This window comes from Dermacentor silvarum, chromosome 4, assembly GCF_013339745.2.
Source record: "Dermacentor silvarum isolate Dsil-2018 chromosome 4, BIME_Dsil_1.4, whole genome shotgun sequence".
Classification (NCBI taxonomy): domain Eukaryota; kingdom Metazoa; phylum Arthropoda; class Arachnida; order Ixodida; family Ixodidae; genus Dermacentor; species Dermacentor silvarum.
Window position 1 is genome coordinate 47,556,593 of NC_051157.2, and position 64,802 is coordinate 47,621,394.

The following is a 64,802-nucleotide window of genomic DNA, read 5'->3' on the forward strand; positions in this document are numbered from 1 at the left end:
ACGAAGAAGGCTCCTTCTGTTCTGGAATAGCACTTGTTCATCATCTTGCTCCTTGCCACTCTTCTGGCCTGATGATGCTCCGGGTGCATGTTTTTAGGAAGAGGAAGCGTGAGGAATTTGTTCCGCCACTCCCGAGGAATATCTTGTCGTCCAGCCACTTGTTGCGGAAAGCAGATGTTCAAATCCTCCAAGACCTTGCGGCCCGTCTTGGTTGTGGCTAATCGCATTACCTGGCTTGTAAGATGGGCGCTAATCAATTCATCAGCCGTATTGTGTACTCCAAGTTGTAGCAGACGCTCCGTAGATGTTTTCATGGGCAGACCGAGCGCCTTTTTATAAGCCGTTCGAATGATAACGTCCATGTGGTTTAGATCGCTTTTCCTTATCCGAAGGTACGGGGCCACGTACACTATTCGGCAGAGGATAAACGCCTGCACTAGTCTAAGGGTGTCCTTTTCTTGCATACCCCTCTTCTTGGTTGTGATCCGAGATATCATACGGATGACTTGCTCACACACCGTTCGGAGCTTAGTGATTGCGGCTGCGTTCACGCCCTTGTTGTTAATGAGCAGCCCCAAAATACGTAGTGTCTCCACCTCGGGAATAGGTGTGTCGTGGACCGAGATTTCCAGCGATGCAGTATCCCCCTTCCGGCGCAAGACGAGGAGCTCCGACTTGTCCGGGGAACAGCGCAGTCCACATTCTGCTGCATAGTTTTCTACTGTGGTGGCAGCCTCCTGGAGGGCCCCCTCCATCTGTCCCAAGCTGCCCTCCGTTGTCCATATGGTTATATCGTCCGCGTAAAGGGCGTGACGAATTCCCTTTACGGCATTCAGTTTTTCCGGCAGGTGCATGAGGGCAACGTTGAAGAGCAGTGGAGAAAGGACTGCTCCCTGAGGCGTACCCCTGGTGCCCATGAGTATCGGCTCGGACCTCGTGTCACCAATCTTGATGTGGGCTTGCCTATCTTGCAAGAAGTCCTTGATGTAATAAAAGGTACGCTTTCCGCAATGAGTACCCTGTAGATTTTCCAGAATCTTGGAGTGTTTCACGTTGTCGAAAGCCCCCTTAAGATCCAGCGCCAGTATGGCCCTACTGTTGCGCTTGCGCGGGGGATCGATCACTTCCATCTTCAGCTGTAGTAATACGTCCTGGGTTGACAAGTGTGCCCGAAACCCGAACATCGTGTGAGGCAGAAGGTCTTGGTCTTCTAGATACGTCGATAGGCGAAGTTGCACCGCCTTCTCCATAAGCTTCCCTGCGCACGATGTAAGCGAGATTGGCCTCAGGTTATTGATGTTCACCTCCTTTCCAGGCTTGGGAATGAAGCTTACAGCAGCCGTCTTCCACGCCTTGGGTAGCTTTCCACTTCTCCAGCACTCGTTGATGTATTGCGTGAGATTTTCGAGCGTCTGCCGATTAAGATTGGCAAGCAATCCCACCGTCACATTGTCGTTCCCTGGTGCCGTGCTCCGCCTCATGGCCATAAGCGCCGCCTGTATTTCCTCGACCTCAAACTCCCGATCCAGGTCCGGATTCTCCATACCTTCATACTCCCGCACTGGCTCGTTGTCTTTCATCGTGCAAATATATTTGCTGGTGAGGGCTGCAACCAGCTGCTCGTCCGTGCCCGCGAAGCCATGCAGGGCTCTCTTGAGGTTACGTTGCTGCTCCCCGCGCGACTTGGTGGGCTCTATCAAACATCTAAGAAGACGCCACGCCGCCTTGGTGCCGAGGCTGCCTTTCAAGGAGTCACATTTTGCCAACCAATTGTTTTTGGCCAAGGTCCATGCATATTCTTCCGCTTGCGACGTTAATTCCGCGATCTTGATCTTGAGCTTGCGGTTATACTTTTGCCTCTTCCACCGCCGCGTTAGACCTCTTCTCGCCTCCCATATATGTAGCAGGTGGTTGTCGATAGCTGGAACTTCTTCTGAGGTCTGGAGCGTACGCGTAAAGCGATCCCTGACTCCCAGCAATGACTCGGCCCACTCCTCATACTTTTCAATGGGCGCGGTAAGCGTAGCATCTTCCGCCTTTCGGAACAACGACCAGTCCGTGAGCCTGGCCTGCCCTCTCGGTTTGCGATGCTTATTGTAGTCCAGGCAGATCTTGAGAATGCAGTGGTCACTCCCCAAGGTCTCCTGCGTGTTATGCCATTCATAATTTCTCGCTCCTTTAATCAAAGAGAGATCTGGGCACGTATCTCTCGAGACACTGTTGCCAATCCTCGTCGGATGCTGCGGGTCCGTAAGAATCGTCAAAGCTACGTCTGATATGGCCGCAGCGAGTTTCCTGCCCTTAATATCCTCCTTACTATAACCCCACAAAAAGCTATACGCGTTAAAATCCCCCACTATGATAAGAGGGGCTGATTTTGCCAATTGCGCCGCCTTTTGGAAAATCTCGTCAAAAGACGCACCCCTGCTTTTCGGTCGACTATATATGTTCAATACATACGCACTTCTGCTAGTACGTACGTTCGGTAAGAGCTGAATAAAAGTGTGCTCCACCTCAGTGGTTAACTCCAGTTCAATTGTGACAGCCGTGCAATCCTTATGCACCAGAATGCAAGTGGATGAGTTGGTTTGATGTGCGCTGTATGGTCTCAGTTTGGCTTCCGCATTTACGTCCTGCAGTGCAATGATATCTGGTAATTTTTCCAACGATTCAATGTATTGCTGTAGCGATTCCCTCTTCCTCTTAAACCCCCTGCAGTTCCACTGCAAAATCTGCAACTTAGGAGGGCGGGCCATGTTGAATACTCAAGGACGCCGCGCCTGGTGTTTCCCCCCCGGTGTCGGGCAAATCGTCAACTCCAAGCTGCCTGTTACCCATCCGGCCAGTAAGTTTAGGAACCTTTGACCGCGTGCAATCCGCAAGCTCCTGAAGTTTACGATCAATTCTGATTTCAAAGGCCTGTAGCTTAATCAGATGGGGCTCCAAGATTCCCTGTAGGACCCGCTCGACCGCGCCATGACTGCCCTTCTCTATAGCTGCTTGAACGCTTCTCTCAATAATAGTTTGTAAGGTTCTCTCGAGGCTGGCCTGTATATTTTGCGCTATGCGAGCCTCCAAACGCGGAAGCTCCCTCTGCAAACACCGCTCCACTTCAGCCTCAATCCTGGATTCTTCCTGTGTGACGGCAGCCTTTTTATCAGTCTCCCTCGCCACTACGTTACTGTTTTCCTCTTCCCGCTTTTCCACAACCTCAGTGGCAGGGGCCTCTGTCTGCTGAGTAGGAGGGAGGGAAGCATCCTCCTCCATTGCAGACTCCACAGGCGTTTCTAGCACATCTGCACCCCCTGCCGACGCCCTAAGTTTCTGAGTTTTATACTTTGCCAATTCCTGCCTTAATCTACTATTTTCTTCCTTAAGTTTCTCAGCAGCCAACGTGGGAGCCGAGGAAGCGGCAACCTCTGCCCAGCTCACCTTGCTGCTCGTGGTTTTCGCTGACCCGGCTCCAGCTCCGGCTCCTCCAGTTTTATGATTGTCAGCTGGACGACTGCTTCCCTGAGGTCCCTGCCGGGAGGCCCCCGTTGCAGTCCTCGTTTCTGGTAGCGGCGATGGAGCCGCGACCTGCTTCTGAGCTTGCGATCCAGGCCCCGAATCCTTCCGGGCCCCTCTGGCCTGACGCTTGTTGCTGGATTTCCCTCCGCCATGCTTCCGCCCGGCTCCCGCACCTCTCCTGTATTTCCAGGTGTAGGCTGTATGAAACGGTAATTCATTGTTCCCGATATTGGGATGAACCAAGCTTTTGTCAATGCTAGGACGTCTGATTGGCTGTAATCAAGAAATGAGGAGACCTGATCACACTTAGGCAGAATACTTCTTATGTTAGTGAATGATATTGATAGTGAAAGAGCGATGGCAGGTTTGGAAGGTTGTTTGCAAACGCGCGTGTTCCCCCTTCAGCCTAGCTACCGTGTAGATAAAACAACGGAGTTATTTGAAGAGTCAAAAGTATACGTCGCTATATCAATTCGAAACTTATCGACCGATAAATTAAAACGTTTAGCTTGTGCCCTGGCGAATTCCAGTAATTTTTTTCTGGCCCGTTGTGTCGAAAGCGAAAAGTCTTCTCTTATCGAAAATGTAGAGCCCTTTAGTTTTCGGACAGAGGCCAGAATGCTTTGCTTGTCTTTGAAGGAAATCATCTTTGCTAAAATAGGCCGACACTTATTTGGAACAAAACCACCCAATCTATGTACTCTATCTAATAGCGGACTAGTCAGCGCAAGGTCATGTTTTGGGAAACAGCAATTTTGAATTTTCAATTCAGACGCCGTCCGTTCTTTCTTCTCGTCATCTTCAATACCAAATAAAAGGATATTGGAACGTCGCATTCTGTTTTCGGTACCTTCCCACCGTGACGCTGTTTTTTAACTGACCTGAGTGGAAGCTATAGCTCGATAGCTTTTATGCAAATACATGAGAACGCAGAAATCGTTTTTCTCGGCAACCACTGCACCAATTTTGATGAAGTTTGTGGCATTTAAAGAAAAAGTTAATATCTTTGTACTTTTACAATTCAATTTTCAAATTGTCATCAATTTCTTTTTATTCTTAAAAACTGCACAATTTCATAAAATTCAAGTATCGGGCTTACAACTCTAACTGATCAATAAAAAACTATATCACAGTTGCGTAAACTGGAACTAATAATACCATCTAAAGCGGGCAAAAGTGTTGTATTATGCAGTGTTCTGAAATATACCCCTAATTTGTGAGCAGAACTCTTGCAAAAACTTCGTAAACATTTTACCAGTTTCACCTAAGCTTGATAGTGATATCTCAATATGCGAGCTTGAGATGATATATGCTTTTTCAGAACTTACCTATTTTCGGCAATTTTCGTGAAGAATTCGAGGTCCTAAATACAAATTATGATTTCTTGAGGTGCTAGAATATACCATTCTCTCCCAAATGCAAGAAGTCTCATTCAAATTGGTTCAGTGATTGCCTCAGAAAAGCGTTTGTGCGTGTTGAATAGAGACATCGGATCCGTCCTCGAGCTGTAGCTTCCTCTTAACCTTTCATGTTAGTTCTACTATCACCCAAAACTCTTCCCTACTGTCGCTGACTTAACGTTCACAAACGCCTATTCATTTAGAAGGGCAGACAGTGCCGTTTGCTGCTCTTTCGGTGGCGAAGAAGCTATACGAAATACCCCACCTATCACTTCACTTTCTTTAGACCAAAGGGCTTCCGTTCTAGCCTCGGCCAGCCAGATGACCGACCATTCGCGGTACAAAATAATTGGGGGCCTTGGCATCGATCGTCATCTACGCAGACAGCTATTGGGGGTGCTGCTGCCCAATATTCAAGACGAATGGATTGTGCTTCTCACTGGGAGGTCAACCGAGCACACGCATGCACTCATTTACTTTTTTGTCTCCGCATTTTGTCTTCATATCTGTATTATCCTCCTGAGACCCGAACACAACAAAGAAACATAATCGCTCTTCAATATGGTTTTTATTGTCCACTGTTTTGTCACGAACTTGAAAAACAATTGTAAAATTTATATGCTACGGTTAGATGCCAAAAAGGCTGCGTACCATCCGCATGTTTTCTATGGTAAAAACTGCATTTAATTACTTATACGCAGAGATGAAAATGGAAGTACGTGTATTACATTGCAATGTTGCTGGCGCGTCCGATAATTTCCCGCAATCTCAGTGATTTCGAAACAATCCTCAAGGTTGCTTCCGTCCGTCTGGGATGAGACAGCTAGAAGTCTAGATCAATTTAGTGTCAAATTTCTCGAAAGCGGATTACAAAAATATGAGTAAACCACTTCTTTAAAGTTACACATGCACCGTACTTCATACCCAGAATGAATATTTTGCGTAATCACTTCCGAGTGAATTTTAAAAAAATGTTGACGACAAGGTGCATTGTATTGTATAAGGAGTCTTAGGAGATTACATTTCCCCTCCTCCGCAGTCAAACGGGCGCGATCCTGGTTTACCTTACTGCCTTTAATAATTTGCCCTCTTTCTATCTTTACAAATCCTGTATTCTTTATATACTCTTCAGACGAGTGTCTATAAGCGTCCTACAGAACGACGAAATGAATCTTCGTGAGTATAAACAGTAAGCTGCCTTAGTGTGTATACAAACCAATAAACCAATGAAAACCCTCCTCCCCCACCCCCCACCCCCCCCCCTCCCCAAAAAAAAGCAGGCCACCAAAATGTATTCACTTTTGTTGTGCAATGTTCATTTCATACCGAAACAGCAGTGCAAATGTTTAATGAATGCTGTTTAATTCTTTGAAACGTTGTGATGCTGTAATTCATAAAGTACATTCGGTGGAATTTTCTAAAAAGAAAGCAAATCAGAAGCAAGTTTTTAAAGGTGCATAAGAAAAGAACATGTTTTATGTGCAGGGCCGAATCTCATTAGGCTATATGCTTAGGCCCCACTTATTTTTACTGATGCCAAAAGTGGCATCTCTGTGGCAGTTACTCTTTATTACGTTATTACAGATAGTTTCTCCTTCAAGCATGCATGCTATATGACTGAGGTGTGTAATCGGAATTGAAGAGCCAGAGTGTTGCTTACCTAGACGCCCGAATATTTGATGCAGATGAAGACGTTGTACCTCATGATGAACGCAATCATACACGACTGAACCATTCCGCAGTTCAGCCAGCATAATTGGTGGTCTGGTTTGCTGATTTCGCATGTCCTGGAAACCTTGACTCTATAGCTTTACCCGGCACCATTAGATGTGCTAATCGGAGTAGATGCAGACCATTAAAAAAAAGGAAAGAAGAAAGTGACTTTCAACTGTTTTAGCCAGTATAACCTGGTGCAGTACGATGTGACGTAGGCAATATTTCCTTACCAATAACTGAAACCAATTTTAGTTGACAACTATTCTAAATTATAGCTTTTAACATTAACTGGTTCCCCATGCTATATTTCACGCTTACAATATTGCATTTGGGGTATGCACAAAGTGTATAGCAAATCTATTGGTGCAAACTTTGATGTACATACAGGAGTCCAATGCTTTAATTTCTGTAACATTTTTCTTGATTTCAAGATCAAACACGTCATTTATGATGACGTCATTTGTGAGGCCTGTGCTGCAGCCGAGTTCCCCTTTCGCGTTTCCCTCTGACACGCTGTGCCACCTAGCTGCACCATTTGGAATTGCGCGTGTAGCGCGTATATTCAGACAAGATTGCCTGGATACAAATGACCTGTGTTTGATTCCATCTAGCATCAGAAATATTAAACAATTTTTTTTTTGTCATTGAAGAGTGGTACATACACAGTGGCGCATACCCAGTGACACAAGTTGGCGGGAAAGAGGTTGGATGCAGAAAAACATAGATACCGCAAACTCGGTGAAATTCCCAAAGAATGCTAATCGCATTAATAAAAATATTAATAATACTTCATTGCCATCTTGCAGCGTGGTACATAAGATATGGCAAAAACCATCTCAAGGTAACTGCCTACGTTAAAATAATAGTGGTCAATCAATCAATCAATCAATCAATCATTTTTTACAGCGCCGAGGAACAACACTAAGGTCAGTGCTTATCCATGCATACACTAAAAACCAAAAAAAACCAGAAAAAAACTAAAAATAAACTGCGGAGAATTAAAAATTAAAAAATAATAATAAATAAAAAACAGTCAATTTTATTACCGTGCCCAGGAACAACCAGGTGGTCTTGGTACTGACGCAAGTGAGAAATGGGAAAACATACATACACAGATATGATTTATGTTATATATTTTAAACCGCAAATGAATAATAATAATAATAATAATAATAATAATAATAATAATAATAATAATGATTAATAATAATACTTATTATTATTAATACAGTCTTGCTTTAACATTCTTATTACACTACTATACTCTTTTGTCATGGCTCTTGGCCAATGTTTCGTTGTGGTTTGTGGGTATGCGTCAATGTCTGGAATCACCATCGTCCTCACTAGCGTAAAGCATTTCAGATAGTAGTAAGCGAGTAATAGAAGACGAAGAAGAACGCGCAGCTCGAGGCGCGAGGCACGGCACGTTGCTGCACCCGAGGACGTTCCTGATTGACGGCTGATGTCCAAGTGCTACGTTTGGCTTCTACGACGATCACGGCAACACACACACGGCGTTATCACTGTGAGGTGAGCTATCCAACACTTCTGTTTCATCTACTCTGGATTCTCGAAGGTCGGCAAGAAAAACTTAGCGCCAACCTTCGTCAGCGTCTTTTGACCTCAGTGGCACTGGACAGCGCTAATACTGCCGAAACCGAAAGCTGAAAGCGAAACAAGCCGAAAGATGGCTTACACAGACAACCGAAACAGGTTTCAGACGCCCTCACAGAGTTTGTCCGAGAGGGAAAGATCGACAAGTTTACCTGACAGGATCATCAGTACCGTGTGAGCGCCCTTTGTTATAACTACTTTCAATTGTCAATCTTACCTTCCCAACAAAAGAGAAACCCAACCACCGAAAATGATGCACAGGCCCCAGGTCAAGCACATCTTCTCACCATGATTTGTTCGAATAAGAAAGCGCTTTAGCAAGGCCACCTCGTCCCCCCCCCCCCCCCCCTTAAATACATCTGCACTCGCACTGTGTTACCTTATCGATCATTTCATTTTATTTATATTTTATCAGAGCCGAGGTATTCCTGAGAGGATTGGGGGGTATGAATGCAAAAAAACAAAAAAAAATAGCAGTGCAGTAGGGTTACAGCAAATGGTATATAAGGGGCGCCCATAAATCTGTATTGGGCTTTCTCTCGACATGTGAACTCCCACAAGTAGTCAGGCATCGAGCCGGGAAACATCTCTAAGCATTTGAAAAACAGGTGGATTTCCGGCGGGACTGGCATTTGTACCCATGCACTACCTCCCGCATACGATGCGGATGATTTACCAGTTGGCCACTAATGTAGTCTTTAAAGGCCAGTGGTATAGCATGAAAGACCGCTGGTCCAGCCTGGTCTGTAGGAGGCGCAAGGCATTCAGCCTCGCTGCCAGTGGTCCTAAGCATTGCTGCGCCTTACGAAAATTTCAGAGTACGAGTTCGCATAGCCGATATTCGAGTCAGCGTTGAACTAGTTGTTTGTCCAGCGTATAAAGTTGAGATTTGCAGCGCTTGTGTTGTTGAGCGTAAATACTGAGCCCCGATTATTTAGGTCGTCCGAACCGGAATGCTTGGTTTCATTTTTGTCCGCTGAGCATTCGATTTATCTGCCAATTGGAACTCGCTTTTCTTCCACTTCTCCTTCCTAAGGCCTCCGTTTCCTTTCTCTCTTGATGGGCAGCAATCTAGATTTGCGCGAACGCAGAAACAAATAAAAACCTCCACAGCACTTAAAGCAATGTAAATCAGCTTAATAAATATGCCACATTGGTGAGTAAATACACTTGTAATATCGTTTATTTTTGGTGAATTTTGCAAAGTGTTCATTCACAAAATAATTGTGCTGTTTAGTGCTAATTAAATGTTGTGAAACCTCAAAATTATCAGCTCTAAACACACTATACACTGAAGTTTTAAGAAATGTGATGTATGTATTTGTTGCAGAGTTATTATGGTGCTAGCGGGCACTTCAATTTTCTGGACATTTGGTGTTTTCGTCAATTTTATGGAATATATGCACGGATAAATATAGAGTCTGCGATTGAACTAGCTAAAATTGGACCCTTTTTTTTAGAAAGTAAGACATTGCGTGCAAATTTGTTCAGTGGCTATGTAATAAGAGTATTTCTGAAGTTTTACGCCTTTCTTAAATAGCAAACATGACATTTTTTCCAAACTAAAGCATCCTCATACGGACGCAACTGTCTCAGCGGTAGCATTTCTAGACAAAAAATGACTTCTCGGGTGGATATGCAGTTCCATAAGGGTCTGACACCGCTATAGAAGCTGAGATGTCTCTTCTGACTGCCCGACGTCTGTTGTTTTCTCGACTGAGTTTGATCGTCGTTTTTGCGTCTTTATTTGCTGGTTTGCTTGCTTCTTTGGTAAGACCACTCACACGGACAAACTTTATACCTTCAGAAATTTGCAGATGTATGTCAATCCGGGCAACTCGTGCACCAATGACAGCGCAGCGGTATGAGGGAGTTCTCACACTTTTCGGAAGCCCTCGGGGTCTGCAGTGTCTTCCAACTGCCCGAAATCAGCCCTAGACTTCGTAAACACTTCACTATATCCTGTGCATTTCCTACGCTATACCCGAGCCTTTCAGATGCCTCACAATATCCGAGCATAGTATTTCTATATTCTCCGTTATATACAATGCATTGTAGAAACACGGTAATCTGGGCGAGTAATTAAGCTAGGCGCGCAGGGTGAGCTGGGCGAGGAACATCTTGCGTACCACACCGGTTTAACCGACGCTGGCGTCTGGTTGCGCGTTCCGATGGCCTGGTGTAGGGCTGTCTTCTCGACGTTTCTTAATGATAGCTGCGCGTTCTCGTGTTCTGGTTATACGACCGCTTCAAGGCAGCAGGCTACGCTGCTCATTGTTTGACATTCGATGCCGACCACACCTCCGTGCCCACCGCTTCCGGCCTTTTCACAGCAACCGTGCCGCATGAAAACCGTTACAAAGGGCTCTTAACAGCTTCGCTGTAAAAAAAGTTGTCGCAGTTTCACCTGAAAGGCGAAGCATCAATTGCGATAGCAAATTTGTTGAGAGCTATATGGAGTAATGATATTAGCTTTATAAGCTGTATAAACTTGGACATGCAGCAGCACCGGCAACACGCAGAACTGTTGTCGACGCCATCGGCGTTAAGCCCGCGTTCGCTCAAAATGCGTGCGGCGTTGGTGACTGTTGCCGGAGCCTCTGATATAAATAGGCACTTGGTGCCGCAGCTAAACGTCACCTCCCTTCCCTCCCCCTCCCCCACGGCCTCTCGCGCGTCGGAAGAAGGCGCGTTTGCTCTACATATATGGTGATTGTAAAGGAGGAAAGAGACGCCTACTTCTGCAGCCCTTAAGCGAGCACGGCGCAGAACGCGCGTTGGTTCTCCGCCGTGCGTTCACTCCCCGTGAAAGCGCGCGCCCCTCGCGCCCTTTCACTCGCACATACAGCGTTCGGCGCGCGGCGACGATTTCATCTCCATTGACGTCATACGGAACCTCACGGCGACGACGGCGGCGACGCCGACGGCAGAAATCTGCTTTTGAGTGTCCATATAATTGCTATCGCAATAAAACTGACATGCATGTCCAACGCTCACGCAGGTGCAACGCCCGTCCCGGATACACGAGTCGGGGAACTTCAGTGACCGCCACGAAGCAGACCAGGAGTCATGATAGAGCACATCGCGAGTCCGGAGGACCTCTCGTTGACGGACCTGGTGCGGCACAGGCTGCCCGACCGCTTCATGACCATCGGCTTCTACGTGCGCGCCTTCGCCATGTACGTCATACCGGTCTGCCTGACGCCGCTGCTGTGGCAACGCTCGGCCGAAAGTCACTGCGCTTTCATCGTCCTCTACGTACTTTTGCTCTGGCTCTTCCAGGTATACGCACCTACAGCATCTGCCAAATCGATGGCTACCGCACACACACTGGTCTCACAGTAACACCCCTACGCCGCAACTGCTAAAAACGACTTCCTGTTCTACAGTGTAAATAGCCAAACAAGGTCCCATATTAACAAACGTTTATCCCGGTCTCGAGTTAGTGATGCAGAAACGCAAGTTATGTAGCGTTACCTCATTGGAAGCATGGACTACGCCACCCTATTATGACAATACCCCGCAAACTTTATTTGGGTTAGTCACTTGTGCTTGTTGTTGCATCTTTGAAGCATGAAAAACAGCGCTGTCTTGTCGTATATGCCTCACTCCCCGTTTACGAGCGTGCGCTAATTTCTGTCTCTATGGTAGTTCATGCCGATGGCTTGACCGGCAGGTTACGAGTGCGTACTTTTTATTTCTTTCGTTCATGATCCTCACCACAGATGCTCACCCCTGCTGGGGCTGGTCACTGAGCAATTCTTGTAATTTCATTTTCTTTCTCTCTTGCGTGAGAGTGTTTTATCACTATAGAGCCAACGTTTGAGTATCAGTCAGTCATGATAGCAATCGCCATAATAACAGGACGACCGGCTCTGCAATTACTAAATGCGTGCAGCAGTTACGTACCAGAAGCTTTGTGAATAGTGAATACGAGTCCATGCAGAGCCATAGGTATAACGTGCCAGTCACACAGGGTGGTATACTTCGTGGTCGTAAATGTACACGCGCGAGCAAAAGTCTGCTCTGGAGACAAATGGTGGCGCCAAATTTTGTTACGCGAAAAATCCAGAATTACGTGGGTGACCTCGAACTTTTTACTTAACTTTCCTGTGTCAATTTCTGAAATTTCATTCGTGCTCGTGCAGTGACGCTGCTCTCAATGACATGGAACAAAATTAACTGAAGCTCATCCCGCCTATGCATATTTAAATATGTATTTAAATACGTATTTAAATACATATTTAAATATGTATAGGTGGGATTAGTTTCCGTATACTTAATCTCCTTCCTCTCTACAAATTGACAGCGACCTCACAAATTTATTATTTCGTGATAAGTGCTGTTCATTGCCCACCGCCTTCCTTAATAAGTTCTCTAACACGTTCACTGTGACGATTGGTCATCGCCTCTTCAAAAACCGTTCTGTTGAGCGGCTATGTGAGTGTGCGCCCAAGTTCCGTGAGCTAAATTAGACAGCCAAAAACAGCAGTCACAATATGACCGCTAAGCAAGGTCTGCAATCTAGCTGCAGTAGCAAGTCAGATAGTCATATTGTGCTGTCATAAGAGGTGACTACTGAGGGCACTGCAAATCGATGTACGGGAAGCTATTCACGGACAGTAAGGCGAAAAAAAAAAAGCCGTGCAAGCCGTATTTCGGAAAGCTGTCCTGCACAAGTGCATTATGGACTCATCCTTCTTTTGCCGCAGTCCATCCCACCAGCCATCGTGTCGTTCCTCCCAATAATTCTGGCGCCAGCGTTTCTCAATTACTCAACTTCCGAGCTTCTGGAGTACTACACCTCCGAAACGATGCTGTTGTATGTGGGGTACGTACCGTTTTCCTTCTGTCAATTGGATCGCGTTTACTTCGTTCTGCACCCTCACTTTCTAATGTGTTTGGCCATCCTACTTCTTCTATTGCTTCTATTAACAGAACTGTCATCTACAAGGGTCCAACACGTAGGTTATGTTCGCTTGCCGCTTTCTGTTTTGCCCGTCAAGATCACACACGTATAATCGAGAAGTTGGCAAACATGATTAGTGTAACTGCTTTCCAAAACTTGTTGCAGTATATGATTTACACATTTTATGAAACTGTAATAATTTTGTCTTGCAAGTGAATAAGAATACTCAGATTAAAAAAAATTATCAACAGCAAGAAAAACGTACCCGTGATAGTGATGCGATATGGGCAAGTTAGTCCCATTTTATGATCAATTAAGTTGTATCAAACAAGAAAATAATTGTTTGAGCGCCTTTCACAAAACCTGTGATAAAAAAAAACAAGATATATAATAAGAAAATCTTCATTTGCATGTGTCTGTGTATCACGTGCGCAATATTCAAGGGCTCGTATCGGATTCTTCCGGGGATATTTGTTTTTCCTGACTGAAAATTAAATGCAACGATGAGAGGTCTCCGTGCACATGCAGAGCGAAAGGCGATAAACTTTGCTCAGTTCCGCCTTTTATTAGAATGATGTGTGTAAACAAACTTATGCACACCGGTAACACTGGCCTCTCTCGTATCAGGTACGCTCTCGTGGTGCACGGAGTCGAAGCGACCAATCTGCACAAGCGAGTCATCCTGACGTCGCTGCTGGTGTTCGGCGGCAAGTCGGGCTTCATCATCGGTGGCTTCGTCATCACCACCATACTCGTTTCGATGTGGACCAATGCCGTGCGCACCGCCGCCATCGTGCTGCCCATCGCCATGGAAGCGTTGCAGCACATCCAGGACAACCGGTTGTTCCACCTGCTCGAGCTGCGCACGCGCTACGTGCGCCGTACCGCAGGCATCGGCACACCCATCATGGAGGCCCGCTACCTCATCGAAGGCGGTGTCGTCATGCCGGACGTGATACGCATCCTGAGCGAGTTTTTTACCGTCAAGAAGGGCCTGCTCATCGGCATCTCGTACTCTGCCGTGCTGGGAAGCATGGGCTCCGTGGTCGGCTGTGGCGGCAACCTGTTCGTCAAGGCCTTCCTGGAGCAGATGTACAACTACCGCCGCATCACCATTTACCAGTGGGTTCAGTGCCACTTGCCCCTGACAGTGCTCTGCTCGTTCCTGCTGTGGTTCGTGCTGTCCGTGTGCTACGCGAGCGACGTTGTGTCCAGCGATCACATCTCCAAGCGGGCCTTCGAGGACATCATCTACCGGCACTTCGCCGAGCTGGGAGCCGTCAGCTTCACCGAGATGGCAACCATCATCACCTTCCTTTGCATGGCCGCGGCCATCGTCGGCTCGCACCACTACGCCGAAGCGCTGAATATCGAGGCCGCAGAGTCCACCTTTAACGAGACGGCGTGCATCTTCTTCTTGGCCTTTGTCCTGCACGCGGTGCCCAGTATCTACTACTATCGGCGCGGCCGGTCGCGACGTCGCTTTCGCAGCGAGACGGCGCACCAGGCCGTCAAGAAGATCTCGTGGGCCTTCGTCATCACCATGGGCGCCGGCGTGTGCGTGGCCAAGCTCATCGCGCACTATAACCTCCAGCAGTTCTTCGACTGGTTGCTGCCGCACCACACCATCACGTCGGCCTTCTACCTGCAGCTGCTGGTCGCGTTCGTCGCCCTACTGCTGGCCGAGATCAACAACTCGCTGAACAACATCGTGATCTTCGCGCCGCTCATCTGCCACATTTCGGACGCGCTCAAGGTGCACCCGTTGTACCTGCTCATGCCGTTCACCTTCAGCTGCTACTTCGGCTTCATGGCATCCACTGCAACACCCGTGAGCGAGTACGTCACTGACTACGGAGACCTGCTCGAGGCCGAGTTCGTCCTGCCCGGCATCGCCATGAAGATTGGCTGCGTGCTGATCGTGCTACTGGCGTACAACACGTGGTGCTGGGACTACCTCTATCTCAAGGAGGCCATCGGGCCGCTTACCAAGCGGAACCAGACGGCGCCGGAGGTCTAGGTCCGACGAGCCACATGCGCGTGCTCTCAACACCTTCGCATGGGCTCGTCTTCTCCGTTTTCCAGCTTCGTCCGCGTTTTCGCGATAATGGTTTTTTATTAATATTATTTGTGTGTTTTTGACTAATTGGTCACTGTACAAAGCATACGCTGCGTTTTTCTTTCTCGCTGTTCATGTGAGTTGTCACGCGTGTCTGCTGCTGCGCGTTTTACGCGCCGGTGCATTACCGCGCGTATTTGGAGACTAGCCGGTAAACTCTGGCTTTTTTTTATTAATACTGGAAGCTGATGCTGCAAGAAGTGTGCGACTTTCGGCGTGCTTCCGAAACCTACATGCTCATTAAAGGAAATGTCCCTACTTTCCTTTTCTTATGCCTATATATAACATGCGCAAATGCTGTCGTAAAGAACGAGGCTTCTCTGCGATATAGTGCAGAGTCTTCACTATATATATATATATATATATATATATATATATATATATATATATATATATATATATATATATATATATATATATTCACACAGTTATAGCACGCTATTTTGATCTGGGCGAGATAGAAAATACTCGTCCTGTCTCTTCGAATTCGTCTTTAATGCTGTTACAACGCTGCAAGCTGCAGAACATCATGTATATACGGCATCAATGGTGTATGCATGGCGAGAAGCGGTCACTGATGGTGTCGGCGGCACGTGAGCAGGTGGCTGTACACAGTAGACTGGCAGTCGTACAGGCTACCGTTACACGCTCTCGAAGACCTCGCTGTTGTAGATATACGGAAGGGCCCTCAACTTGTACATTTAACAATGAGTGCTATAAATGGAACACAGCAATAAACAAGTCACGTGATTCACAGTTTTAGGCCGTTATAATGCGTTTTGAAAATATTTTGGGATACGTTGAGTTTGGTTACGTTAAGCTAGGTGATTACATTAGGTACATTACACATTCAGGCGGAGGATATCGATGACCGTTGAGTATACGATGGGGACATGCATAGCTAGCTCATTGCCCGAGCAGCTTTCGTGACACGAGTCATGGGTAACTTAAAACATTTTTCTGAACTGTGTGGCAGCACGTTGTGCGCGTTTTCGGGCGAAAATACGGATGTGTTTGAGCAGAAGCATCTGTTCTTTGAAAGCTAGTTGCATATTCTGCATTTCCAGACTACTCAACAAAATGCATTGTTACCTGTTTTCTCTTCCTAGGCTGAGTTTTATGTGCTAGCTGAAGTATAATAACGTGTTCTATTATAACTATCACAATATTGCCGCTAGGCCGAAAGGTGCACGGCACGTACCCTAAAGAGCGATGACCACCCTTTCATTGCAACAAAATCAACATTTTGCTAGGTACTGCAGTTTCACTAGAACAAAACAGGTAAGTATATTCGCAAGCGAGGTATTAAAGTGAAACTACTGCAAAATATTACGTCTGTGCGATATTGACGTGGAAGCATTGAAGTGCGTATACATCTCGCACTGTGCATCCGCCTGATTTTGAGTTTGCATTGCAGTATAGCTTGTGCGCGATGCAGTCCATAAACATAAAAATTGCATGATAATACGGTTGGGACCTTTGTGGTGGATAAACAAGCATATTCCATGAGACTGCGCGTTGCATAGGATGAAATTCAGCAAAATTGTACGCATCGCCGTTAGTTGCAAAGCATTTAATTAACCACTTTACTAAACCTTCGCTTTATATAGATTCCAACATGTGCATTGGATCTGCATTTTTTTTTTTTTTCATCGCACAACCTTTCCACTTTAGTATTTTTTTGACACATAAGTGAAAGTGAGGTCTCCGTTCACCGAGGGGGGATGACGAAGAGGTGGTGATTCCTCAATGACCTGGCGCAGATATTCATTTCGATGACATTTTTTCCTAATTCAGAATTATTTCTCCATCGTATTCTAGATAGTCTATTACAAGATCATCTGCAGGGCCTTAAAACAAAAGTCGTAATTGCAACAGATGCTTTGCAAGATGGACGAACATCAGGTATATATATATATATATATATATATATATATATATATATATATATATATATATATAGCCTGATTCCTGACCGAACGTTTCCTCTTCGGCTGCTAGATTTTATACCCATCTTGCAAGATGAATTCATGGCAGTGGTGCTGGCTCTATCGCCAATTCCGCCAATGAATTACATCAGCCTGGTAGTCGCGGATTCTTTATCTTTGTGCTCATCCCTTGCTGCTCCTCGTGACTTTCGTGTAATGAGGACATGTTTCAGTCATTGGTACCTGGATACTTGAGAAGTGAGCGTTTAATTTGGGTGCCTGGCCATAAAAGACTATTTATAAATTAAATTGCAGATTGTCGCCAATACATCTATAAGCGACCCGATTCTTCCGTATTGTCCTTTGTCTGCTTATATAACTGCGGCTAGATTCCGTAGGAGTGTCATTATGCAGGCCGTGTCAGGCACCGCAATCACTGACTCTGCGGATTACCGCTATATTTCATACCCTTTGCACACAAACACTTGAAGTGTCCATCACGAGGCTGCTATGCGCTATACCTACGTTAAACTTCTATCTACACAGGTCTGTATTGGCCCCCTCGCCATAATGCTCATTCTGTGGTGAAGCAGAGACAATAGATAATTTCTTCGTGTCTTGAAGGCGTTCTTCTCCAATGAGAAAAAAAAAAATTCTGCAAACTCGGCTTCGCGATATTGACCTAGGTTTATGCGTACCTGTGATTCGGTCTTCCGGAGCCTCTTTTATTGTTTCAGCCACAGAAATGTTTGCTTGACAGTCGAAAATTACCTCATTGAATGTAATCGATTGCCATGTTAGACCGAATTGCCCCCACAGCGAAGCTGTTAAGGGCTAGTTCCCTCAGGATCGTGTCCGCTTGTAGAAAGCAACTATCATCAGCAGCAGTTCGGCTCCATGCGCGTGGTGGTTTGGCTCCATGGATATGTGTTTATGAGCCGCGGAGACTGTAGGAGCGGGAGAGATCTCACAAGATCCTGACGCTGCCGTGCAGTGTGCCGCGGCTATGAACGCTGTGGCTTATACGCTAGTCTATGACGATGGGGCGGACTTGGCGCAGCAAAGTCCGCTAACATATCCAATGCGTGTATGAGCCACACGTGATTTCTTTCTTACCTTCTTTCTTTCTTTGTTTATTTATTTCCTTTTTGTCCTTCCTGCCTTCCTTCCTTCCGTCTTTCTTTCTTGTCCCTGGCTCATACCCGCATATCCAATGCGGGTATGTGCCACACGTGATTTTATTATCGTTAATCGTGACGCAACTGAGGAGCATGTGGTGTTATTGATGTCATGACCTATCAGTCATGTTAGTCATCTAGCTGTTTTGACACCTGTGCTAAGGCACAACTGGCGAGAAACCGCCGCGCACATGGAGCCAAAATACTGATGATGATAGTTTTTTCTACGCTTGGACACGATCCTGGGGGAACTAGCTCTTAACATCTTCGCTGTAAAAAAAAAAAAAAAAAAAAAAAAAAAAAAAAGAGAGAGAGAAAACACGGTGCTAGATACAACCATAAGACATACGGTGTTCGGTCGCCAGAGCTCTGACAACCGAACACCATATGTCTTATAACTATATCTAGCACTACGTCCCCCCCCCCCCCCTTTTTTTTTTTTTTTCATTGAACAGCTTGGCTAATGTTAGCTTGGACACACGATATATCACATGGTCGTGAGTACGTGCGCTCATGATGTATCTAAACGAATTTTATTTGTAAATTAATTGTGAATAATCATACTCAGCTTCCTCGATCCTTCTTTTTTTTTTGTGTCAGTCGATCTTGTGAAATGTACTATAGACCAAAAAAAGTTTACGGACCACGGGATCTCTGAAAACACTTTCTATCCGAGCAGCTTTTACAAGTAGCCAGTAAAATCGTACATCACAATGTTGTTCGCATATACCAGTAGAGGCTGGAAATGGGAATACCAGCTGCGTTTTGAGGCTGCGGAGATATTCAGCTTTTTGTAATAACCCTTGGTCCGTAAACTTTTTTGGTCGATAGTACACAAACGCTGTTTTTCATTGTGAAAGGTACATCGTGGTTCTAGCCCAACTTTTTTTTTTTTATTCAATCAAGCCACATCTAGTTGAAAGAATCAGTGTTCGCAACTACAGTGCCTAGAAGATACTGTATTCGCAGGTCCTTCTCCCCCCTCCCCCAGCTTTATCTGTCCGATCCCAAGTGGGATTTTTTGGGGCCGCAGCTAAACGTCGCCTCCCCTCCCTGCTTCCCGTCCTCCCACGGCCTTTCACGCGACGGAAAACGTCGCGTTTGCTCTCTATCTATGGTGATTGTAAAAGACCCGCATCGCTGCAAATCAAGTTGATGCGCGGTAGAAACAAGTCGAATGTACCGTTAAAAGATGCCCTAAACGTCTTGGGGCCCCAAAGAAATCACCACTGCGCATGAGATGTTTAGAAGTCGTAAGAGCGCATTTTTTATTATTACTATTTTATCGAGGAACGTTGTAATGCGCTATTTCTGCTGCTGGCTGACAATTTGTTAAATTCTCGTATTGGATGCAGAACTCGGGTAATTCTTGTGGGTAGGCGGCGCTACCAGCATGCCCCTTTAATAATGGCGTAGGTGCGTGAGTTTCTGTCCGTTGGTGGAGCACCCTCGTACATGAGAGTCGTCAATTACTAACTTGTGTTAGTGATTGTTAGGCGTGTTTACTTCGCTATTCGACTCGTTGTATACAGAACGCCAACAGGTGAGTTCGTTTTTACCAACGGTATCATACGTCGCTTCTCATCGGACACTGCTGACCAGGCGCATCTGGTTGCTGTAAACAGAGGGAGTCGTCCACGTAAAATCAGCAGAATGTAATTTTATTGACTCTTGCTATGCTGGTTTTTGAAAGTACGGTTGCCTTGGTGTCCTTTTTTGACCTCATTCTGCCAACATGTGTGTCCTTGGTTGCTGATGTCACCCTGTGTAGCGCGACAGGTGTTGGCTACTCTAACGTTAGGTCGCGCCGTCCGTTGGAGTGTCTCATTCGTAAGTTGCAAGCGCAAATAACCGTTTGTTGTTGTTTTCTAAATGGTCTTATCGATGTACGTTCGAGTCGGCTGCCGGTGGTGCAAACAGCTGGGGGCACCGTTATCGCGTCCAGAGCACAACCCGTGCAATTAAATTGGTTTGGGGTCTCATTTCCGTTTGTTTAACTGATCAACGTCCATCAGCCTTCCGCCTAGATAAAAATGAGACTCAGGAGTTTGGTACGCAGTAAATAATGCGTGCAATGGCTTGCTTATGAGCGCTTGCCAACAAGCAATCAAGGTGTTCTGATCTCTAGAGTTCTTTCCGTTCTTTTTTTCCTCGTCGCAGCTCCGACCCTATGTGCGCCTATGGCCACAAAACCGCTCCGCCCTGCGCCTCCACCACCAGTGCCGAAAGCTAGGTAAGGTAGTCTAGTTAGCCAACGGCGTTAGTTGCGTCTGGAAAATACTTCACATTGATCCATGCTATGTCGCCTGGACCCTATCTTTATAACGCCGGAACGCGGTAGCTTACGCAGATTTTCATTCTACATGCATTTCAGTGCACAAGCTCAAGCGCCGCCGCTAGCTCAAAGAGATAGCAACAACAACAAGGTAAGCCATTTGCTGTACAATTTTTCGCATGAAGTTGCCTTTCCTTGGTTGTAATTGTAAAGAAAGAAAGAAAGAGGTTCAGGTAACTCGGTGAACTGCATGATTTTTCAAAGCGAGGTTTGCTTTACAGTTGTTATTCTTTTCTGGGCTACATTACACTCTTCTAGCTGGTTGCCGCGAATTCATGACATACTGGTTCTGAGCTTCTGTACTGGAACGAGGCACTTGATTTAGACAAAGCAGGACTCGGATGTCATGTGTGCTTTTCAAACAAAAGCATCTCAGCATGTCGCCAACTCTAGCCCAGAAACCATTTTGTACATGATGCTTCTAAATAGGCTGAACACTCCAGAAATTGCATCCATCAGGGGACGTATTCTCGGACAATCACTTTCGGCGATAGTATTCCTTTCGCATGACACAGTTCTCAACCAGCCAATCGGCTAATCTGGATTTGCTCTACCAACTGGTAAGCACGCACTGAAAGTGATATTACCGAAAGTGACCGTCCGAGACTACGTTCCCTGCGTCCCCAGGTGCACAAACCGTAGTGGTTACCTCTGCAATACTATTTCACAGGCTGCCTTAAAATGCAACGAGGTGCGCCTTTGAAGTGAAAAAACATAAAAGCATGTTAATATAGAGTCTTTCTTTTGTAATGCCGGCCTAAGTTTTTTTGCAACAAGCCCACAAGTTTCACCTTTGGGTTACTAATGATGTGTGAAACTCATTTTTAATGTTCTAACATCACGTACAAGTACTTCTAAATGCAATTAAAAGCATTTCTGGCAATGAAAAGTAAATGAACATGTTGACACCATGATGGCTTTAATTACGTCCTGTAAAGGACGGAGCAACAGATGCCAACAGTCATCGAAGTGAAAATGTGATCGGTAGCACGAGTTTCTTTTTTTTTTTTTTTCTACTTTCAGTTTGGCTGCAAGTTAACTTCAAGACAAGATGAATTTACCAAATTCTTGGTTTTTCACTGACTGGCATGGTTAACTCATTTGTGTATAGTAAAGATATTATTCCTTGTTCACATCTGTGGCAGCTACAGTGTTGCGTGTAGATTGGTCTATTGAAAAAGTCTTTAGGGATGTCATATATACAGGCATGTTTGTCTTTTTGCAAACACATGATGCTTTTATATGAAGTTTCACAAAAGTTCAGTAGACATTTAAGATGCTGCTGTTAATCATTGTTCTATGATTTAAAACTGTTGTTATGAGGAGACTGTTTAGTGGGCTTTAGTCAGTGCAAGTAGAACTCGGCTCAGATGTAGCACTTGACTGTGTTGCTGCCTGTCGTGGTAATTCAGTGGCTATTGTGTTGCGCTGCTGAGCACGAGTTTGCAAATTTGACGTTGGCCGCAGCGGTCTCATGCATTCTAATCGAAGCGGAATGTAAAAATGCTAGTGTACGGTAAACAGCCCCAGGTGGTCAAAGTGAGTCCCCTACAATGGTGTGCATCATAATCGGATCATGCTTTTGGCATGTAAAATCGTGAAATAAAAGTTTTCTGACTTTGTTGCTGGTATACTCACCCGTGCTTTATGCTTTGACCACACTCTGTGTTGATTGACCTCATTGAGGATCAAAGACGCTGATGTTATGCCTATTTGAACATTCCAGAATGAGCGGCACAATGGCGTTGCACCAAGCCGGCCCACAGTTATTCGACCAAAGGTCGTCCACACACCCAAGAAGAAGCCACCTCCACGACCTCGTGAGTGCCCTACTATTACCCACTTGCCGTGCCATTCGTTGCATGAGCTGTTTAAGTTACTTTTTCGGCCTAACCTTGGCTTCCTGGAAGTTTTTTTTTTTTCTTAAGTTTTAGTTTTTACTGTCATTAACCAGTTCACGCAGCCATTCTCTTCACAATTACCCACTGTAGAAACCTCACACATCCTTGGAGATCGGATTGCTATATAGCCTGCAGGAGTGGCTCATCAGTGAGAGCTATATGTCATGTAATAAGCACACCGAATGGTACATGCTTATTATCTACAAGATATTAGTCTTGCAGAAATGTTCTGTGAACTGAATGTCTTGTATGTGACGCACACACATGGGCATGCACGCATAAATAGAGAACACAGTTTAATAAACAAGCACATGCATCAATTTGTGTATGGAGGAGGGTGGCGCGGTATACTTGGAACGGTTGCAAGCGTGCCCGTTGATGTTTGGAACAGGATTGCCAGTTCTTGTCAAACGTAGCTAGTGCCACATTGTGAGCTCAGTGTCACATCTTGGTTTAATGCCAGTCTTCTTCAGTCAGTCTAACAGCGTGAAGAACTATGCAATTTTTTTTTTTTTTTCGCAGCTTTATGTATAGTGTTTTATAGCACAGAAACTATGCACAATCCATAGCCGAAGCCCCACAGAGAATCCAACAGGAAACCGAATGGAGATGCTGGGACCCAGAATGGCACTTTACAATGAACACTTCTGATGTTCTTGGAGAACTAAGAGCAAAATTTAGCGAGCAAAATGCACAAGCATTGACTGTAAAATGAGCTTTGAAAGCATTGCTGAAGTAACGCTGTACACAAGACTGACACCACATGTAGAGGCTTGTTGCAGTGTACCATACACATCCACGCACCAGATTTTGTTTGGTAACCATCTGGCCCAAGAAACTCGGGGAATGATTCACTCTGTTGTGTTGCCTATTGTATGCTGCAATTTAGAATCTGTTTCAGCATAAGATACTGTATTTGGGATGCCTTGGTCAAACATTGAGTTATTTCACATTTTGTTAAGATCCTGTTAAGCTTCTATGCTGTTTTTTTAACAGCTTTATTCAGGTGTTTAATGTGCAGTGTGTGATAATTTATTTTTCTGTTTCAGCACCACCAAAGGTTGGTGGCTTCCATTCACAAAGGAACTTGGCGCACAATGAATCTCACATTGGTGTAAGTACAGAGTGCAAACTGTTCCCACCAGGCAGGCATGAATGTGCCTAGTTTTGAAAACAACTGAATATGTTATCTGCTTTGAGTCATTGCAAAAATGATTTGTGTAGTGTTCAATATACTAGCATGTGCCTTTGTATCTTCATTTTCTTCAGCCGCAGTTCAGTATTCCACTCTCCATGCACTACTTCATTCTGTTCTGTCGTTGTTCTATTTCTCAGACGATTACTGATATGGAAAGTGAGAAAAAAACTTGATTTTTTTTAAGGCCTGTGCATGTGGTTTGGAACTGATCAGCACATTGCTGTGATCGCATATGTAATGGCAGGGGCTCTTCTAGCTTTGCGCATGCTGCTTGAGATGCGAGAGCAGCCAATTGTCTGTCTTGGTTTCTGATTTCTGTGTACCAGACACTTGTGTGGTAGGGCGCACAGTTGCCTTACATCTTTTGAGGGAAATAAACATTTTCTTGCCTTACTTCCCGTCCATGTTTGTTTTCCCATTTTGAGAATCGGAAAAGCTATTTGGCATTCGATTCATTACCAAGAGCCCATGTTTCTCTAACACAATTGAATCTATTAAAAAAATCTTGTTAATCAAACATACTTGGTTCATCACAGTTCAGCATAAGTTGAGAATTCACCTTCTAGACACTGGTATCCTTATCTCTCGCAGAGCAACACTGCAACAGCAGACATTGATGAATTTTTCGGCTTGTCCGCGAAGAAGGGCTCTTCTTGGACTGCGGTGCCCAATGGGACGTCTTCGAGCCTATTCTCCCGCCGGACTGGATTTGTGCGCGGCCAGCTGAACCTCTTTGGCTCAACAGGGAAAGGACAGCAAAAGGGTGCGCAAGCAAAGAAGGGACCTGCACCGAAGCAGCCTGCAGCGGGTGCAGCCAGAAGCTCCTTTCGCAAAGGTGCAGCGCCTGCACCTCCCGTGCCACCCCATCGTGTGGCTCTCTCTGGGGCTACAGGCAAAGACAATGGGGCGCTGCTGATCAGCTTCGATTCTCCGCCAGCATCACCGACCTGTTCGGTAAATAGTGGCTCGTCTGGTGCCAGCAGCGCAGCCTCAGGTGGTGGCCCAGCTGTTGGCAAAGGAGGTGCTGTGTCACTACTCGACTTGGATGTGCCCCCTTTGCAGGTACGTCCTGTGAGGGAATGTTTGCTAGGGCCTGTTTACTAGAGAGCTAACTGTTCACCGTAGTGCTCGAGGACAGAGTTTCTTCCCGAGAATACTGGATCAATATCTCGTGCAGCAAAGGACGGTTCTTTCATAGCTGTTGTTTTAAAACCATGGAGCAAGGAGAGCTTGCAATAGGCCTCGACCAGCCTGACTGTGTTGGGGAGTGTGGCAAAACTCGGGTGCTATTTTCACGAAGAAGCCTAGGGACTGGTGGAACAAACATCCTTGTTTCCATAGCAACCATGCCCGTACAGTTCTCGCTGCTCTTGGCCTCCGAGAAATGAAATGAGTTTTCGATCTGGGCCTTGCTCACAGCACATTTCATTCTCGAGACAAGCTGTGTTTGGACTGTGGTGTGTGAGCTCAAAATTTTGGTTTTGGTCTGTGAGCTGTGAGTGTCAGCCAGCAACACAGATTCTTGAGAAATCGCAGTGCTCATCTTCGTCGTTGTCTTCTTCACTGTACAACGTTGGGATATAAAACCTTGCCAATCAACCATATGTTAAAGGCACACTAAAGATAAATATACCAAGATAAGCTGTATATTAGTAAATTATGCTTCTACAATACTAAAAAAAAAGCCATGGTTACTGCGCGAGCGGGCTTTGTAAGCTACAAAAGATGCAGAAAGGGTACATGGACGGCGATTCCGCCTTGAAGTTCCCGCAATCAGTATCTAGCAATCAATTCTAGCAATCAATATTTTGCGTAGAAACTATTGAAAATAGAGGTTAAAAAGAATAATTTATCGCTATAAACTGATTTGTGTTTCTCTTTAGTGTTCCTCTGATGCACTTGTGAATAAATGGCACGAAAAGTAATCAACAGATGCTCGAGTTCTCTTGGATTTTTGCTCTTCGAAGGATGTGCCGTGGTCTGGAGCACGTGGCCTGCCCCACTCTCAAACGACTTTCTGGGGAATGTCCCACCATGAAGGAGGTGCTGGCGATGCAGCACAGGATGAGGCCTGGAATTTTCCTCGGAACACATCCCTGCCCAGCTTGTCCCAGGAGGCAAGCCTGCCTGCTCCGTGCGACCCCTGGAACTTTCCCGAGGCCAACAACGCCACCCATGATGACAGGTTAGCAGCCTACCGCCACTCTGCCCCTACCGAGTCACTGTTGGTGAGGCAGTAAATTCCCTTTTAGATGGACTCTAATAGTCTTAATCCCTGAAATAAACTGGGCAGTGTGTGGACATTTGTTTTCAGTTTCTCTTAAAATCAATTCATTATTGCTAATTTGATGTTTTGGTAAGGCAAATCAGATTTACATCTCCTCATATTTACCCGCCATGGCAGCTTATATCCCTGTCACACTGGACGTTTTAATGTCATTAGATTTGAATGACATTCAATGCAACGAATGCCTTTTGACCCGTTGGGCTGCCACACATTAAACATAAATGTCATTCTGTCGTGATATCAAAGGCGATAATTCGAAAAGAATTGGCAAGTAGAACAAGGTGTGTTTAGAGTGTCTGAAAAGTGAATCTAACTTTGATCTCGGCCGTGGTGGCCGCATTTCGATGGGAGCGAAATGCAAAAATGCTCTTGTACTTAGATTTATAGGTATGTTAAAAAAAGGTGTTTAAAATTAATCCGGGGGCCCCCGCTATTCTGTGCTTCGTAGTCAGATCATGGTTTCAGCACATAATGCCTCAGAATTTTTTTTTTCTTGGGTTTTTCTTGAAAAAAGTCTTGCTGTGCTATGTACTTTCTTTTGTGGGGTCTGACATTTGTCGCAATGCCTTGGTGCAGAAACGGGCATTGCTCATAACTTCGACATGAATTCTGGCCAACATACTATGCCTTCCAGTGATCTTGAATATAATGCAGCATGAAAATAATGTTCATGGGAAAAATACATCAACACACAAATCACTTTTCTTTCTTTAAGCAGAAGCTAAAACATTTTTTTTAAGTGTACAAGCAGTGCACAAGCATTTGCCTCTGAATAGGCAAATTGCCATTTATCAAGCCATATATCATAAGTCAATTTAGCAAAAAACGAGTTGTAGTAGCCGCAGGGGATGCGATGGAGTAGATAGCAGGCTCTGACTGTCAAAAACTGTCTGGACATTAACCAAGGTATTGCCGAGGCATGGGATTCAAATGCAGCGCTGAACGCCCTGTGCTGTGTCCTGTGCAATCTAGAATGCTACACATTCTGTTAAAATTGTATGCTTATTTCTTCTGGGAGCTTGTCACTGCTCTGTCCACGCTAGAATCGATGAACTGGGAACATGGATGTAGTAGCTCACCCATTTTCGTTGCAGGGAGGCACAATGTAAGAAAGAGCGAAGCACACAACCGCAGGCTCCATTTATTACCAGTTTATGTTATACGCTGAAACATGTAAAATTTAAGATATAACTTCAGGAGCTTAATTATACCGTGAGCACTTTCCAAAGCACAGCAGATCTTCCAAAACCATTTTAGTTTCACTTTAGTCTTTGCTCCTGGCCGTTTGGTGAAGTTGCATGTGCTCGTTAAGAGCATGGACTAAGAAACCATACTCTGCAATGATCACTATAGGCTTTTCACTAATAGTGACCCCATTGCTCGGCATAAGTGGATCACCATTGCGATTAGGCAGAGTCCATTGCAGGACAAAGGCCTATCCGCCTATCCCAAAGCTGTCCAGTCATCCCTGTAGATATGCGGCAGTGAAAAGCTGCCAAGTAATGGTGAATTTGGCAAGTTGATATTAATCTATCACATTAGAAGTAAAAATGTGCAGATCATTCAAGTATTGACAGAGGACACAACATGACTGCAATTAGACGTCTGTTATTTCAACTTCAGTTAATTACATTATTGGTTAATTTGATCCTGACCAAAGGTGCCGATCGGCGCCCATGCATTTTTATGTGCCCAAGCTTTCATTATTTTGATCGTGAAGTCGGCCTTCACCGAATAACTTGACTAGTCAGTACGCATGTGCCTGACCCCTATGGTGACCACAATAGCGACCTCTTTAGTGCCACCACCTGTCTTGGTAGAGCTTTGGGGACAGTGAATGCGTTGAAACACACATCATCTCACGTTGAAAATGCCTATTTTCAGCCTGCCCTCAAAGGATTTTCAAGCAATGACCATAGCTCACAATGTGTGATTACGATACTTACCATGCACCTTTTTTTTTAAAATAAAATTAGATCACAAATTGCTTGCACAGTGCAATATGACACGAAACCAAAACCTCTTTTGCGGTGTTTTAATATACTGCGGTGAAGCTGACTTTAGGAAACGGGCCACCATAGCGCAACACATATTATACCCTTGCCCATTTTTCTTGCTAAAAAAAGCAGGTGCACATAAGATTTCTACATTGTTTGGTAGCTGTAGCGTAATTTCTATGTTAATTTTCTACTTTGGAGACATAGAAAGTGGGCCTGCATTTGAATCGGGGGCATGTTAGAATAGGGCAAATACCGACAAATGAATCAGCGGTGTATTTGGTTTAATTCTTCTTTCTTCTTGTTTAATTTGACCCGCCAGATAATTCAGTCAATTTCATTGGTTCCGTCGGGGCCAAATTAATGGGAGTCAGCTGTTCTAGATTGACAAGTGTGCAGAAAACCTGCAAGGTACATTGAGAAATACCTGAATTGTTTCTTTTGCCTGTTGACCCTGGCTTTAACTTCCGTGTGAATTTTCTTTTAGATGACAAATGTAAGCCCCTCAATAAACAAAATACCACTATTTAATGGCACTATTGTGCATGCCTCCAGCATTACTGCAGAAAGCTTACATCATTAGTAAAGCCAAGCCAGGAGATGAGCAGTGGATGTAGCAGTATTTTTTATATGTTCTGTTGAAAACATCTCGCCATGGATGTCATGTCTTGCAGTAGCTTTGCACAAAGCTTGTGCGGCAACTGTGAAACATCTATGATGAGCTGTAACACTTTTGCGGGCTGCTGGAACAGAATTTGTACGTGATGGCATTGATTAAAATAAATTCAGGGGTTTTACATGCCAAAACCACAATCTGATTATGAGGCATACTATAGAGGGGGGACCCAGGGTTCTTTAACATGTACCCAAAGCATGATACACAAGCATTTTTGCATTCTACACCCATCGGAATGCAGCCATGAATGCCGGGATTGAACCCGTGACCTTGAGCTCAGCAGCGCAAAGGGCTACCATGGCAGGTGGGGAGTGATTGTTCTGCTGAAAGGAAAAACATTCAGCCAAGACACTGCTTACATGTGGGAATGCGAAAGCAGTATAGTCCCTTTGATGAAATGTTTTTTTCTGCGCGTTCCTTGTCCACACAAGCTCTCACCTGCTTTCTAACTGTGCCTCGGTAAGGCCACATGGAAAACACGGCAAATGTCTCAATGCGCTTGCTTGCCTGCGAGGAGTTCATAACTTGAAGGGCCGCTCAGTGGCATTAAATGGGGCATTAATGGATTTTATTTTATACACGCGTGACGTGGTGCCACCTTCTCCCCATTGGCTGCGCCGTCACGTGCCCAACGTCGCACGCACTAGGCCACACGTTTAGTCAGCTAGATGGCTGCAACGTGACATGTGCAATGACGCACGCATTCGGCACACCTTTAGTCAACCAGAACCGTAGAGCCGCCATGGCGTCGGGCAAGCGTGCTTGTCCTGCAACCCAGAGACCCGTGTTCGATTCCCACCCAGACCGAAATTTACCAAATTTTCATTTCAAAGGTGATAATTTGCTTTGTTTACAGGAACCTCTTTGAGAAATTGGACATCAATCTGCATTTTTTTACATGTTTTTACTTTTTTGCGCTGTTGGGCCATTTTTGGTACCATCTTTCAGTCATGGTGACTACGCCGACAGATTTTCGTGTAATGGGGCATATACTGCTTTCACATTAATAACAGCAGAGTGAGTGAATGACACTTTTATAAAGACTGCAGATGGTTCTTAAGGTGATCATTTGTTTCTACAGCTCTCCGACAGAGGAGTGGTCTCCACCTCCACCAATGCACCCGCCACCGGCACCACCACTGGAAGAGGAAAGCACTCAGCAGGTGAAAAAATGCAGACATCAATTCATTACAATTTTCCTTGGAAGCATGGGAAAAGCTGGACACAACAAAGATGGCATTGTGGGGTTGTGGCAACATCCCTGCCAAGATGGAATAGGGCATTACAGTTGCTGGCGAATTTCTTGGACATCAAAATTTTTCAGATCTGCTTAATTATTTGGGCCTTTCTGCGGCACTGCCACATTCTCCATAGATCAAAAGTGTAGCGGCAATTGAACTTTTGGATGCCGTGTTCTGTCTTGCTTGACTTTTCGGCATGGTCCATGCTTGATACAGTCGCCAACTGATAATTCGGATTTTGCGGGGATCGCGAAACAGTTCCAAACTAACGAATGTGCGAAAGAACGAATTCGGTAAGAAAACATTTATTTACTTGTTACAGCACCTGAGACGGAAAAAACCGTTCAATGAGTTGTTGAACGGTATTCCACTTACGTAGAACCAAATCTGCTTGAATTTGGGCAAGCGTCACGTCCTCACTGAAGCACGACGAAAGCACCGCGAGGGCTCGCGCAAGGTCCCCATTCGATGGCTCTGCAGCACACAGTACGCTCTCCTCAGAGTGGAGTTGTCTTCCATGGGCGGGAGTACTTGATTAACGGATTTCCTAGTCATTGAGTTCAGCACAGGACACTGGGGCACTGTCCACATCAGCGAAGTTTCCAAAGTTCATGGTGGCTGGGATCGGCACGCCGCTGCTTCACAGATCTTCAATTAGCTCGTCTCCGCTCACGTCCGGCATGGTAGCTGGCAGCTCAGGTGCAGGGTCCTGCGTTCCAGCATCCGACTCGACGCCGGCAACAAATCCTGCATGGCCGAAACAGCGGTGGATTGTGCGTGCCGTCAGTGCCTTCCAGGCATCGGCAACAATGTGAACAGCTGACAACAAATCCATGCTGTAACGTTTGCCACTGTCGATGCACAGCACCATGCAACGTAGCAGGCGTGATCGATGCAACACTTTCACGTTCTTGATGATGCCCTGATCTATGGGCTGGAGGACGCTCGTGGTGTTTGGTGGCAAAAATTAAATTTCGGTTGCCTTCAAATTATTGATCAGGCCATGGGCACCGCAGTTGTCAACAAAAAGCAGCACCTTGCGCTTTCGTGCCTTAAACCATTTATCCAGCCTGTGCACGTAGCCTTCGAACAACTGTTGTGTAATCCAGGCTTTAGTTTTCGCTTTGTACCACACGGGCACACTTCTAATGCCTTTAAAGCATCTTGGGTTTCTGGACTTTCCTATAAACAAAAGCGGTAGTTTTTCAGTTCCGAACATATTTGCGCCTAAAAGAACGGTAACCCTTTCCTTGCTGTGCTTCCCACCGTGGCAAGGATCTCTGGAAACAGCAAGCGTCTTCTCTGGCAGAAGCTTGTAAAACAGTCCAGTATCATCACAGTTGAAGATGTCGTCTGGTGAGTAGCGGCTGAGCAAGGTCTGCAGCTTGTCAGTGCGGTAATTTGTGGCCAACGTGTTATCCACAGCACCACTTTCGCTGCACATTTTCTTGAAGATGAGGTCATATCCTTCTTAAAATTGCAGAGCCAGCCGTCGCTGAACTTGGAGCCTATGATTCCCATTCGTAGCGCGAGGGTCTCGGCCTTTTGCTTCAGCAGGTCACCAGATATGGGAATGCGCTGCGCAACAGTGGTGCCTAGCCAGATATTTAGAGCCTCTTCAAGTGTGGGGTATGTTCCTTGACGGAGGTTTTTCTTCTGGGCCGTAGCACATTTATCAGTCACTCCAAGAATCTTAGCTTTGTTCTTGACCTAGCCCGAGCTAGTCTGCTTCAAAATGCCGAATTCCCAGGCTACTTCAACCTGCGGCCGTTCTGTACGAGTTGTACGACAGCAGCTTTCTGTGCCATTGTCATCGTTTTGTACTTGCAGCGCTTAGTCACCGGCGCTAGCTGCGAAGGTGGAGGTGGCGCCATGCTCCGCTTCTTGTAGACATGCACGATACTACCTGCTGTCGAAGTTGATCGGAGTAGCCTACTGCAGCGAAAACGTAGTTAACACAGGTGACACAATGCAGCACGCTCGATGAACACGGAATGGCGACTGATACAACGTTCAACATAACAAAGCATAAAAAGACGGCGACGTAACCGGAAAACAATCGTGATGGCGATGTGAATGACCTACTAGCCTCAGAGATGTGAGCCTTTTTGAGAATCTCTGAGGTTCTACTTCACTTAACAGTTTGGTGGCAGCGCAAGTGTCAGTTGGCAACAGCCACAATAACAAAAAGCTTGGCACAGACTGCGCGGATGGAGTCCTAAAAATCGAATGGCGAGCCCTAGATGGTTCGAAATTTCGGTTGTTGTTATGCGTGACATCTATGGGAAGAACGGCGGTGCCGCAAAAAAGTACAAATCGCCAAGCATGTCCGAATTTTCGATCATTGACTGTATCTCAAAAATAACAGCCACAATTAAATTTGGTGCTATTCAGATTGTAGATCCCCTGCCTTCGCTTTCCTTGGTGGGATGATTCTTTCGCTTTCCAACTGCCATATGGTCACTGCGAACAGGCCTGCATTGACCTAGCACTAAATAATTACTTGCTGACAACCAACAAGGCAGATTTGATTAGACCTAACAGCGTGGCCAGGATGAAACTTCGCCGCTGGCGGCAAGCTGTTGCAGGAAGCTTGCCACTAACTGTTTGTGCAAAGTGGCTCACTGGTGGTGGGGTTTCACATCACGCACACAGTCCAGTCTGACACCAAGGAAGGCACAGTTCGGGTGCATGGGCCTCCAACCAAAGACAGATGAACACACCTAGCAAGTTCATGCATTTGTAACCTTACATGTGGGCAAAAAGACAGCCTCAACTGCTTGCATCACGCAGTTCTTGCAGTATCATGTGCAGTGCACGCACAATTCCAAATGACAACTGTAGTGGTGCATACTTACTTCGCTGATGAACTTAATTTGGACACTCGCGCTGCTTTTGCATTGCACACTAGCTCTGCTCAGTGCTCACCATCCACTGTGGCTTGTCTAAGTTAAGCAATGCACTGCCAAATGCCTACAAATTAGCATTTGATGCAGCTGAATAATGCATATGTTTTCTAGAACTAGATGGCAAGTTCAGATTATATGATTTTTCAAGTTAACAAAAGTCGAATTCACAGGAGTTTATCGTAGATGCTGCAACTAAAGTGTGCCTTCAACAGCAGCAGAAATTAAGAAGTTCCTTGGCTGATCAGTCAGTGGTACCATCAATTTTAAATCTGATGGTCCCCAATATTGGATGGTGGGACAGATGGATTTTATTCTAAATTTCATACATAGCAGGCAATGCTAGGAAGGCTCTCACGGTTTGCCTTTGCAAGCAAAAAGTAGTGTTCACATATGAAAAAAATATGTTATGTATGTGTATCTAATTTGACATAACATTAAGTTTCATAATTATAATGTTGCAAAATTTGACTTAATTATATTACATGGAGGCCATTGCAGATCTGAACCTATTAACACTGAAGGAGCGGAGTGACGTGTCTCTGTGACCAGCGACCACAGCGCACTGCTTTTGCTTGGAACCAACACATAGTATGTTGTGTACAGGAAGCACAAAATTGCACAAATATTGCATGATTCAATGTAACTTTACATTGGAGTTGTGGTATATGATGTAGTTATTCTGTAGAAAGCCTGGCAGATAGAAAAGCATCTCACAATGAAACGTGTAGAGTGAGTTTTTTTATCGCATTACTTGCGTGGCCTCCGCAGCGTTGCCTGCTTGTATGAAACGGAGTATGGTGGCCATGCCATGTCAGTGTGATAATGGCCAGACTAACACAAGCATTGCTTTCCAGCACAATAGCACAGCTTTGAGCGCAGTAGGAATGACAAGAATGTAGGCAAAGCTGGGACGGCATGTCAGGGGAGCATTTGACTGCCACGTTGTGTACAGAATTTTTTGTCAAAAACTATCATATTTAGCACAAGTATGTGCTGCACCGTATACTTGTGTTAGGCCTGCCCTTGTGTAAGGCCTTTACCCCCGCATTTGAGTGCAAAAATTTTGAGAAAAAAAAAGGCTTCACTGAGCACCGCACAGATACCCGCATGCTGGTTAACTCTTTCCATACCACGCCCATTGGGCATCGTTAGCCCGCTATCGATGGTTTGAAACATCGCTTTCGAGACCTTCCACACCACTCACGGACATACTGCACTGTCGGACGTGGAGGAGAACTATGTTTTTGTTTTCTAAGCAGTTTGCTTTTTTCCCACCAGATGGTGATCTTTAAATTAAACGTGCTCTGAAGTTCTGCGATTGTCAAAGCACAACGCAAAAATGTCCGGCTCTGGAAGCGGCTCCGGAAGCGGCGTGCGCACTTCGGTAGATCGCGTATTTCGCGATTTCGCTGCCTCTGCAGCTGATCTTATCGATGCATCGAATAGCAGCGAGTCGGAGGATGCTGATTTTTGGTTGGACTTTGAGTCTGAAAGCAATGACGACGTAAACCAGCTCGGAACATTGGTGGCCGCGGCCCCGCACACCCAACTGTAGTGCTTGCAGTTAAATTTTTGTAGCAGAATACCTGTTCAATGAAAAATTTCGATTTTTCTTCTCTTTTTTTTTGGAGATAGTGCCTATTAGATGGCAATACATTTTTGTAACATTTTTTTCTTGGTAGATACAAGCGTGTTTTTACAAACATAGTTCAATTTTATCACTCAGCCTTGATTTTGGCAATTTATATTTTTTTTTATGACATACATCTCGTTAATAAAGCTTTTATGCATGAAAAGAGGTACAGTGGAATCTCGATGATACGATCACGGCTAATACGAATTTCCGGATGATACAAATTTTTCCGTCGTGCCGGCCAAGCCCCATTACTTTGCAACGTGCTAGAGAACAGTTGTTACGAATCGATTTTCGACCCGCGTCAGTTGATACAAACAAACGTCGCCCCACCGATGGCCGCGAAAGAGAACAGCGCGCAGTCACGTGCTTTCTCCCTTTCTCTTTTGGTGTGGATGCGTGGACGCGGCGCCAGACAGCGCGGAGGCCGCGACTGGGCGCGAAGAGTTTGAAGCGGTGGTGCTTTTGTGCTTTTCCTCCTTTTCGGCGGCCCATCGGACGGAGTGGCTGCTGTGGTTCAGGCCACGTTCTTGTGTTTGCGCCATTTTGCCTAGTCGCAGCGAGCTATGTCTACCGAGATACGATCTCGGCTGATTCGCGCGGCCGTACGCCGAGGCGCGGGAGCCTCCATTGGCACGTCTTCCGTCGACTGCGTTATCGGTGCCGATGACACAGGGCCATTGTCGATTTCGCTGCTGGAGTCACACGGTGCAAGGTAGCACGGCACGTAATCCACGGTGCAAGGTAGCGCGACATGTTTAGTTGGGTGCTCCTCCGCTTCTCCCACTAATAGCCGTATTTTTCTTGCTGTAGGAGGCTTGCACTTTCGTATTGCAAAGGCGTGCCTCGTCCAAAATTTCTTCTCCAACGAGCGATGATCCATTGCTAACCTGGGAGCTCTCAGTAATCCGAATTCTGCGTGTCAAGTGAAGACGCCGGTGTAGTTTACGAAGCAGACAACTGCAGTTGCCATCTTGCCTCTGCCACAGCACCAACCAATGAAGAGACGCCTTTCAGCACGGCAGCCAATCGGAGGCCCGCTTTCATCGGAGGGCCCGTGTGATTACCTATTGTAGACCCGCGCTTCTTTTGGGTTTGTGCGTTTGTTACAAGATGGCGACGACGGACGAATTGAGAAGCGGAACGGCGAAACTTTGAGCTTTCGAACAATGGCAAGATGGCGGCGCTCAATGGCGGGAAATACGAGATATGTCTCCGTGAACTGCGGTGATTTTGCGTGATTTAAAGCTGTTTTCTCGCCCTGCGCATTGACAAATTAATTTTTTTCGGCCACTTTTAGTGCATTTTCAGTGAAACCATTCTGATTCAGCATAGATTAGGCGTTGCAGATACTGAAACGCGTGATTTTCAAAAATACATCTTTCTCGCGATTTTCGCGATCTGATTAGGGATGGTCGATGAAATTTTTTAATCGATTAATGATTAATCGTTCGTTGGTTTAGCGTATAATTGATTAATCGCTTTCGATGCGGGGTTTTTCGTCGATTAATCGATTTTTTTTTTCGGGCGCTTTAAAAAGGCTGAAACACAGTTACCTACTCACCTATTTTACCTATTTAACGTTTGAAAGGTGGAACCAGGATAAGAAATACAAGCGTATAAACTTTGATAAAGAATAATGTTTAATTTGTTAGAGGTCAACTATAATTGCGACTAGGGACTAGTGGCAGGGTGTTCATATTAACACGTGTGCTACTTGTTTATCTTTCCCCGGTGACCGCTTTTCACCGGCTAACAAATGTTAAACGTTATCGCTCGGCGCAGGGCACAGGACGGAAGTTTCTCGAACGTTATCGAAGCTTCTATCCGTTGTCTACTGTCACGGACGCTTATGTAATCTGATTTTATGAGCGACGCAAATTGTCTAGTACTTTCTGGAAGACACGCGGGCACCAGGGCGACCCCAGTGCTTCGATGGGGTCGCCCTGGAACCTTCGATGACTTATGTATAAAAGCCGACGCGTTTCGCCGCTGATCAGATTTCGACGATCGCCAACTGTGTTCGCCGCTATCGTTGTGCTTCGAGTGCAACTTGCTTTTGTGGGCACAGATTCGCCCAATAAAACAGCTGTTTCGTCATTCACAGTTTTGCGACTGTTTCCTTCACCGTCACTACTACGTGACAATATTTAACTTTTACGGAATTTTTAAAAATCGCCTGTTGCAGGTAGCATAATTCTTATCGTTGAGTTGGGTTATTCGAAGAGGCGGACATCAGTAGCACGAGAAATCGAAAGACATATTCACCCAATTAACAAAAATTGACTAATGAACTTCTTAGTTAATTACTTTACGACACATATTGCAATTTACGAATTGTAGTGGTGAGTTTGCAAGACGCACCTACTTGAAATGAATTTCTAGGATGACACCAGTTTCGAGATATGTCTCAAAGGGTGGGACGAAATACATGGGCGTTCCAGTTACTTTTGTGCTTCAATGCATTTTGGTAAAAAAGTAAGTGGACCAACAGTGCATTTTTACGGCGAGTATACGATGGTGCATATCACCAAGCTGGTGTCATTCTGTAAATTCATTCCAAGTGGATACGCCTGACAAGCTCACCGGCTACAATTCGTAAATTGCAATATGTGTCGTAAAGTAAAAACTAAAGTTAATTAGTGATTTTTGTTAATTAGTTGAATATGTGTTTAGATTTCTCGTGCTAATGTCCGCCTCATCGAATAACCCAGCTCAATGATAAAAATTACGCTACCTGCCACAGGCAATTTCTAAAAATTCCGTAAGACTTAAAAATGAACACCCTGCATGTTAAAAATGGCCCTTACTGAGGAGGGTGGGCATGGAGAAAGGAGAAATTAGAAGATATCATCGCAGCACGACTGACATGAAGTAACGGCGCAACACGTGATCGCCACATCAGAGCGCGTGGTAGGTTTAATGCTGCCGGGTGCATGGCAGCAGCGCAGCTGCTGCCCTGCACCTGGCAGCATTAAACCTACCACGCGTTTAAACCTACCACCCATTTGAAACTACTGCGAACCAAACATTATTGGCCAATACGTTGTCTCTCGGGGTCACGTGCTGACTATATACTGCGAGGTAAAAAGCGAAAGAAATGGCTTGACGGTGAGTTCGCTTGCCAAGACTTGCAGCCTCACGTAATGCTCTCTCCTAGTTCATTTCTTCCTCCACTGGGGCGGCGTCACTCCGGCCCCAGGCACCTTGTGTGACGCGTGCGTAAAGCGGGGAAGCGCTTGGCCAGCTCGGCAGGACTCGGGAAAACAGTCAACAGTCGCTCTGTCTTCGCAGCCGCGCTGCCGTTGCTCGTACTCCGCATTCTATAGTACGATTTCAAAATTTTCACGCCACTTTAGTCACCGTCTGGAAAACGATTAATCGAACTGCTTTAATCGATTAAACCGATTAAATTAAAGTTAGACATCGATGACAATTAATCGTTTTGCGGCGTACTTTTAGTCGATTAATCGTTGATCGATATTACCATCCCTAGATCTGATCCCTGTGTCCTCCCATAATTTAGCTAGTTTTAATTGTGTTTCGATGATACGAATTTCGGCTAATACGAATATTTTTCGTGACCCCGTGAGATTCGTATCATCGAGATTCCACTGTAGTGAAGTCTCTGCATGGAAAAGGTAGTGAAGTCTGTGTGCACAATATTTGCACTTCACTGTGTCCCACGGCACAAATCATGCTGCACAATGAGGGAACATGAAACACACTCATGTCTCGACCATCACGAGATTTCAAGTGAATTTTATTTTAATAGAGCGCACCACTGAGCAATAGCCTGGTAACAAATTTTCTACTGTGCTGGTGCTCTGAAAAACAATCGATTATGCTGTCGCAATTCCTTCTTTAGGTCTGTCCGAGAAATTGGTTGGCAACTGTAAATGTGTTCATATTCGGCCGCCAGTGGTTGCCTTAATCTGCATAGCAATCGGAGCACAGTTTGATTCTTCAGTGAGTAGCCAAAAGCCTACCTCTTGTAAGAATCGCATGCCATAAAAAAAAAAAAAATCTAAAGAATAAAGTGTGCGGTTTATGCAAGCAAATATGGTAGTACTGAGGTCATGCCCTTTAATATAAGAGCACTTTCCACCCCTTTCTTGAAAGGTGGGGCTGGACCCCTTTTTTACCAATTTTATTCCTTCTCCAATTGTGTTGTGCAGGACCTTTCAGGAGCAGCTGTAGCAAGGCAAGATTACCAGGCATCTGCACCTGGACAGCTCTCGCTAAAGGCAAGTGTAGTTTTACGTGCAGTAGGGCACACCCCCCTAAAGAAATCTTTGCAGCCATCAATAATGTTATTTGAATACCTGTGGCACATTATAGTAAATCGGATGCTGCACCATATAAGACCGGTTACTTGTATTTAATCATCGTCATCGTTGGGTACTGAAAAATTAAAAAAGCATTGTTGATGGCTGTGGTGCCCTGCCTCTTAATTTTTTTTTTTTTTTTCAGAAGCTTCTGTGTGCTTTTTTCCAGGTTGTTGTTCCTGGTGTTTTCTTATGCGAGTGAAACAAAATGTGGCATCATATGGAATGCTAGCTTGTTTGGAACATTTTTAAACACAAGTTTTTTTTAGTCACCTTGAAACTTTTTATAGGTGCCATAAATTAAGGTTCTTTCTATTATTTCCCCAAGCTGATCATGGTGCTTTCATCGATAAAGAAACCATCTGAGCCTGTAGAACAATTATTTGTGCTGTCATCTTAGCTAAATTATATTAATTTTCTGAATTCTGGCCTCACTCAAAAACTGCAGTTGTTTTTTACATCTGCTCTTGATTAAAAGCTTCAAGACTCTCTCTTTTCAAAGAAATTTTAGTCATATGTTGATTTTATACGAAAATTGCCAAGGCTTGGAACAACTGCTAGATAGGCGGCACAGTCACGAGGGGGTTTTTTTGAGACCAAGTAATGCTGGAAATCGCGGAGAGCAAGTGCAAAGCATGAAACAAGTACTACAATCAACTTCCGTTAATTCAACCCTGACGAGAACAACGAAATTGATTCAATGATCTAACGGGTCGAATTAAACAAGATGCAGAAAAAAATGCCAGAACACAATGCTGATTCATTAGCAATGAATTAGTCCTACATAACACGCGAATAAAATGCGTGCCCGCTTTTTATGAGTCTGAAGTAGAAAACTAATGTAGAAAGGACATTACAACTCCTAAACGAAGTAGAAATCTAAGGTGCACCCGATTTTTTAGCAAGGAAAGTGGGCGAGTGTCTAATATGTGTTGCAAATTGGCGGCCAGTTTGTTAATCGGCCACGCCGCATGTTCTTTTAAGTCAACTTCGCCACAGTACATTGGTGTTATGCGGCAAGGCATACAAACGCTGCAAAGGCAGATTTGGTTTCGTGTCTCATTGCATTGCTCTGCCAATTTTCAGCACAATTTTCATGAAAAAAAAAATACAATAAAAGGCGCACATTAGAATTGGGTTAATACTGTCACACATATAATCGGACATTTGTGAGCTACGGTTATTGGTTGAAAATCGTCCTTGGTCAGGCCGAAAATAAGCATTTTCGATGGGAGATTCGTTTTATGTGTGTTCAAAGCATTCACTGTTCCTTAAGCTCTGCCGAGACGGACGCTGCTACTAAAGGGATTGCTATTGGGATCACCATAGGAGTCAGGTGTGTGTGTGTTAACTGGTGAAGTTCTAATTATCCAGCAAAGGCCAATTCTAGGGTCAAAATAAAAGTTTGGGCCCATAGAAATCCATGGACGCCGGCTAGGACCTTCAGTCGGGATCATATTAACTGGAGTCGAATTAACGGAAATCTCTTGTATTCTGTTTTCTCGTATATTACTCTTGCCAACGATTCAAGAAATCGTGAGTGGGGGTTATCCATAAATTTCACGTATGGCTCCGCCACCATATGCTCAGTTGCCATGAATCCTTACCTGAATGCAGGTTTCACGTCTACAGCACCTTTTCTTCAAAACTGAGACTATACTGGAGTGAGTGCGATGCATTTCATTGAATATAATATACCCGCAGAAAGTTTAAAAAATAACTGAGACACAAAGAGCACAATGTCTGCTTTCTCCATTTCCCCTCAACACGTTTCCTCCCTGCTGAGGTGGTGCTGATGGCAGTGCCCTGCCTATTGCTCCTTTTTTACTTTTCTCCTTTCCCTGGTGCACCTATAGTAACCCTTCAAGGTTGTCTTCCAAGGTTGTCTTCCAAGGTTGTATGTCCATATCTGACAAAGGCACCGGAGAGCAACAAAAATGCAGTGACAGAAAGGGTGGGACGTGTAAACAACCGCTGCTTTCCATTCATGGTCATGAATTGCCCAATGACTGGAATTTATGTTTTGCCTCACAGGTCTGTGATATTTGACATGCATGTTCATGGCAGCGTTGTCTGCAGCATGTGAATGTTTTCCTACAGTGTTAAAGAAGTGTTGCAGTGCCCCCTTAAAGTGCTCCTAATTTCTGTGTTAGATTTCATTGGAGAGCAGCAGTGGAAGCAGCGATGGTGAAAATATATCTTTGCCTTGGGATTTACCTTGGGATTGTCTTTGTCTTGAGATAAAATCGTGCTTGGCTGATTTTATAAGATTGTTAATGTTCACTGCACATGTGGTTACACAAATGGATCTTTTCCTTTTCCCCCCCTGCTTTTTGGTGGTTTTGAGTGAGGCGTGGCAATACAGAGGCATGATAATGCTTGAAAATGTGGTTTTCTAAGGCATTGCAAGTCAGTGTGTGCAAAGTTCAAAGCAAGTATATAGACTTGCTGGAAGCTGTAGGCAATGGGATTTACCTTGAGCGCAGCACATAAAGGTTTGATACCTTTTTTTTTTTTTTAAATCTAGAATCTTTGCATATTCTGCGGGCTAATGTGTTGTGAAGTGTGCAAATACAGGATAACAGACACAGTTAAACCTCGATATAATGAAGTTGGTAAAATCGGCAATTTGCTTCATTATATCGAAATGTCATTATGTTGAAGTTCAACCTTTTATGCAAATGAGTACAGTCGCCAATGGACTTTTCCTACACAGAAGGGGCAGAAAAGTTTTCTGAATTATTGGGCAATCAGAAAAAGCAAACTTGAATGACAAAAAAATTCATTTTGTCGAATTTGAGCGTCAATGATATCTTCACATCGGTGATACTAAGCGAGGCCAGCCACGCTTTCGCATCCACTCTGCCCCCGTGGCTGATAGTGTCGCCGGCAGTGGGAAGCGAATGGTTTGTTGGCCTCTCGCTTCAATGTGTCTCCGAAACTTGACATTACACAACCTCCAGTACTGAACATGCGGGAAGACAATGCATATGATGCCAAACCATCTTGGCACGCCTCTTTGCACAAGCGGCAAATTACCTCTAAAACGGGCCACGTGGCTGTATATGCGCTCAGCCACGCTGACAGCCATGCACAGCCACAGCCACGCTAGAAAAGGAAACGCGCGCCAACCTACCCCCCTCCCCTTGAGCATGCTTGACTGCTTCACGCTTCGGCAGTCGGTTTTCGTCATGTGCACTATTTAAGAGGTGCATTTGCAAGCAGCTATTTGTAATTCAACCATTTGACCATCTGTCACTGCGGAAGTTTCCATTTATTGTCTCGGTATTCTTTTGCCACAGCAGTGAAATTTCATTATATTGAAACTGTGTATAATATACAAACACACTTTGTTATAATGAAGTTATAAATACATGGTGTTCTATGGACAAGAAGTTATATAAAGAGAAATACTTAATGTCAAGAATTTCGTTATATTGAAGTGTTATATCAAGGTTTAACTGTATATTACTTTGTTACTCTACTTGATAGCAGTACCTGGTTATTGTGAGGAACTGCATTGTGATTTCGCTAGTTACTTTGTTTTCTTATGAATTGACTTTGATGTTGCAATGCTTAATTTTCAAGGTTCATGACCTGGTTGCCCTCCTTTCTGAAGAGGGTGCCGATTGGTACCGAGGCCGCTGCGGTAATGAGGAAGGCCTGGTACCTAAGAGCTGCCTGGACGTACTGGTTCTGCCAAGGAGAAGTCCCACGGAAAATGTAGGTTGCATTGCTGGCGATGCGCATCTTTCAATAGCTTCACTTGGATTGTTGGTATGGCCAGTGTGACGCTAACAGATGCTGGTTGGCAATTCATGATGTTGGGCCATGTATACTACTTCTTCTGGCTTCACAATGTCGAGTCTGAAGCAAGAATGTTAAGTATAAAAATGCAAAGCCAAATTCTTTCTGATAAGTGAATTAACTAGTGTATCCAGAATCGTACTGCTTCCAAACTTTCCAGATAATCTTCCTTTTATCCTGTCATAGAGGAAGAGTGCGCCGCACGGGCTGTTGCAGTGAGAGAGAAGTGCAATGGTGAGCTGCTGCTTGTGCGCTGCCACCGTGTGCGTAGCTGCACGCAGCCATGAGAAAGACCAGTATAGCTGGACGGTATATTTGACACAGGAATGTTGAACTGCCATGTTGTACGATTGTTGAACCCTGCCGAAAGCAATATGCTCGGCGCACAGCTATAGGTATTTCTTGGTTTAGGAGACGCATCTAGTTATATGTATTGACAGGGCAACTTTACTTTGTTAAAACAAAGATTTAAATTGTTGATTAGATTTTAAGTTATTGAATGTATCTTGAAAAAACAAAAAACAAATGCTTACTACATCAACCTGCCTTTATATACTGATCAAATCCACAACCACCCGCTTCTATTTCGCCCAAAATTGGCTCGGGAACTGTAATCACGTCGTCTTGTCAGTGTCCTGGGGTTTATGACTTCCTTCGCAGTGCAGCTGCGGCACGAGACCTGCATCTTTATCTGAGTAGAGGTGCTTTTCACCACCGCGCACACATCCTGATTATTTTTTTGCCAGTGAGCTGGTTGGTAACAGATTGTCCATTCATCGCAATGTTCATCGCAAATAGGCACCTTCCTTACCGAGCCAATGTGCGGGCCACGGTAAGAGCGCGCTTCATTCTCAAAAGTTTCTGCCGTGTTTGTGACATTGTGCGCGCCTTGCATCGAGTCGCAACAAAATTGCTGCTCGCCGCAATCACTGCAGGTGAATCCGTTGTTGCTATCAACGTGATCATGGATGGTGACAACGCACTTCTGAAAGCATGCGGCCAACGTGTGTCATGTGCGGCTGTAAACGAAATACAGTAGAACTACGTTGATGCGATCCTGTTAAGTATGATTTCCCGGCAACACTGTTCGCGATCAAGCACATAAGAAAAATTATTGGCCGCTAGATCCTATATGAACAAACGGCGTGAGGCTCGCGTGATCGGGAGCAGTAGCTCCTGCCACGGCAGCTTTCTCGCAGAGTTCCAAAACATATGAATGAGGTTCTAGTGTATTTCTGTTGTTCCTATACGGTTCCCGCTGATGACTGTAGCGATGCAGGCCCCGCCGCTTAGTTTCTGTTGCACACTAGCAAGACTTATGCCCTTCTGGATTGCATACAGTCGACTTCCGTTAATTGGATCATGACAGGTCTGACAATATTGGTCGAATTATACGGCGGCTTTAATTAGAAGAAAGGCTGAAAAAATGTCGAAACATGGCAAACAAACACTTGACAGTATTGCTTTAAAAATAGCTTCGCCACAATATAGCCGTACATTGTTTAACTGCGCGGAAATAAAAAAACGGACCACAGAGACGGCATGGAACAAGGACGGGCGTAGACTTGCAATTAAAGTTTATTCCACAAAGACCACATATAAGTACAACCCAGGCATACACCACTGCGCGTGCGCGAATAAAAAAGAAATTATACAGAAACCTTGTTTATACCAAACGCAACCTATCTACGCTCGTCAATAAAACTCATCCCACTGTTGTGCAGATAAACTGAGGTGTCGCTGACACAATCTTGTCCCTTCTTTCTTATATGGTACGCCTCGAGTAGCTCTCTCACTCGGCTATCTCGGCAGCGACACAAAATCTTTGCACAAAACCTTTACTTTTTTCATGATTGGCTTACACTGGCACGCCAAGCAGTGTACGCCTGCGTGAGCATGAATTGTCAATTAGGAATAAACAAAATAGGCACCTTCCTGACCACTGCTTGGCGTGCCAGTGTAAGCTGATCATGAAAAAAGTAAAGATTTTGTGTCGCTGCCGAGATAGTCGAGCGAGAGAGCTACTTGAGGCGTACCATATGAGAAAGAAGGGACAAGAGTGTGTCAACGACACCTCAGTTTATCTGCACAACAGTGAGATGAGGTTTATTGACGAGCGTAGGTAGGTTGCGTTTGGTATAAACAAGGTTGTTTAATTTTTTTTTTTTTTTTTTCGCGCATGTCTGGGTTGTACTTATATGTGGTCTTATTGGAATAAACTTTAGTTGCAAGTCTGTGCCCGTCCTTGTTTCATGCTGTCTCTGTGGTCCGTTTTTTTTTTTTTTTTTTTTTTGCGCAGTTAAACAATGTCTGCTAATATGTACCAACTCGCCCAACAACAAGTTCTTCTAAACTAAATATAGCCGTGTTGTGTGGTGAAGCACACTGAGTGGGAAAAGGTGCCATTGTTACGGGACATAGCACGTGTTCGTTAATTTACACACGCACATGTGCCATCTCCACTCGCAGTACAAATACCGAGACTCCTAATAAATTTACTGGCAGGTCTTCAGAGTTTTAGGTCGACCCCCGCTCTTGCTCTTTTGTTGGTTTTAAACGGCCCCTTGACTGTGTTTTTTCATTTTACCACCTTCCTTTTTGCTAGCTTTCCCAAAACACAGATGGTTATTCTCTGCTTCTCGGTGCACGGCGCGTGGGATTATAATGAAGGAGCGCGCACTAGGCCTCATAAGTGAGACACGCATGGCCGGTGAAACAAGGGCTGAAATCGCCACAGCAATGTCAGGAGCAGCTCTGAATGGCTGTCAGTATGCTTATTAGGCGTTTAGGTGCTCGTACTGTAACAGGAGACGGTGCATGCGCGCCTGTATAATTAAGAAACGCATACTATGTCCCGTGACAGTGGCCCTTTTCCATACTTGGTATGCTTCACCTCAGTAAATTTTCTATGTTTCACCGCATAACACGGCGAAGCTGACCGCATTTCACCGCATTGCGGCGAAGCTGACCAATCAAATTAGAATTTTGACATTGAAATAACAGTAGTTTGGTCCCATGGAAATGTGTCGGCACTGGCTTGGACCTTCGGCCAAGAACGAATTGATAAGAGTCGAATTAATGAAAGTTAATTGGTGCGCAGCCAAGTACGTTCATGTTCACAAGAATTAGCTGCTATTAAATAATGCTTACACTTGCCAAAACCAGAGTACGAGTCCGAATTGTTCACTTCTACGAATTAGCAATGGTTGAATAAGCGAGTTTCGACTGTACAAATGATTCTGCTGCAAGGAAGCCACAGTTCTGAACAGCATCAGGTGCATCAAACGGTGGCTTCTTTTTACAAAATGGACTCCACAAAACCTTTCATATTTTACTTCATTTAAAACGGAGAAAGTGTTTGGTATTCCGTCTGATATTCGAAGGTCGTTTCTCCCTAATAGCATTCGATTAAGAAATTTCGTTATTCAAACATCCGTATAAATGACTTATTTAGTTTAGTGTTGACCATGCACTTGTTCACTAAACCTGCTTGGGCGCTTTTTCTTCCACTCCGCTGCTTTCCCACAGGGCGTTTCGGTGACATACCGCCGAGCTCTGTACGACTTCGAGGCAGAGTCCAGTCAGGAGCTGAGCCTGCGGCAAGGGGATGTCGTGCGCCTCCTCGGTGTCTTGGACAGCGACTGGGCCCTTGGAGAGGTCCACGGAAGGAGGGGCCGGTTTCCTCTTGCATTCCTGGAGCCCGAAGCCCAGCCAGCAGGCAAGTCGTGTTTCTCACTCGTACAGGTTCACGCTGTCCATGTGAAATGTGGGTGAACAAACATCTTATGCAAGACATCTCCCTCCGGAATTGTTCCAGCTCTTCCGCATCCCCTTGCGTAGGGATGGGCGAATAGTGAATTTGAGGTTCGAAGTGAATGCGAAGCGAATAGTGATTTGGTCGAACAATTTCGAATCGAATAGTTCGAATAGTATATATCACATATTATAGTAAAACCTAGTTAACCCTTTCAGACGCTATGTACACAATTGTGTACACCGACATAGTGCATCAACAGCAAAAGCATTGATTAAAGTAGTGATATTTAAAATACGTCCCGCACATCTTGAAACACTTCTCATTGAAATATTGCTGCAAGTTCGAATTGCACACAGCAAATTGTTTGAGTAAAATGAGTATGAAGGTGGATGGTTCGGTATTTTCCTTGGTGTGAGGGTCATTTTATGTAGCAGGTTCACCTCTTTCATTGTTTTTCAATGTTTTGCGCTAGCCATTATTTTCGAGTGGCTGGATAGGTGATTTTCAAGCCTGGTAGACATAAAATAGTTGATGTTCGCATATCTGAGGTTCCTGTAGTCAGTTTTCGCATGGCGTCCACATTCTGTAAACTCGCTAAACAACTGAGAACTCTTAATCTATTCTGCAGCTGTCAGCAGATGTAAGAAATACGGTGAAAGTAAGTTTTTGATCAACAGAACTAACAGGCGTCTGAAAGGGTTAATTCGAATTTCACGGGACCGAAAAAAATGTCCGAATTAACCGAATGTCGAATTATCAGGGTATCCAGAAAACAATGCGCAAATGCATGTACTACATCAGCATGATTTTATTAGTATAATGGATGAGCAAATCCTTTTGCTGTTTTGCACAAAAGCAGTGCGGAAGCTGCAATTCTCGTCATCTCGTGACTGATAAGCTCTCGCAGCAGCGATCGAGGCCTCACGACTTCCTTCGCAGCACGGCCGCGGCACGCCCCATCATTTGCGACACGCTTTGCACTACCGCGCGCACATCCCGATTATTTTTTCGCCAGTAAGCTGACCGCCAACAGATCGCACGTCAATCGCGATGTAGCCGGTGCTCTTCATCCTCGACAGCTTTGCACAGAGTTAAACCGAAACAACAATTTGTCGCAACTGCGGCCGCTATCGACGCGATTATGAACGGCGACTTTGCAATGCTTAAGGCACGCGGCCAGCGCACGCACCAAGTCAGAACGAAACTACTGTTCGCTGCAACAACTGCAGACAAAATCGCAGTCCTATCTATGTGATCATGGATGGCCACTACGCAGCTTTTTAGGCACACGGCCAACGTGCGTATTGAGTCAAAATGAACCTACTTTTTGCGGCAACCGCTGCGGAAGAAACCGCGGCAGCTATCGATGCAATCATGGATGGCGACCATGAAATTCCGCGGCCAATGCGTCGTTATGCGCGGCGGTAAACGCAATAAAGGCACAAATAGGCACGAAGCGTTCCATCGTTGTCATTCACGTACGATTTCCGCTGATGACTATGGCGATGCGGACTCTGCCTCTTCGTTTCGGTTGTACGCTAGCATCGTTTCTGCTCTTTTGCGTCGCACATTTCCGGCTCTTTAATGCAAAAACGTATAGCCTTCGAGATTTATAGTTGATGTAGGACAGCCATGGACGTGAAGCATAGCCTCCGAGACATGTACTGACCCTCCGTAGCTTCTGGCTGTCTATTTGGGAGCGCCGAATAATTCGAAAATATCGAATACCTGAATTTGAATCGAAGCGAATAACGAATATAGAATTGCTCGATCGAATATTCGACAATACGGAATATTCGCCCATCCCTACTCGTCTGTCAATGCTCATCTGACAATCTGGAGCTGAGATTTAGTCTGGGGTACCAGATTACCGGTGCCTCTAGACTAGAATCTGCAACGCTTGTAGTAGGCGGCAGCCATCTTTTGCAGGGCTGCAAGAACTGGCTGAAAAAACGGCCGTGATAAAGCTCGGCCAGCTTGCCGCCAGAATTCACTGATCACATATTTGCTGTCAGCTGTGCCATCACAAAGCCACAGCCTCTGCGCAGGCTGTTTAAACAGATGGTGTTACTGGTCGAAATTAAGTGCACTTGCTTTGAACATGGATTCAAGAGTACAATATTCTGGTCTATAAACAGATTTGAGAATTTCCAGCCTTTAATGCAATAGTGTGCATGTCCATGCCTAATGGCCTGCGTCTATGGGCTATCGCACTTCACGTAGTGTCATCACTGACGTTTCTCAAAGCCTGAAATAAATGGGGATGTTTTCTATTGTCGCAGGAGAGAGAACTTGTGTTGTAATCAATGTAATTCAAAATTGTAGGTTCTCTGCTGTGGAATAATATTTGCATACCTGCCAACTGTTCCAAAGTTTTCGTCAAGTTTATGAATTTGGGCTTTCCTACGATTTTGCTACTATAGTGTGTTGTTCTCCGGAATATTTGTGCCCAAGGTAAATCAACGGTAATAAAGTGTGTATGTATCCCATAAAAAGCGTTGGCTCAGGTAAAGCTTTTTAAAATGCGTGCTATCCACTTGATTTTTACCAACTTTAACATTCACAGGTTGGCAGGCATGTGTTTGGCTTGCATGGCAGCGTTGTATATACATCGTTTCCTACTATGTTCAAAAAGTATTGTGGTGCCGCTTTAAAGCATCCTTTGCTTCATTGAGATTTGAAGCTGTATGCATAGACCCATAGTGGTAGGTAGCTTTGTAGTTATGGGTTTTGCGCTGCTGAGCGTGAGATTACTGGTTCAATCCCGGCTGTGGCAACCGCATTTCAAGCAAAGCAAAATGGAAAAATACTTATGTACTTAGATTTAGGCGAACATTAAGAACCCCAGGTGGTCAAAATTGGTCCAGAGTTCTCTACGGTGTGCCTCGTAATCAGATAGCAGTTTGGGCACATAAAACCCCAGACTTCGATTTAACTGCGTACATAAGTGGGAACTGTGTGTATGATGTTCCTTTATCTTTTACAGGGTGCCCAGCAATTGCACTGTACAGCTTTAACGCAGAACAAGATGGCGATTTGGGATTCTCGGTACGTATTGCTTTCAGATTGCTTTCACTTGTGTTTGTCGTACACAGCAGCTGCCAAGTGGCATGATCTGGTTTGCAGGAAGGAGACACGGTGGTCGTGCTTTCTCGAATCAACAAGGACTGGCTGTATGGAGAGAATGGAAACAAAAGAGGGCAGTTCCCAGCTTCCTTTGTGCAACCAATATCAAAGAACCCCTCCACAAAGGTACTTTACCATTCCTCATGGAGCAATGTGAATGCTTTTCAGACTGGAACTTCATGTTTGTCATGCTGTGTTCCTTGTTTAGTGCGAAAACATTGCAGTGCCTACTTCTTCTGACTACCTTTGCTTTACTGAGCTATGCACATGCGTGCGCATAAAGTGTTCCATGGAGGAGGCGTGGAGGAGTTTGTGTACCATATCTGCATGATTCTAATGCACACTTTTTTTTCCTCTAAAAATAGCTCTGTGTGCGTTACAATCTAGCTCAAAAGTAAAAATGGGTTCGGGGAATGTGAAAACCAACTGTAATATGGCTAGCAGCATCACCATGGACGCCAGCTCCCCCCAAACATCTAAAGAGGACAGTCCCTGCGAGTAAATGTTTTTGCCCGCATGTATGTGCATGTGCTGTAGCTGCTGCCATTCCCACCTCGTCTCTCATGTCATTTGATTTAGTCGCAATGGTTTCAAAGTAGTTCTACTACAAGGCATGCTTTAAGCGAAAAGTAATTTTGCTTGCCGAGAAGGAAGGAAACCGAGCGACATCATATGCTTTAGGTGTACTGGAGACTCGTGCACGATTGGCGGAAACAAAGGACTGCCATCTTTTCATGCAAGGCATCCTGCAAGGGATTTACCAGCCCGAAGCAAAGATGTTTTCTGGAACTTGAAGACTACCTCACAGATTTCATCAAGGAGCAACGACTCAACCAACTGCCAATCACCTCAGAAGTTATGAAAGTCAAAGTTCTCAACTTGAACATCTCCCGCTCGTTTTATAAAGCCAGCAGGTGCTGGATCACCAAGTTCATGAAGCGCAACGAAATTTCATTGCACCGAAAGACAAGCATTTGTCAGAAACTGCCAGAGGCGTATGAAGAAAAGCTGGTTGCCTTCCAGAGGTTTGTCATTAAGCACCAACATTTCCACAGCTACCCGATTGGCATGATTAGAAATGCCAACCAGACACCATTTCGTTTTTTACATGGTGTCAAACTACAGGGTGGAAGCACAAGGCACAAAACAAGTGTCAATACTTTCTTCTGGGAAGGAAAAAACCCAAAGCCACAGCAATACTGTGCTGCTTGGTCGATGGGCATAAGCTGAAGCCCTACCTAATCTTGAAATGGAAAACATTGCCAGCAGGCATCGCATTTCCTAAAGACGTGTTAGTGCGGGTGCATCTGAAAGGGTGGATGGATGTCGATCTGATGATCGACTGGATAGACGATGTGTGGGAGAAGAGGCCCAGTGCAGACCTGGGTGTGTGCGCCATGCTTGTTCTTGATTCATTCAGGTGTCATGTCAATGACCATGTTACAGTGAACTAGAATATATGGCCAGTGTGGCAACTAGCACGCCTTGTCCCTTATCACGCGTGCCGCGCTGAGTGTGGCTGGTAGCAGTGGCGTTGTCATCACTAACTGTTGAACGCGTCTAGCAAACCGTAGCTTTACTGACGGCCAGTCTGGAGCATGTGTCTGGGCAGACACCCGGCCATGCCTCCCCCACTGCACTGTGCGACGCACTTCACCCATAGAGTAATTTTCAATAGTTAGCGACTGCAGCGGCGCCACTACAGGTGACACAAGGTGCATCAGGTGGAGAGGCATGGTCGCGCCACACAAAAAAGATTCTAGTATGCTCTAACCATGTTTAGGAGAAGCTTGTGACCTGCCACACCAACCTTGTCATCATCTCCGGTGGCATGACGTTGCAACTGCAGCTGTTAGATGTGTGTTAATAAACCTGTCAAGGGCAGGGTAAGTGCAGCATACGATGATTGGCTGCTTGGGGATGAACACGCATTGACGCTGACAGGGCGAATGAAAAAGCCTGCGCTGGCAGACCTCATGAAGTGGGCTTAGAGCACATAGAAGGCTCTCCCACGGGCAATGATGGCGCATTCATTCATTCTAATGCCCTGAATGACAGCACGACCCCCTGTGATCAGTTCAAAATTACAAGGAATATTCGTCGGAATCCGACACAGATTTGTAATGCTGGTTGTGTCGATGGTCGGATGGTCGTGTGCATCGAATAAAATGTGTTCTATCAGGTATGTGGTGTCAGACTTTGCTTTTTCTATCCATGCGGTAGAATCGTCATCAAGTTATTTTAAAAACATTTTCTGCATGAACTTACCTGCGCATTACAATCAGGGACGCTTTAGAATCAGTGCAAATATGGTATATGGGTTGTTGTCAAGTTATGTTTCATATGGAGAACTTCCAGTGGAAGCCTGAGCATGAAAGGAAAATTTTCGCGTGACGGCAAGGAACTCGTCAGAATTGTGAAACTGCAGCAGTGATAGAGCATTAGAAAATTGTGGTCACTTTCCTGCTCATAGCCGCTTTGAGTAAGCTAAAAAAATTTGCAATAATTTATTGGCAGTGCTAAAGCAATTTACCTGAGCTAAAGCAATTTACCTGAGAATGCAAAGTAAATTTCCTAAGAACTTGTACTGCAACCTGCAGACTTGGTAAATAAACACTCGCAGCAGGTAATCCACATAGCAGCAGTACAGTACTCTCCTGGTAGATGGTCATATTAAACCATTCATGCTTATGAAGCATTATCTACCAAAAGATGCTTGCGCATAGCATTGTGGTTTTTTGGCGGACTATTCTTGAATAAAAAAAAATGTGCAGAAACCATCGACGATGATTGCCAACGTAGGCAGATAGCCCGAACCAACAAGCGACAGTCCTCGTCTCTCTCTCTCGGCCATTTTTGCCACTCTGTTGCACTAGAGGTCACGTGTGACAGCTCTGCCCTTCTTCACAACTTGGTTGCATGAGAGCACCCAAGTCCGACCACCACTAACCGCTGCCATCCACGAAAACGGGCAAAAGAGCCAAAGAAAGCTATTCACCTTAAAAATGTTGTTGCCAAGTTCCTTGTTTTACAAAACATACACCATCCATACCCGAGATGCATGCACTAGCAAATCGCTGGTGTACAAGAGATGTAAGTACTATACATACTAGAAGCTCTTCCATGTAGGCATACACTGTATGACCGGCATAAGTATTGTTTAAAACAAGTGCAAGGAAAAACAGAATTGGAGCAACAAGGATATTTAGGAAATTTGATAATGACATGCAGTTGGAGGAATTTTGTTATTGATAGTGAATTGCAAGTCTCCCAAGTGTGGAACTATTTTAACTTACTGCAGTTGCTCAGTGTGCTGATAAAATTATTCAGTATTCCGCCTGTTTCTTATTGCTTCTGCCCGACGGCTGTGTTACATAGCAGCATGTCCCGTGCTTTCTATAAACAGGGTGTGGATATCTACCGAGCTGCATTTGCATTTGAAGCCCAGCATGCGGATGAACTCACCTTGCGCCCCGGAGACAAAGTCCAGGTGACCTGCAAGGTGAACAATGACTGGTGGCAAGGGAGGCTGCTGGGATCGACTTCTAGCGAGGGAATCTTCCCTGCCGCCTTCGTGGAAAGCCTGTCCTAAATGGTGTCGGGTAGCAACCAACTTCTCACAGGGGAAAAAAGAAAAAAAAAACGCCTATAAGGCGGCTAAATTTCCTCGCCTGCGGGCCACAAGACTGGGACGCTCTGGTATTTCTTCCGAAAGTGTTATGCACATTGGAAACTCGTCCCTCCTGTGACTTCCACAGAGCCTTTGCACAAGCGTCGTCATCACAGGGCTGTGCGAGGGTACTCGTACTGAAAAATTTGTGTGCGTGTGAACTACAGAAAGTAGCAGTGCAGGTCAAACAGATCACACCATTGGGTGGTTGGCATCTGTGTGCTTGCATCAGTTGATAGGCATTGCCACGAACGGGCGCATCCGGCATGGCGTGCTACACATGTAGTTACGTTACCATAGTGGCTGTGCTTGCCATGCTTAGGTTGTGTAAATACGTGCTACCATGTGTTTATGAAACTGTTAGGGTACTGTGTACAACATATGCAAGTTGCCAAGGAAATAATTGTTGTGTTCAAAAGACTGCAAGGTCACACCTTTTACGTAAAATAGGATGGCATGTTCATCGCTGGCCACCTGTACCAATGTACTTGATGCTTTCTGCGGGTACTCTTCCTCTCTGTGGGGTTGCTTATTTTTTATTTTTTGCTGCGAATGCCCATAGGGAGAGATGTGCAAGCCTAGTCAGTGGGACCCCTTGGAGAACAACAGAGAACTAATGACGCTGTAGCGTTATCTTTTGGCTTCTGCCTCCCATGGCCAGAGGCTGTTATTGTTTACAAGGTATTTGCTTGTCCATTGAATATGGTAGAGCATTTGCTTGTTTTGCATGCGATCATGTTTTGTGTGCCAGGCATCTAGTTTGTATAGCGTCACGCTTGAATGCACTGCAGAAAAAATGAAACATTGAAGCAGTGTCATCATATTGAGATCTGCTTGTGTATTTCGTATGTGAAAAGAGCACACAGAAAATCTACTGAAAATCCTTGCTGATCAAAGAAAGATTTGGGTGCACCGCTGTGCAGCTTGCCAGTGTGTGATGACATTCCGAGTGATGATGTTGTGTTTCTGTCGGAAAATGTTTGCACTTTTCTAAGTACCTGGTGAACAAAACGTGCAAACTGGACGGAAAGGTTTTTACACATCTTTTTTTACTAAATGACGCCTACTTGACTAGCACTGCGACTGTCTGATGCGTCAAGGTGACTGTAAAATTTCTGAAAATGCTTTTATTTACATGAAGAAAAATAAACTGTGCGCAGGATATTTAATAGCGTGACATCATGTTTCAACTTGGAAATTCTGACTTTTCTGTGAATTGGGTCCAGTCAAAGTCGTTTGATGAACCCAAAGGATGACTTCCACTGGTAAGTTCATCGAAGGACAGCACGGTGAAGAGCTTACAATCTGGTGAAGTGGTCTCGTTTCCAACCTGCAAGCACGATCGTGTCATCATTTTCACTGCAACACAAAGGCCTCTGTCAACAACCCCACCACCACCAAGCATGCCCTATACCAACAAACTTCTTAACCTCATCAGTCCATCTGATTCTCTGTTGCCACAGATTGCTACTCCTTTCTCTTAACATCAATTCTGTTACTCAAAAGCTAGGTTTATGTGGCAGACCATTTGTAGATTAATCATGTGACAACTAGGGTGTGATCATTCACATGACAAAAAGATAATGTCAAACAGTACAGGTGAATTGGCTTTGCTCTCAAACCAAGAGCAAAGTTCCCAAGCTATTTTACTTGCAAGCCCAAATTCGTTTCGAGTTGGAGCAACATTATTACGAGGCTAGGACAAGGCAAGAGCAATGAGAATAGGTAATGCATGACAACTTGGTCCAGTGTGGGAACACAAATGTGCCACCAGTTACACCTTGCTTAATACATAGCCTACCCAACTGGACTTCTTTCTCTTGATCTGAATTAGAATATCAACTCTTGCTTCATAATGTACTAATACTGCCTTTTCTGTCAACATTGTGCCCATCATTTTTTTCTTCTGCCAAGTTGACCAAGTTCCTGGCTTCCTTCCAGGACTCTTTGTCAGCGTTTAGCTATCGGCCACATAGGTGTGTACTGGTGAAATATAGTATTAGCAAACAATGTTAAGTTGAACAGTTGGGGGCCTTTGTATAATTTCCCATATATACAGTGCACTCCTGCCAAGCAGAAGTTCTGGTAAGTTTTTAAGTTTTCTACACCTTAAAATGAGTTGGGAGTGCGCTGTACCCGTCACAGTTACCCATCGCTATTAAGGTAAGCTGCTGTTCATGAGTTCAGAGTGCCTACTTAGTGTATGCTTGGCCTGTTCTTGTAGGCTTTTCGTGCTGTCTGGGTTGGGCACAACTAGTACATGTAGACAAACATATTTCGCCATGTACTTCCACTATAGTATAAGAGCAAACTATTCATGATGCATACCTGGGCAGGGGGGGGGGGGGTATTCTGTAAGTATCCACCTAGTGGGCCTGTTCCTTTCGTCGGCTGCTGAAGTGCTCATTGGCTGGGCAGGCACCTCCAGATAATCAGCACTTCAGCAGCAGACAAAATGAACATGTCAATTTCGTAGACACAGAACGTACATTTGTGTCTGTCCACATGTACATTTCAATGTGTGAAGCATTAAGTTTTGGTCACGAATGCGAGCACTGAGACACATCTCCCTAGCCTTTGTAGCTGCCGGCTATGTACAAACCAGAGTACAGTTCATTCTTATTTATGGTTTCATTATAACACTTGCACTTCCTGCGATGTCAAGACAAAAGACTGGGGTGTGGGGCAGAACTTACGTTGAGGGCTGTGCAGACGCAGTGGTCATGATCAAGCATTGTTTCTTGAAATATCCAGTCGCTAAGCAGCTGGTCGTCAAAATACAGCTTCGTGTTACTTGTGATTGTGCCCTGTTTGAGTTCTTTTGTTAGGCAATTGAAATTCAACCGCTGCAAATCAATACTCAGTCCAGCGCCTGTAGCCTTGACAAAGCTCTCCTTCAAGCACTGTAAAGAAAAGCTCAAGAAAAGCTCAAGGACATTCTGCCAAGTGTGCTTCGTGGTTGGAAAAAAAATCTACTTGCCCAAAGTCTATAAAAACGTCTGAGCAGATCACTCTCTGTACCTGGCTGCTCAACAAAGCTCCATTCTTTTGGCGTGAACTGCCTCTTCATGACTGCGAAGAACTCTTGTATCGTTTTGCCACCTGCATTGAAAGGTATGTGGTCATCAGTTGGATTCATCAATGGAAGCAAAATGTTTATGCAAACAGATTCAGTGGCTGTTCACCAGAATACTCTGTTTTCATGACGTCAACGCCGACGTTGGGGTAGTCATCGGCTGCCAACACTGCGAAATCCCCTTGGTGCGAGACATTGAAGTCGAAAGAGCGAACTGCAAGTTGTGGATGTGTTAAGACGGGCCTGTTATGCTCATTTCGACCGAGGTGGATGTCGTGGTAGGGCACATGACGAAGTTCGCTGATGCATTTTCTGAGCAGAAGTCTGCCGATCTATTAAAGAGAAAAAGAAAACGTAGCAACCATAACTTTTTCAAACGGGTAATATCCATTTCTCTTAAGCACCCTGCCCACGGCGAATCTTGTACGTGGGCATGTGCCACAGACATTGGGAAAACAGTAATGCAAACATGAGCAGAGAGGAGAGAGAGAAAAAAGAGGTGCAGTTGGCTTACCAGCAGTGCGGAAGCATTGGTGCACCTTAGGTACGAATTAGTGTGGGCAGCAGTGATAATCTACCAGGCTGTCATATTTGTTAATGCGAGTGGCACTCTTGGGGGAACTTCACCGTGTTTGGGGTATGTATGCCTGTCCGTATCTAGCCTCTTTCACCTATCCAGTGGCCCAAGTTGTCTACTATAGCTCGGGCCACTAGGTATAATTTGCTGCTGGCTGCTGTCGGGCCTAGTAGACAACTTGGATCATAGGATACGTTCCCGAGCAGACAAATTCGGCACTGCGTATGCGACATTGGTATGTGCCCATTCTTGGCCAATCCCCCGGAATGGATGTACCAAGGTAGTGACACAAGGGGTATGTAGCTAGAATACTAGGTATACTACCGAGTTTCAACTGGGGTGCAGTGATTACAAGACATACTGTGTCGTGGTAAGATTTGGCATTGTGCTTGGCAGCGAAATTGCCACTCCGTACGTATGTCTGCGGTGGCAATCACTACATAGCTTTATTGCTAATCACGTTATCGTCAACACTCATCGTTAGATGGGTTCCGCCGGAATTTTTATTAGAAATATTTGAGGAGTAATGAAGAACAGAAGGGAGAGGGGTGCACCAATAAGTACATTCGTAAAGGTAGTTTACGTAACGCGTCAGTTTAGCAGCCAAGGAACACGTCATGACACTTCACTAACCATTGATGCTTTGGCGTCCTTAGTGAACACGAACTTTTGGATGCGCTCTTTTTCTTCGGGTTGAACACACCGCAAGGCGTACAGCCACTGCTCTCGAGTCGGTTGCCATGCACGAACGTTAAATGCCCACCTTACGGAGTTTCGAGGCATACTGCTGCAGTCGCTGCTACACATCAGTTAAGCTGCTCCCTGGTAATACGTTACCTAACTCGAGAACAGCAGTATTGCAAAAAAAAAAAACGCTGCGCTACGACTTCTAAGCGGGGCACAATTTGTTACGAAATGAGCATTTTAATTCACTGTGCTTTCATAGTTTCACCACAGGTTTCACGCACTCAGCGACTAGGGCGCGTCCATTTTCTTTTCTGTTACGTTGATGATGATAGTGGTTAGCTTATTTTTACATCAAGTAATGCTTCAACTGAACATATATTGTTATAGTGAGAAACTCTATGCAACTGAATATATCTTAAAGTGGCAAAAATGCAATTATTGTGACAGTGTATATTATTCATCCGATGTGACGCGTTATTATTTTTGTTTACTTCTGGTTTCGGTATGCGCTTAGTACGCGAATAATCACTTCCGAGGTAGAAGGAAGCGTACAAAAAACTTGTCGCAGTTTCACCCGAAAGCGAAGCATCAATTGCGATAGCAAATTAGTAGAGAGCTATACGGAGTAAGGATAGTAGTTTTATCAGCTGTATAAACTTGGACTTGCAGCAGCACGAGCAACGCGCAGAACTGTTGTCGACGCCGTCGGCGTTTTGCCCGCGTTCGCACCGAACGCGCGCGGCGTTGGTGACTGTTGCCGGTGCCTCTGGGGGCGGCTCGGAGGTTTTCGACGAGATCAGAATGGGACACTCATCGAGCAGCGTCGGAAATCTTACCTACCTTCTCGCTTCGCAACGTTATATATATATATATATATATATATATATATATATATATATATATATATATATAACTACGCATTTGGTGCCGCAGCTGGACGTCGCCTTCCCCTCCCTCCCGTCCCCGCACGGCCTTTCGCGCGACGGAAGAAGTCGCGTTTGCTCTCTATATATGGTGATTGTGAAGGAGGAAAGAGACGAGCACGGCCAGAAGTGTAGCCATCTTGGTGTTCCATCTCCCTTTGCGCCTCCAATCAGCTCGCCGTAGCAGATAGGCACGAGCAGTGCGCGAGCTTGGAACTTATATTGTTACCAGCCACCGGAAATTGTGCTGCCGACACGCGTCAAAACAAAGCCTACGAAATTTCTATGGCAGTTTTAGTGAAGCAGACGTGCTCCTGTGTTTTTCCGTGGCAAGTTGAAGAAGACGACCAAGACCTGCGCCGTGATTGCTTGAGTGTATCTGTTGCTGGCTGACACTCACACTCACAGACCCAAAGTCAGCTTACAAAGCTTACAAGCTTACAAACCACACTCCAAAGTCAGCTTTTCTCGGGAATAAAATGTGCTGCGAGAAAGACACCGGCGGAAAAATTTTATCTTACTTTTCAGAGACCGAGAGCAGCAGCGAAAGCTTCAGAAGCACGGTTGCTATGGCAACGTTGACAGTTGGGGTACCCGTCTCAGTGCTCCTTTGCGAAAAACAGCACGTGACTTCCGTCACACTTTCTCCAATACGTCCGTGCTGATATAGTGTACTAGCTTATCTAGTACACTATAGTGCTGGCCGGAGCCTCTCCTGGATGTGTGTGTGTCATGGAAGAAAGAAAAATATACGAGGGAACATACCGCCACGTGATTGTCGCCGACTGTGGTGGTCGAACACGTGATAAAAACGTCAGAGCACGGAGGATACGTCAGGGCGCGCGGTAGGTTTTAGTACTCCCGGTTGATATATATATATATTTCAATACCCATTCGAAACCATTGGGCACTCTTGAAATAAGCACAAACAAGGGAAAACACACAAAGCAAGGAAAAATCTTTTTTCCTTTGTGTATGTGAACAGCTGCCGGCCGAGCGCGCACCGAATAAATACTACCGGTAACCAAACGTCTCGGCAAATCTCGATTCTCCGTGATCTCGACTCAAGAGGTCACGTGTTGGGCCACCACTGCTGGCTACACGAAACGTTCGCTTGCCAACGCTGGCTGCGTGACGTAACGCTCCCTCCTATATTTTCCTTCCTCCATGGTGTGTGTGTTTGTCGGGCGTGCTACGCCTAAGGCCTTCAGTATGTCGTATCAACAAGTACAACGCGCCATAGAGGTTCCTTGCAGGAAACTCTATGCAACGCGCAACCATAGTCATGTTACTCACGCGCGATCCCAGAACGTGAAGGAAAGGTGTCACTACGACGGAATTCACTGCGTGGCGTGCAGACAAGAACAACTCCCAAATGGCGCCACAAATTGTCACCACATAGCGAAGAAAAACAAAACTTCGCCCATCGCCGCCATTCGGGATCAAAGCCATGTCCCTACAACTATGTGGAGCCTCATTTTCGTGCACAGAATGTCTCCGGTTGAAGGGAAGAGTGTTTCAAGAAAAATATATATCTCCATGGACGATGAATGATGATGATGGTGACGATTAATTGACATCCCCTTTGAAACGAGGTGGCGACAAATACTCACCTAGCCTACTTGAGTTACTCAGGTATCAATGTTTGTCCTTCTAGCATTCTTGTATACATCTCTTTAATCTTCTCTATCTACATTGTATCGCTGCCTATGCCTGTAATGGATCCGCTCGTATCAGTCTCTTCCCTGCTTTCCACCAATACTCTAAACGTCTCTCGCTTATCTCGACTGCTGATCGGTTGATATTTCCGTTTACTTTAACTCCAAGCGCTTCTGGAAGTTGTACGTTAATGTACTGGTCTCGCTGGGTGAATCCCTTCGCATTCCGGAGACAACCCAGCACATCCTAATGGATGTGCTGGGTTGTCAACCACCCCGAGCCTCAAATAGGAAGGCACGTCCCTTCGTGTTATTGTAGATATTAGATGCGAAGCAGCTTACGGTCGGAGCTATGTCACTCCCTCCCTCCCTCCGCCGTGCGGCGTCCACACCCATACTGCGCATGTACGCCAAGCTCCGGCTTTGGGAAGCAGGAACCGGAAGCCGGCTTCCGCTTCCGGTTCCACTTCCGGTTCCAGAAGCCAGCTTCCGGCTTCCGGAGAACGCTTCCGGCGTTTTGCCCGAATGATCCCCCGGTGCTTCGCCCACTCATCGTCATTCACTTCGTGGATATGCGGTGTTGAGAAGAGGGCTCGAGCCGCTGCCACGAAACGGCAGCGGCGACAGGCCGATCCCGAACTTCAGGCTCGCGAAGCCGAAAGGAAACGTCAACGCCGCCAAGAAGCTGTTACTGATGCAACGAGGGCTCGCGTAATGGGAACTTGAGTCGACCCCATGGCTGCTTCGCATGCTACTCAGGGTTCCCCTACGGGAAGATGGTGTATTTTTTTTCCCTTCTAATTTCTTTTTTCTCGTTCTTGTAAATCTCCATGGTCTTTTTAGTTTCCATTCTTTGCATTCAATTCTCCGTCTCTGTTTCTCTCACTTTCTTTCTGATTCCTCCTGCTTGTCTGTCTACACCTGGTTGTCTACCTACACATGAACTGTAAGCGCACTGGCGCATACAGCTGTAAGCTCTGTAACTGCTGCTGCAAGGTGAGCTAGTAAGCTTGGTAGGCTTATAGGTTCAGGTTTCAGCCACCGGCCGTGTTTCCTGTTGGTGCGGTGCAACGAATCGATGTTTTCAACGCGATTTCGCATAGTTACACCATACAGCTAACGTGTGCATCTGAGCTACTGATGCGACAGCGTACGATTGTAATTTAACCACAGAAAGCCCAAACACGATTCCAGAACAACTTGGTACCTTTATGTCCGGTCATGGAGGGTACATTAGTGCAAAAAACAATTACTGGAGTTAGAACCTACTTGCTGCTATAATTAATAAATTAGTCATTGGTTTCCTGAACTGCCCACAACTGAAGATTCGCTTCGGCGTATGAAAACGATACCATGGGCTTTGTTTCCGGCGTTAAGCTGTAAAGTCTACGCAGGCATCTGACTGAACATTGTCATGTGCTAAGCACTTACCCTCCCTTTCCACATATTCTAATACCTTAATTTTCCTGCCCCCAGCATGGGCTAAAGTGTCAACATTGTCGATAAAGATGTAATTCATTCATTCATTAGTTTTTTTTTTTGTTTTTCTGGAAATTATTCTGGTATCAGTGAAAGCTTCGCCGCCAGCTGCGCAATTCACTAATACTGATTTAAAATTTCAGCCATAATTCCTTACAGAAATCATATTTAGTCTTTATATTTTTCTCATATTTTTTTTCCTCTTACTACCTGCTCTTGGGCCAGAAGCCGGGAGTAAGTGTCATAGATTGGGAAGCAAACCACGAAGAAGAAGGAAGAAGAAGAGGAACGCGACGAACCATGAACGTGTGGATCGGCGGAGACACGTCGTCGAAACCGGAGGACTTCCTGAACGCCCGTCTGCCGGCACCACCCTCTAATGAATCGCTTAAGCGCCTCAGCCACACTGTGGTCGGGGAAGTGACTGGCGAGGAACACCATCCGTGTCAACCTGGTGACCACGAAGAGGTACGATCTTGCCCAGTTTCAATTAGCACTTCTCTCGGGGTCTCTCTTTGACTCAGAGAACGGTCACTGGCACAAAAAGCGATTCGGGCACTAGTGCACTACTTGAAGTGCATCGGTTTAAAAGGCCGCTTATAGTGTCCCTGTGCATCATCCCACGTGTACTCTGCACTCCCTCTCTTCCTATTTTCCTCTTTCTGTTCCCCCTTTTCCTTACCCCCAGTGTAGGGTAGCAAACCGGACGCTCGGCTGGTTCACCTCCCTGCCTTTCCTCTCCTTGCGCTCTCTCTCGGGGCCTCGACTCTGAACATTTATAGTCACGTGGGTGTTTTGCCTGGCCACGTGTGATGTTGTTTGTAACATAAAGAGATTGCTGCGTTAACATGAGATGAGCAGGGTTTTACAGCGAAGCTGTTAAGGGCTCATTCTTCGATGTTCGCGTCCGGATGTAGAAAAAAAATCTCACTGGCCGTATGCTGTATGTGCGTGTGAAAGCGCGCGAGGGACGTGCGCTTTCACGGGGAGCGAACGCACGGCGCAGAGCAAACGCCACTTCTTCCGTCGCGCGAAAGGGCATGGGGGGACGGGAGGGAGAGAGGGGAGGCGACGTTTAGCTGACGGCACCAAATGCGTATCTTGCGTCCGGGCGCAAGGGGAACTGGCGACTCAATCTCCCATGCGAACGGAGGACAGCGGGAAGGCAGCGCGGGAGGGAGGGGTTGCGGCTTCTGCTCTGCGAGAAACTTGTACATTGCGCGGCGCCGGGTGGTCGCGCGCACCGTATCTTGAAAGCGATCTGCAACACGGCTCCTACCTTTGTATGGGCTGTGCTTTCGCCGCTCAGTTTCCGTTGAAGCGATAGACCGCATGAACCTTCGCTCGCTGCTGCTGGCGCACTTGCTTAACAACTTAACACTTAACTAGTCATAATTGGAAATACATAATTCCCACCATAGTACAGCTTCGCTGGTCTTTCATCTCCACCCCAGTGGAAGGGCTGACAGGTTTTTTTTTTTTTTTACCCAAGTTTTATTTAATGCATCAAGTAAAATCTGTTTTTCTTTACCTTTTCTTTTGGTTGCTTTCAATTCTTGTTTCGTTTTCTTTCTTGTTTTTTCCTTTAGTAGACTGCCTACTAAACAACGCGTCTTTATTCTTACTCCTCTATTATTAAGCAAATATTCATGTAAAATATAATAACAATTTCTAGCTTCAATATTCTCATTATTAATTACTACTATAGGCACGCGAGCCATGCAGGCTCCAGTATACAGGGTGCTTTTCTTTTAGACAACACAGATTTTTGTATAAAGATCTATGACCGTGAGACATCTGTCGTCTTCGGATAAGAACTCTATGCGACAAGGCGTAAATATTTTGCTGCTCCTCAAGTTACTCTGAAAATACTAATTAGCAATTTTAATTCACTTTATTAATAACTATAGGGCAGTTGTTTACATGGAAAACCTTTAGGGCGTCACAATTTATGGCATACCCATTTTTTCTTTTTTTAATCTCGAGAGCCGCACCTAATTCGAGATATTTATCATCAAATTTCAGCGGTAAATCCAGGCATTATCGAAACCGAGCGCATCGGGAGCACAGAAAAGGCGGCCCCGCTATCGTATCAGATCGAAACGGCCCGTGACAACAAGCGCGAGGAAGCTTGAAACTGATCGTCTCGGTCAGTCGCGGCACTTGCTGATACGGTACGCTTTGCCTGGCTAGCATGTTGCGGCTGTGTGTGGGGTCAGGATTTACCGCGACATGCTATCATTCAAACTTTGCCCCGCACTTCTTTACGGGGTGCTGCTGCCCGACGCGCAGCGGGACGCGCTCAGTCTCGTTATAGCCTAGATTTAGCTTTCAATTTCGATTATAAATATATCAAATTACGTCCGATATTTTGTATTTCTAAAAAGTGATTATGCCATAAATTGGGACGCCCCACAAATTTTCCATATAAACAACTGCCTTCAAGTTAATAATAAAAAAGTGAATTACCAATTTTTAGTAATTACTCTCTTCAGAGTAACTTAAGCAGCCCCGTCCTCGCCGTAGAGCTCGTATGCGAAGACGACAGGTGTTTCACGGTCATAGCTTCTATATAAAAAAAATCTGTAATATATATAAAAAAATCGCAGTTTCGACCGAAAGGAGTAGCATCGATTGCGATAGCAAATTATTAGACAGCTGTACGAATTAAGGATAGTAGATTTATCGGCCGTATACATTTTTAAAACATTCGCTTACTAAATAAATTAGGAAGCATGGTGTCAGGCGCGCACAAGCAAACATGAACACATCTCACTCGATGACCGCGGAAACTTGCTGTCAAAATGCGATATAGTGAGGAAGCGCGGCAGCAGCAGTGTGCGAATTGACCTTCGTGCTGCCTCTCCTTTCAACGCGAACTAAGCGACGAAAACACAGCACACACGAAGCTATCAGCGCTCGTCGCACTCTTTACCGACATCGCAGATAGCTTTCAAGATAGGGCGCGCGCGCGGCCGCGCCATGCGCAGCCGACGCAACAAATTTGGGTTTGTCGATGATCGATTACGAGCAGTAGGCGTAGTGGGCTGCGGACGCGCACAAAAGGGAGAGGACATGCTTTGGCGCTAAATCACAACAGTATATTTAAAAGCTCGTGACCGTTTTAATACGAGACAAATGGTTCACTGCGCATGCATTCCAA

At 45.3% G+C, this 64,802-nt stretch overlaps 3 protein-coding genes across 3 annotated transcripts; 2 read left to right on the plus strand and 1 right to left on the minus strand.

Moving 5' to 3' along the window:
- Positions 1-11,309: 11,309 nt before the first annotated feature.
- Positions 11,310-15,169, plus strand: LOC119448091 (solute carrier family 13 member 3). Its single transcript, XM_037711571.2, has 3 exons — positions 11,310-11,522; positions 12,953-13,071; positions 13,777-15,169. Exons 1-3 carry the CDS (start codon positions 11,310-11,312, stop codon positions 15,167-15,169), a joined length of 1,725 nt encoding a protein of 574 aa, XP_037567499.1.
- A 4,592-nt stretch (positions 15,170-19,761) lies between these two features.
- LOC119449962 (proline-rich protein 36) lies at positions 19,762-54,385 on the plus strand. Its single transcript, XM_037713280.2, has 14 exons — positions 19,762-19,917; positions 20,535-20,607; positions 20,749-20,800; positions 22,436-22,529; positions 23,660-23,724; positions 24,400-24,870; positions 25,776-25,993; positions 29,850-29,931; positions 38,730-38,798; positions 42,468-42,602; positions 46,215-46,404; positions 49,430-49,491; positions 49,570-49,695; positions 52,976-54,385. The coding sequence occupies exons 2-14, from the start codon at positions 20,555-20,557 to the stop codon at positions 53,159-53,161; spliced, it is 1,803 nt and encodes a 600-aa protein (XP_037569208.1). The 5' UTR covers positions 19,762-19,917; positions 20,535-20,554; the 3' UTR covers positions 53,162-54,385.
- LOC119449964 (L-aminoadipate-semialdehyde dehydrogenase-phosphopantetheinyl transferase-like) lies at positions 54,352-57,881 on the minus strand. Its single transcript, XM_037713282.2, has 5 exons — positions 57,526-57,881; positions 56,425-56,647; positions 56,220-56,341; positions 55,936-56,142; positions 54,352-54,569 (listed from the first exon to the last, which is right to left on the minus strand). The coding sequence occupies exons 1-5, from the start codon at positions 57,697-57,699 to the stop codon at positions 54,426-54,428; spliced, it is 870 nt and encodes a 289-aa protein (XP_037569210.1). The 5' UTR covers positions 57,700-57,881; the 3' UTR covers positions 54,352-54,425.
- Between the last annotated feature and the right edge of the window lie 6,921 nt (positions 57,882-64,802).

Coding starts and splice junctions, on each gene's coding strand:
- LOC119449962 (XM_037713280.2), top strand. CDS start 20,555: ATGGCCACAAAACCGCTCCGCCCTGCGCCTCCACCACCAGTGCCGAAA. Junction 23,725..24,399: donor ACAATGAATCTCACATTGGT/GTAAGTACAGAG, acceptor TATCTCTCGCAG/AGCAACACTGCAACAGCAGA. Junction 24,871..25,775: donor TGGATGTGCCCCCTTTGCAG/GTACGTCCTGTG, acceptor TGCTCTTCGAAG/GATGTGCCGTGGTCTGGAGC.
- LOC119449964 (XM_037713282.2), bottom strand. CDS start 57,699: ATGTGTAGCAGCGACTGCAGCAGTATGCCTCGAAACTCCGTAAGGTGG. Junction 56,648..57,525: donor AGGACGCCAAAGCATCAATG/GTTAGTGAAGTG, acceptor TCTCTTTAATAG/ATCGGCAGACTTCTGCTCAG. Junction 56,342..56,424: donor CATGAAAACAGAGTATTCTG/GTGAACAGCCAC, acceptor CTTTCAATGCAG/GTGGCAAAACGATACAAGAG.
- LOC119448091 (XM_037711571.2), top strand. CDS start 11,310: ATGATAGAGCACATCGCGAGTCCGGAGGACCTCTCGTTGACGGACCTG. Junction 11,523..12,952: donor TTTTGCTCTGGCTCTTCCAG/GTATACGCACCT, acceptor CTTTTGCCGCAG/TCCATCCCACCAGCCATCGT. Junction 13,072..13,776: donor ACGATGCTGTTGTATGTGGG/GTACGTACCGTT, acceptor CTCTCGTATCAG/GTACGCTCTCGTGGTGCACG.